The 72,089-nt window shown below is 41.8% G+C and overlaps 1 protein-coding gene across 3 annotated transcripts; it reads right to left on the reverse strand.

Annotated features, from left to right (window-relative positions):
* Nucleotides 1-777: 777 nt before the first annotated feature.
* Zfp37 (ZFP37 zinc finger protein) lies at nucleotides 778-45,822 on the reverse strand. 3 transcript variants are annotated; one of them, XM_078047977.1, is made up of 6 exons: nucleotides 45,493-45,822; nucleotides 39,510-39,636; nucleotides 39,087-39,224; nucleotides 2,022-2,123; nucleotides 1,805-1,850; nucleotides 778-1,053 (listed from the first exon to the last, which is right to left on the reverse strand). In XM_078047977.1, exons 1-5 carry the CDS (start codon nucleotides 45,703-45,705, stop codon nucleotides 1,813-1,815), a joined length of 618 nt encoding a protein of 205 aa, XP_077904103.1. In that variant the 5' UTR covers nucleotides 45,706-45,822; the 3' UTR covers nucleotides 778-1,053; nucleotides 1,805-1,812. The 3 variants fall into 3 exon arrangements, 2 of the variants coding, with proteins under 2 accessions (XP_077904103.1, XP_021585038.3); XM_021729363.3 differs by lacking the exons at nucleotides 778-1,053; nucleotides 1,805-1,850; nucleotides 2,022-2,123 and adding an exon at nucleotides 24,830-33,266 and having other exon boundaries at nucleotides 45,493-45,802; XR_013438234.1 differs by lacking the exons at nucleotides 778-1,053; nucleotides 39,087-39,224; nucleotides 39,510-39,636; nucleotides 45,493-45,822 and adding an exon at nucleotides 4,703-6,058 and having other exon boundaries at nucleotides 1,804-1,850; nucleotides 2,022-4,411.
* Nucleotides 45,823-72,089: the final 26,267 nt, after the last annotated feature.

Here is a 72,089-nt window from a genome sequence, read left to right on the forward strand (position 1 = left end):
TCCTGTCCCTTAAATGCCATCATTTAGGAATGGCAGGCCAGCTGTGATGACATGTGCCTGAACTAAGGAGATTGAGGTAGGAGGAAGGCTTGGGCAAGGGATTTTGAGGCTAGCCTGGACAACATTGTGAAACCCGTTTCAAAAGGAGTGGGGAGGATGAGGATGCTACCATAACTGGTGGGCCTTCTACATAGCCTTTTGCCATATTTTGGCAACCAGACCAAGTATTTGAGGAGGAATACAATTGAACCTGATTAAGCCTTCTTCTGGGGACACAGAAAGATACAGGGAGCTTCAAATATGTAGATAGTGTTCTCTCATTAACCTTCATGCCCATGATGACGAGCCTTTATTTTTGCACAAGGCATGACCAAACCACACTGAGCTGGTGTCAGTCACACCACAGCCACTCTCTCGGTGCCACACTGAAAAAGAGAACTCTAAGATAAAGAAACTATGGAGCGCTTGGGAGGCTGAGGCAGGAGGATCGCGAGTTCAAAGCCAACCTCAGCAATGAAACTATGGAGCAAGTCTTATATTCTTATAGTACACATAAGGGTCTTAGGGAGTCACTAAAAATATGCAGATAAAATCGCAAGCAGCCTTCAGGGGACTTGGGAGGATGGTCCGAGGATTACTGCAGGAGAAGGGAGAATCCTGAAACACAGAGTAGACTCTGAGACACTGGAGGAGGATTTCTGGTGCTGGGACCAGGAGGTCCTCTCATCCTCCCACTTTAGCCTCACATTCTCCCAGAACAAGGACGAGTCACAGGACTACAGGGCTGATCATTTATTGAAGGGGTAGAGAAAGACCTTCTTCATGTAGAGTTGACCTGGGTGTGGCAAAGAGAGAAATTTAGAGAAAGCCTTTGATTCTTGGTGAATGGATGAATCTTCCTCAGCAATCCGGGAAGATCCTCGAACTCCAGGATGACACATTCATATGTGACAGTGGTGGAAATCAGGTGACAGAACTTGTCATAAGATGGTGTAGCAATGAGGAAGGAGATAGATGATGCTGGAGCCCAGGTGAGGAAACTTTCTCTTTGCCCTGAAGAGAACACAGAAACTCATCACTCATTCCTGGGATTGAACTGAGGACAAAGGGAAATTCTTATTTTTTAAACCCAGGTCTGTCCTTCAGGTTGGAGGACAATGGAAAGATGAGTCAGTTCCATTCTGGAGTGAGAAGTCAAGGATGTGCAGAGTCAGAGAAGATATTCTTATCCTAACTGGAAGGTGAGATGGCTTCCTGGGCTTGGAAGATGGACCACAAACACAGATTCATATTTATGTGAGTTTCATACTCACACCCTATTATTGTTATTCCATTTCAACCTTCACGTCCTCATAACCTTAAGATCGTTATCAGTAAATGAGCCTTTTCCACCTGCATCCCCTGCATGCAGCACTCTGTAAGGGGCACATCACTGCTTCCTCTTTTGGTTGCTTAGGCCATTTGTACAAAAGTTCATGGTAAGACTAGGTCCTGACCCAAGGTCATGCAACTCAAAATTGTGTACAATTTGGTCATGTGTACCTCCCTCTGCAACAAAGATAGTTGGAAGGGGAAAAAGTAAATTGGGTAGGAGAGCTTCTCATTGCCTGCCATCTGTGTGACATTGCCACAGCACATTGCCCAGGGCAGAGCACCAGATGTGTAATGCCAGAGGGCTTATAGAGAGTACCGAAAGCCCTCGATGTTGTTTTTCTTCATGCAATCTTTGGGCACAAGTCCCTAATGGTTTTGGAAGGCACTGTTCCCTGGTTCACTCTCTGCATGAGGGTCAGAGATCACCTACCTGGAGACTTAGCACTTTCCTCCACCTCGGGCCTGGATACAGCGGTCTGCAGAGGCAGAACAGAAGACATTCAGATGGACACCAGCCCATTGTATTTCCCTAAGAGAAATTGGATGCTTCTCTATGTTGGCACAAAGGAGGCTGATTATTTTCCCTTGGATTTTCCTTTTCTATGGACATGAAGTTCAGGAGGAGAAAGCCAGCTAGCTAAACTTACCAACAGTGGTCAGGTCCAATATGTTTTCCTTAACAATTCCATATTTTTCACAAACAGTCACAAATTTCTGCTTGAGTTCTGAGCTCACATCTGCTGCTCGACCTGTGGGAACAGTGACATTACTGCTGTGACTTATGTCTTGACAATAGAGGAGAATGAGAGGACAGGGCTCTAGGAGAACAGGAAAATGGATGGTGACATTGTATGTCAGGACCTGTTCTGAATCTGACATCAGTAAGACATCTTTCTGGCACAATGAGAGATCTCATGATCTTCCCCTCAGTGAACCTGAGGACTCCCAAAGGTATACATCTGTCTTCAGTGGGGAAGAGACGGTCTGGGATAACCTTGGGGAGATCATTTTGTGTCTAGAGTCCTTCATTCCCTTTCCTCCCACCCAAGATGAGTGTCAGCATGAAAATACTCTACCGTAGACCTCTAGCAGTTGGACTGTATTCCCATTATTTTTATTTATGAGATAAATATAATATAATTACAATAGTCCGTTTCAAGTACTTTAAATGTATTATGTGCATCATCTGTGAAGGAAACAGAATACAGCTCAAAACTTCTTTAGTTCATGGGAAGCAATGGAAACCTTTTACCTATTCTTTCCATGAAACAAACACAGTGCATCTTCTAGAAGACACAGTGAAGATGTCCAATGCCCGGGCTTCATGAAGGACTTCTAAAAAGGACACTGGTAAATAGACCATGAGTGTAGAACATTCAGTCTCAGCAGCAACTCACCCTCTATCGTCCTTTCTGAGGCCTGTCCACCTCCCTCACCATCTCTGTCAATAATGCTATCTGTCTTCCCAATAAGCCCTCTGGAATTCCATATCTGGTGCTACATCCTTGGCTATATGTGTGGCAATGGCCCCCAGGCATAATCACACCGATGGCAGAAAACGAGCAGCTATCCTACCCAGTTTACCTTTCCCCTCCTGCCAGTTACCTTTGTTGCAGAAGGAGGTACATCTGACCAGACTGCATTCTTTCTTTGATGGTATTATAGGACTTGGCTTTTGCACATAAGTTTATCCTGTATCAAGGACATTGGGTAATACATGGACCCTATTATATTACTTAAATAAGTATTGATCAGTTATTGATAAATATCCTAATGATATTGGAGTTCAGTAAATTCCTTGCAGTTGAAAATATAATTTAGAAAAAATATTTGTGGTATACTTACATTTAAGAAAATATACACCATCCTTTTCTGTTTTGTTTGAAACAAGAAAAATTTCAGTACACTCTCGTTTTATACTGTAAAAAAGAATGAGTTGGTGCCCAGGACATATTGATGAGGCTGGCTTCCTTGTCCTCTATTCTCCCTATAAACTGAGTTTCTGATTTCACTTACCTTTGGAATAGTTTTTGTACAATTACCGAACAGATTTTATTCATAATAGTTCATATACTTTGATTCTTGGAGAATGACTTTAAAAAACTGCTTGAATTGCAGTTCAATAATAACTCATCATTATTGCTACTATTCCCATGCTTACTACTAACATACCATGGCCACTCGTCAAGATCATTAGCTAAGTATAATTGCCTGCCTGACAACTGAGTTCTTTATGAACATTATGTGACTCAGTTCTCACAAAAAAAAAAAAAAAAAACAAGAGAGAGAATCTTTATCACCAACCAGCTTTTGTCCAAGGAAAAATGAGGGTGGGAAGGGATAAATGTTTTTAAGTGATTAAGGGGTGCTTAATCACTGAGCTACATCCCCAGCCATTTTTTATATTTAATTTTAATTTAGAGATAGGGTCTCACTAAGTTGCTGAGGCTGGCTTTAAACTCATGATCCACCTGCCCAAGCCTCCAGAATCACTAGAATTAAAAGGTGGATGCCACCACACCTGGCAAGGGATGGTTTTTCTTGGTCAAAAGCTGGTTAAAATCAAATTCATTCTGTTGTTTCTAAATCCCATGTCCTTGAACTATTTCATATTGTCATGCTAACTTTGATTCTGATACCCCTCTGCCCTCTGCATCCCCCACTTCTAATAAACTTACTCTTGTAACCAACTCTTATGGATGAATCTTGAAAAGCCCCAGGTCCATCAAGTCCTGGGCCAGTGTCAACTGAGGGACTGTGATTTTGGATGCAGGCTCAGTATGTATGTGCACATGTCTGTGTGCATGAGTTTGTGTGTGTGTGTGTGTGTGTGTGTGTGTGTGTTAAGACCATACCTACTCTTTCATTTTCCCTTTCCCAACTGAAAAAGCCATACTTACATTATATGGAATTTAAAGCCTAAGGAAGAGTTCTTCAAGACATGGATATATTTCACAAAAACCCTCATGCTACCGTTTTCTTCTATCTTTTCCTTATGATCAGAGGCCAGGAGAATGGAATACTACTCCCCTGAATACTGCAATAAATAAGAGAAATGGTTAAGTGAGAAAGAGGAGAGGGAAGGCCACAGACACTCTTCTCCTTGAACTCTTGGCCTATGGGGCAGGGCTCAGATGAGAAGAGGGAATTAGAACTCAGATCATTTGACAGGACACCTAGGACATTTCCACTGTCTCTTCAGTGAAAATGGAAGTCCCCAGCACTGTTACATTTTAATATGGCACAATTGCTCTTAGTTCAGGTCTGAACCCACTGCTTTTAACATGCCACCCTTTAAAATAAAAATTTTAATGCTCCAGAGCTTTACCTTCCGTGGATCAAATTTTCTTTTCCAACCATAACGGGTTCCCTCTGTGTGAGCACAGATGAGGATCAGTCCCAGACTCAGCAGCAGGAGCTTCATCTTGGTAAGGAATAAAACTGTCTCCTCACAGTCCCCAGGACTGAGCACGTCCCCACTGTAGCATCATCCTTCTATCTTTTTATCCATCTGCGTTGTGTTTTTGTTTTTGTTTTGGTCCAGGGGCCTTGACCTTTCCTCCTTCCTGTCCTTGGAATGGTCTTTCATTCCCTGGGGTGAAGCCAAGGATTGTTCCTGCTCTGTTGAAACTTGGCTGTCCCCCCTCTTTTAAATTTATGGAGGGACCTTACATTTCTCAAAACATTCCCATGAAGAGTCATGGATGCTCTACACAGCTTCCACTGGGAACCAGATTTAACTGTAGGTCTGGCTTGTTGGACTCAGAAAGCTCATTGTAAGTGGTGGGAATGAGCACCATTGAGAAATGAAATGTGTGGAGGGTTTGCTCTGCTGTTCACCTTGGATATGTCCTTAGGTGAATTACTCAATTTTTCACAAACTTCAGAAACAATGAGACTGTCTCTACCAAAGATGCTGCAAGCATTAAAACAGGGTTGAATAAAACAATGTCCTTAAAGTATGGTATCTTGTATTGAGAACATTTAAATTCCTTTTCCTAATTCTCTGAACCCAACACTGCAACCCTCTGTCTCCCTGCAATAAATGAACAAGTAATTAATTCTGAGAAAGTCTATGCCATGGGCCCGTATGAGAATAGAAGCACTAGAGAGATCTTTTCCAGAGGGACCCCACGTCCTGACTACAGAACTGGGTGATGCTGGGGAAGTGGTGTCCTGCAGAAAGGACTTAAAACACAGGCTTTGGAGTCATGCAGACCAGGTGTCATTGCCATCTCTGCTATACCAAAGCCATAGGAAAGCCTTTAGCCTCCCTGAGCCTCACCCTCTTAGTAAGGACAATCATTCCTGACAGATTACTGTTGGGGTCCAATGGGACGATGCCCATAAACCCCTCAGCATAGTGTCTGGCATAGGTGGAGCTGGTGGGGTCAGAGCATACTTCCTGGGAAAGGTGGGGCTTGGGGTAGGTTTTGAATGTTGTGGGGTTGGAGATGTGGAGAGCATGCAGGAGCAGCATTCCAAGTGCGAAAACATGGTGGATTAGATCCTGTGCTGCCATCTAGGTTTTTAAAAGCTCTGTCTCATTCTTGCCCCTTTTCTTAACTCTTACATATTCAGTAATTAAAGTATAAGAAATTGAACACAGGCCCAAAAGCCATTGCGGGAACCCTCTTTGCAATACCTGCCTTCAAAGTCAGGCATAGGACTATCTGTATAATATAGAAAATCTGAGGCTGCAATTTAGCGCCAAATATTTTTTTGGATATTGCGTTTGCTGAAGGTTAAGATATTATCAATGAAAATTTCAGGGATCATAGCATCATGAGAGAATGGCTTATGTCCACAAATATAGTCAATACAGAGACAGACATAAGCCTAAAAGAATACACTAAAATAGGTAGAATCCAAATTATCATTAAATAAGAAATGACTGTTATAAATCCAAATGTGAGTTATTGGCCTTTTAAAAGTAGCATCAATCAGGTTGCTAGGCATAACCTGACCTTTTTCATATGACTGTAAATACTATCCAAACAATAAGAAGTCTTTTAAATTATATGGCTTTTTAAAGAGTCAAAACAATAGCATATCTAATCTTATTTTTGTATTCTGAAAATAGTTTTAGATAACTCAATCATACTTTTAGCTTCTTAGATTTTTTCTTTAAGTTAAGAATCCAGGGGCTGGGGATGTGGCTCATGCGGTAGCGTGCTCGCCTGGCATACTTGCAGCCATGTTGTGTCCGCCGAAAACTAAAAAATAAATATTTAAAAAAAAAGAATCCAAATTCAACGTGATCGATTGCAAGTTTCCTTTAAGAAGCAGAAGTGAAGCATTCAGTGCCAGTGCTTTCACACCAAGTCCTCCTGGCTTTGGACTTTCTATAGGAAGTGGCATCTTGATATGACTGTCTTTTATCAATTTTTTGAATCAATCTGAAATTTATCTGTCACTTCTCAGGATTTTATGTTGCACTGGCAAAGCCTTTGCATAATTCATTAATTTAGGAACTATGCCAAATTTTATTGTAGATTGATGAGGACAGTAAAATATTGGTGGATATTCTGTGGCAATAACTGGCTTGTAAGGGAAAGTTGTATTTCAATAATCATTCTCTTTTGACACCTGTCCAGATATGTACACAGAGTCTTCAATTCTAAGGACCAGTATGATTGGCTGGTCTAGGTCCTTCGCAAGAAGACCTTTCCTCAAAAGGTACCTTTAAATAGCCAGTATGACATTATGAGACCATCATATAGCTAGGTTTCTACTGTAGCTAGAATGCTGAAATCCAATCACATGGATGAGTGTAATATGAGTATCTGTAAGATCATCCATCATATGAGTATCATTAATAAATTTTGGGTTGGACTCTCCTGTCCACATTGTAAGGTGCATTAAAAGTGACCTGGGAGATTGAGTCCAGAGAAGTCTTTCCATAGATTTCCTCACCTGGCAGCTCATGAAGCCTGCATGGCTGTAACATTGGGGTTGGGTTTTACCTTCCCGTGTCAGGTTTTTCAGCAGTTTCCATGATGACAGGTTTAGATTTTTATCCTTTGCAATCTAATTTAACGTATTGTACCATGTTGCTCACCAGCAGTAAGATCTTAGTATCACAATATAAAGAAATTGTTTAAAATATTTTTTGTGAGATTTATCATGGGCATGTATGGTCCTGTTTTTCCCCCTTTTATTTATTAAAATTGAAGAAAAACTTGATATAAGTTAGAGTATCATTAGCCTTAAGCTGCATATAATAGTACAAGTATCTAATATAGTACAAGTATTTTAATAATAAGAAGAGATTTATTATCTTTAATTGGCCAGGAAACTCAGCAAGAGTTATTCATTAGGCATGACAAGTCAATATTATTGGGTTGGAAAAGAATTATAGGAAATAAAAGCTTAATTTTTATCAAATGTATGATTTGATTTTGATGTTAATGGAATCATGAAATGGAAAATATAATAAGTTGCATATAAAAATTTATATTTTGATACTAACTTTAAATGAACTTGTATGATTATCTTAACTTGAATGAGGAGAGACGCAGAGTTTTAACTTAGGAGAGGTGGCCTCTACCAAGGACATGGGGGGTATAAAGAGACTCCTTTTTAGAATAAGAAATACCTATGTTTAATGAGCATGGGAAAAACATTTTATCTATTATTAATAATAATAATTGAAATAGAAGAATGAATAGCCTTTTATTCACCAATCTAGGAAAAATTGTTATTATCATTAAATCTAAAGTTGATCTAAGCTTGGGGAATCAGTACCTTAAATATTGAAGGGTAAAAGTAAGTCAGTAGTATTGTTGAGGCCAGTGAGCTAATGAATTATTTAGAACTTTATATGGCATTGACCCAGAAATGACATCTCCAGGGACTTATGTCAAAATAATCTTTATGCATATTGATATAGTTATGAATAATAACTTTATTTAAGGTAGTAAGATCACCTCAAATAATAATGTACAATGTATAATGATTTTAAAAATTTAGAAAATATCAACATGTGCTGTAGGGCCTAACCTGAAGCCCACATGGAGGAATGTTTATCTCGTTCATCATGCAACAGGGAAGTCCTAACATGGAATATTATGTTTTGAGGCGAAGTGCTGTCGGAACACTAACAAGTGTAATTTCCTTGTTCCTTTGACAAGAAGTTATTTCCCTGTTGGGTTACGTGGCAGTTTCTGGACTCTTGGTGTCTTGACTTCCATGGCCTATCATGACTGTTATATGTAAATTAGCACATCCATGCTATAAAAGCTATTGCTGTGCCATAAACGCTATTCTGTGCAATAAAGTAAACACTGTTCTCTTTAACTGTCTCTGGAGTGGTTCCTCCAAACCCCTAAGCTCCCCACAGTCGATGTTGGAGGGTTAAGCCTCCCAGTAACCATGATTTCATTTTTATATAAAATATGTATATTTATGTGTACAGAAATCAGTCTAGAAAGCCATATATTAGATGCCAATAGCGGTTAACTGGACAGTAGAATTCTATGGGATTTTTATGTATGTCTCTTAATTCCTGTAATAATGGGTCTTGGGCTAAAGTTAGGTTAGGTGTTTTAATCTTGAAATTAATTTCAATTATTCATTTGAATATCAGTCTATAAACTTTGGTATGTAATTTTTTAAGTTAGCATAAAATAGTTGATCCATTTTAATGTTATATCTAGAATATGAAATGAACAAATTAAGAGAATTTTTAATCCCTTCTTGAGAGAAAGTCTTAAAATATTTTTATATCTTATGTTACCCTTTAAATAATTTAGTATCTCTTAATTGTCTTTTTAAAAAATATAACTGTTTACTTTCCCGTGTAGAGAGTACCATATAAGTTCGATAATATATTTATGTAATTATAGAAAATCATATAGTATATTTAGGAAACAGATAATTGACATATAAGAATTAGTAATAATCATCATAATTATTGTTTTTAAACCAACCAAATTTAGTTTTCAAAAAGAAACTTCAAAATTGGAACTTAAGGTGATACTTGAAAGTATTTTCCTTCTAATAAAAAATGTATGACTCTTAATTTTTAAAAATCAGTCTTTTTTAAGTAATAAAACTTATTTAACATAAGTAATTATTCTATTAGAATGACAGTAGATTAATGTTTTAAGAAGTTTTTATCATCTCAATGCATGGGTAAATTTTTGGTTTATATTAGCACACCAATATTTTTTCTTAGGGAAAAGGCTCAAATCTTTTCAATTGATTGTTTTATATATTTATAACAAATTTAGCCACACATAAATCTCTTCTCCAATTATTTAAATTTCTTACATCACTTATCTAGATCTTTTGTACATGATCCTATAAAGGTTTTAATCAGAAAAAAATCCTCAGTGTTTTACCACTGAGCTGCAAATTCAGCCTCTCCTTTTCCTTCTTAATTCCCTTAATACACATCAATGCAAGATTTGTATTGCATTATGAATTTGATAGTTAATGTTCTTTTTTATGATAGTTAATTTTTCCATAGTAACCATCAGTTTTGATGTTAACACTGCAGTTTTATTTAGATGCAAAATCAACTGAAACAGTTTTTGAATAGACTATATGAAATGGATTTTAAAAACACACTTTATAAAACCCACTTTTCTTCAAATACACTATTTACAAACTTAGCATTATACAACAACTAAATAAGAAGTTTTGGATAGACAGGTTTTGTATAGACAGTTTTGTATAATTAATATGCACTTATTTTTAAAGTTTCAGACAAAGAGAAATACCAATTTAGAGGACATTTCGTGTTAAATGACTGTCACCTTCAGCTTAATTGCACGTGGGTAATTCATCAAAATTTGAAGGAAGAGGGGTGAGCCAAATGCTGCTGAAACATTAAAAAAAAATCAGTACTGAAAAAGATTAATTTGATTTAGTAGCTTGGTGATTACAGGGTAGACCTGTTCCTACAGGCGACAGAAACAGCAGTCTTCTCAAGATCTCTATAACTGTCCATGTGTGGATCTGTTCAGCTCATCTTCCGACGAAAGTGGGAGAAATCCAAGTTGGCAGAGGAAGGCACATTGTTTGGTTCTGAGGCTGCAAAGTGGGCAAGGAGCAGGGTCTCCACCTAGTGGCCAGCAAGAGGACTGCGCTGCATCCGACAGCCACTCTGTGGCCACTTGCTCTGCAGGATGGATGCCTTTCTACTCTGCGCATTGTGAGGTTTCTGTGGTCAGAAAAATAGCGTGGTTCAGTATAATTTGCAACTGTTAGCTGGAGCGTCTCAGCCGAGTACGGAACTGGCACACGTTATGGTCCTTTTAAAAAATAGAAAATGCTTTCACTTTGAAAAAAATTCAGAAACGTACCAACGGCTATTGACTTGAATCCATTTCATTGATTTTCATTCCCAGTTGGGACCTATTTTCTCTACAACTCCCAGGGCAAACTTCTACAAATGGAAATGAGTGATATCACTTGACTCCATTGCTCAAACTCTCCAGTGTCTTCCCATCACTCCTAGGAACCAGCCCAGTCGCTTAAGGATACTCACTTTCCCAAGTGCAGCATCAGTCCTAACCACGCACTCTCTCCCCCTCTCCCTCTCCCTTTCTCTTGTTTCTTTCATTTTAGTTTTTAACTTTTTTGTTCTTTTTAGTTATACATGACAGTATAATGTATTTTGACATGTCACATATACATGGAGAATAACTTCCCATTCTTGTGGTTGTACACGATGTGGCATTATACTGGCCGTGTATTCATATATGAACATAAGAAAGTTATGTCTGATTCATTCTACTGTCTTTCCTATTCTCGTCCCTCCTCTCTTCCTTTCATTCCCCTTTGCCTAATCCAGTGAACTTCCATCCCCTACCCCTTGTGTATTAGTATCCACATATCAGATAGAACATTCAGTCTTTGGTTTTAGGGGATTGGTTTATTTTACTTAGCATAATAGTCTCCAGCGTCATTTATTTACTGGCAAATGTATAATTACATTCTTCTTTATGGCTGAGTATTATTCCACTGTGTATATGTATACCACATTTTCTTTATCTATCCATCTGTTGGAGGGCAACTAGGTTGGTTCCATAGCTTAATTATTGTGAATTGAGCTGCTATAAAGATTGATGTGGCTGTATCACTATAGTAGGCTGATTTTAAGTCCTTTGGGCATATGACAAGGAATGGGATAGCTGGGTCAAATGGTGGTTCCATTTCAGTTTTTCTGAGGAATCTCCATACTGCTTTCCAGAGTGGCTGCACCAATTTGCAGTCCAACCAACAATGGATGAGTCTACCTTTTCCCCAACATCCTTGCCAACGTTTATTGTTACTTGTATTCTTGATAAGTGCCATTCTGACTGGTGTGAGAGGGGATCTCAGTGTAGTGGCTGGCTCTCTCTTTTACTGGCCCTTTTTCTGTTCCACTTAAATGAACATCTAAAGTTCATTTCACATCATTACCTTGGCAATTTCTATTCCCTCCACCTAAAACACGTTTCTCCTATATTTTTGTAAGACTGGTTGACCCCAAAGTCACTCTCCAGTTCTGCTTTATCTTTCTTTATAGCACATAGTCCCTGCCATTCTATTATATTTTTAGTTACGCGATTTTCCTGTCTCTCTCAGTACAGGCATTTTTCATGCTGGTTTCTTGCTGTGTCCTTAATGTCCAGAACAGCCTGGCAAAAGCAGGCCTTAAATGGACACGTGGCAAATAATGAATAAAGGGATGGTAAGACACTATGTGGCAGGTCAAAAATCCTGCTTTAGATTATTCACACCAAAGGTTTTGTTTTGGTAGTGGTGGTATCTTTTAAAATAACAATAAAAAAATCCTTCCACCTTCCTCTCAAGAACTAGCCAAAAGCAGTGTGGGAATAAAACAAGATTCACTCCCATGGTGACATTGGAGACACACAGGTAGCTTACTTTATACTAGAGACAGAAGAAATCACTGCAGGGCACTGAATAGCCATTGGTTATATTTTTACAACTCTTTTTTATCATTCTCTTATTGAACATTTTACTAACTTTTCTCAAAAGAGGAAAATACCTATATATCTCAGAAAATTGCACACTGAAAATAATCAGGGAGTATTTGTTAATACAGTACTCTACCGTACGTGGTCAAAACCAGACTTTTTTTGGAGGGGGGGCACCTAGTCTTTTCTCTCCTCCAATCATGTCCCCATCTTGCATTTTGGTTGGGGAGAAGCAGAGTCTGGCCTGGAAGTGGAGGTGCTGTGAAGAGAGTTGGTGCCATCAGAACGGCAGATCCTATCCCCAAGGTGGCTGTGCCCTGAGAGCCCCTGTGACAAGGACAAGCCAGGGACCTGGTGGGCAGGGGTCAAACTGCAGCCCCGCCAGTCAGCAGGCTGCCAAGGGGGCATGCACAGTTGATGTGGCATCCAGTAGGAGGTATCCAAAGTGTCCCTTGGGTGGTCACAGTGCTACTTGCATTTGGAGCCTGGTTAGGCTGAGACGGTGCTGGGACAGGAGAGGTGATGGCGTCCCAGAAATAGGGTCAGGGTGATGCACAGCCTGTGAACATAGTGATGGGGATGTGTGTGGTATGGGGCATCCTTGTCAGAAATCAGGAATTTTTGTTTCTATGGTGCTAGGGATCCGTCTGAGGGCCTCACACCTGCTGGGCAAATACTTTGCCACTGAAACACATCCTTAGTCCAGAAATGGGGTCTTGAGAGATCTGGGGATTGTGGATCTGTGGGTGTTATGGTGAGAGCCAATGATTGGAGGATATTTGCTGCTGAGATGATTGGAAGTGACTGAGGAGACACTTTTGTCTCCTCTTGGGGGTATCTGCAAACTTTGGTAAATCCTGGGATTTTTTTTTTTCTTGCACTATACCCAGGTGTGGGAAGCCATTCTAACACGTGATCGGGTGCCTCCCGTTAAGGGCCTGAGGCACTTTGGCTATGTTGAAGTTTTCCCGATCCTTTCCTGATGAGAGAGCCCATCCGTGTGGGGGTGTGCCTGACCCACTGACCCTGGGGACCCAATCACTGACCCTGACCTTGGAGTGCAGCCCCCCCTCAACCTTCATTGGATGAAATTCTCCCCTGAATCTCTTGTTCCCCAATAAAAGGCTGGTCCCCGGCGTGCTCGCGCTCTCTCTCTCCTGCTAGCCCTGAGTAATCCTTGCTGCCCTGCTGGGCGGTTGGAGGAGGGAACCAGAGAGGGGAGCCGTCTCGGACCTAGCAATAGAAATAAGGTAACTGAGTCTGTGTGTTTTATTTCCATCTCTTCTAACTAACTTTATGCCTAGAACCTCATTAATGAGACCATTGCACAGGCCGCATGGTAGACCCAGGGGTGCTCTACCATTGAGCTACATCCCTAACTTTTTTTTTTTTTTTGAGAGATTCTCACCAAGTTACCCAGACTGGCCTCAAACTTGTGATCCTCCTGACTTGAGAGTCAGAGTTGCTGGGATCACAGGCTTGTGCCACTATGACTGGCCTGGCATGGGTTCTTTGAAGTGGATTGAGTGGATCAGATATCAGTTCAGTTCTGGAGCTTCTGGATAGGAGTGTACAGAGAAAATAATTCTATTTGAAGGGAAATAAGAAAATAGCTTATTCTAAGCCAAGTACGAGTGACCATAGTCTGGAAAAATGATTTCAAATTACCCCAAGGCCAGGTGCAGTGCTGAACACCTGTAATCTCAAGAATGCAACTTCAAATCCAGACTCAGTAAATTTAGGTCCTAAATAATTTAGAGAGACCTTGTCTCGAATTTAAAAAAAAAAAATCAAAAGGGTTGAGGATGTGGCTCAATGGTTAAGCACCCCTGGATTCAATCCCTGGTACAAAAAAATAAAAATAAAAAGAAAGAACATTCTCCATTTGAACCTGGCTTTCTTGCATTTATTTAGGTTATCTTTTTCCACCTTTCTTCAAGGTGAGAATATCAATGTGAGAAGTGTCATCCTAGAGATGGGCTGGAGTTGTGGCTCAGCGGTAGAGCGCATGCTTAGCACGTTCAAAGCCTTGGGTTCGATCTTCAGCGCCACATAAAAATAAACAGAATAAAACTATTGTTTCCAACTAAAAAAATAAATATTTTTTTTTAAAAAAGAAGTTCATCCTAGAAAATAGGGAAGAAACTAAGAGCTTTTCTTCGAGTCCTCACACCTTCCTTTTCTTTCCCAGTGCTTCTGCTTCCCACTACCTGCTCTGCAGCTGCTTGGTCTGTGGACACTCGGGCCTTTCTCAAGAGCTGTTGAAGTCTGTCCAGTTCCTCCTGCTGCGACTTGCGAATCTCCTCCATCTCCTCCTCGGCCTGGCAGCGCTCTTGAGCTGACTTCCTTTTCCTCTCTGAGAGGTTCTTGGGAATATCTAAGCTCTATCTAAGTAACTGCTTACTCCCGCCCAAATTAGGGTTTTGATTTATATGTTACATATCATCCACATCTCTGTTTGGAATTTCCTTCTTTTGTTTTATATTGATTCTCTACTAGATTTTGGAGTTGGCAATTGAATTGATTTCTTAATTCCCTTTCATTTTAATGGAAGTTCCCTAGAGTCTAACTGGTGATTCCCTCATCCACCCACCAGGTTAGCAGAGATCTTTCTGGCAAAAACTTCTCTGTTCCCAGGGCAAATCAACAGTTTCCCCGAAGGCAGGGCCCTGGAAAGCAAAGCTAGAAGGCTGGGGGCTGCTAGGCAGAGACGGAACCCTTGAAAGTGAGGTCACTGCTGGCTTTGGGGAGATGGGAGCTGAGTCTCTTTGTTGGACTTTCATGCAAGGCCAGCGACCTGCTTCCTCTTTTCCTCTTTTTTGCCTCACTCACGCCTTACTAAGCTCTGGCAGCAGGCCAAAGAGACCAGCGAAGACACCTGTGCAGGAGCTGAACAGACACCATGAAAGAAAGCGAAAGGGACACCAGACCCAAGCAAAGAGAGAGAAAGGGACACACTGTTCTCTACCAGAAGAGAGCACGATGTCACTGCAAGGGGACAAACCTGGGCTTGGCTTTTGAAAAGTGGCGTGTGTGTGTGTGTGTGTGTGTGTGTGTGTGTGTGTGTGTGTGTGTGACGCACCTACACATGCCCTTGCTCCTCCATCTCTCTCTCTTGCAAAGAGCATTTCCTCAGGAGCTAAGCACATAATGCAGGGGTTATAGAAAAGTGAGGGCCCCAGGAGCTGAGACGAAGCCCACCAGGAGTGGGCACAAACCTCATCCTCACTCTGCCTGGAGCTGGAAATGGACCATCTAGAGCCTGGGTAAAGAGAAATTAGAAAATTAGAAAAAAAAATCAACTTACTTAAATGACCATGAAGATACCATATCAAAATCTGTGGGATAAATTACATGCAGAGGAAAATTTTCACTTTAAATATTTAAAATATGAAAAAAGTCTCAAATCATTGACAACATTTCGCCCCATGAACCTTGGGGAAAAAAACAACAACAAAGTAAGCCCAAAATAAACAGAAGAGGCAGGTGTCAACAACACATCTCCCACCCTTTCCTTGGCCGCCTTGAGCCCTCGGTGTTGAAGTGCAGGCTCTGGCACATCCTTTCTGGCAGGGAGCACATGGTGCAGGGGGAACTCTTGCTTTGGTGGCCCACTGCAGCGTTAGAGTGGCACGAGCCAGGATGATAGTTCTTTTTTCAAACCCCACAAAGTGGTGGTTTCTACCAATGTGAATCTTTTCAATCTGGACCATTTTCCTTGGAGAAGAGGAGTAAGTGCCCTAAGCAACTCTTGAACCCTCCTAACCTGGCCCTTCTTCCCCCTCTTAGTGCTCAAGGAAAAGTTAGCAGGCAAGCACCTCTGCTTCAGGTAGAAGTAAAACAAACAAACAAACAACCTGAAACAAAACAGGAGATTATATTGTTCCCAAAATACAAAAGAAGGACAAGCATATTTCAAGATCAAGGAAGAATTCAGTATATGGATTTGTCTTCTGATGGTAAAGATGATGGTTCCTTAAATTGCTCCAATATAGCTTGAGAGAAAAAAAGAATTCAACAAAGATGCGATCATGGTTATTTTTGAACCATGTGAAGATGGAGTTCAAGGGCTTCCTACCATGAAAAGCAAGGAAAAATGATATTTCAGAAAATATTGGAGGACCTGAAGGACACTCTGCTTCAGAACTGAAATAAACTTTCCCCACAAAAAGTGGGCAGTGGTTTACTTAGGGGTGTTCCCTTTTATAGTCACTGGATGTTGTAGCTCTATGGATGATCAAATTCTCTCTCCTGTGTCCACTGCTATAGTTGGACAGTAATTTTTCTGAAAGGCATCTTATGTTTAAGTAAAAAGTATTAACTCTTATTTTACATAATAACAAATGTGAATATCAGATATTAAACAGAGAGAGGACATAGTGATGATAAAACCAGCAATCAGTGAAGTGAAAGATAAACAGGGGAAAAAAGTTCATTCTTTCCAATGTCAACGAAACGAATAAATTCCTAGATAGGCAGATCACATAAAAAAGAGAGCAGTCACAGAAAACCTACATCATAAATGAAAGGTGGGGTGGATATCTTTGTGGTCCTTGCAGACATTGAAAGATAAGAGAATGTCATGATTTAGATGAGGTGTCCCCCAAAAGCTCATGTGTAAGACAATCTAAGAAGGTTCAGAGGAGAAATGATGGGGTTAGAAGAGTCTTAACCCAATCAGTGAATGGATTCCCTGACAGGGATTAACTGAGTGGTGACTGAAGTGGTGGGGTGTGGCTGGAGGGGGTGGAACTTGGGGTGTGGCTTGGGGATATATATTTGTATCTGGCCAGTGGAGTCTCTCTCTACTTCCTGATCATCATGTAAACTGCTTCCCTCTCTCATACTCCTTTGCCAAGTCAGCCCACCTTGAGCCCCGAAGAATGCAGCTGGCTGACTACGGACTAAGACCTCTGAAACCGTGAATCCTCAAATAAACTTTTTCTTCCCTAAAATGGTTCTGGTCAGATCCTTTAATCACAGCAGTGCTGACTAAAACAGAGAATATTATATCATCTTCATGTCAATGAATTCAACCTCTTCTATGCATTGGGCAAATTCCTTGAAAATAGAATTTTAAAATCTTTCACAGTAATAAAGAAAATCTAAATTGTCTTAAATCTATTAAGAAATTTAAATTTTCCATAAAACCCATTCAACAAAGAAAATCCCATTAGTGAATTCTAACAAACATTCAAGGAAAAGTCTGTACCGATCATACACAAACTTTGTCTCACAATAAAAAGAGTGAGCAGGGACAAGCCTTAAATATTTTTATGAAGCCAGAATAACTCTATTAATAAAAACCTATAATCATGTTGCAAAAATAAAATTTACAGGTCAATATTCCTCATGAATATAGATGCAAAAATTCTTAATAATGACAAGTCAAACCCAGCAGTTACTAAAAGATAATATGTTACAACCAAGTGGAGCTTAAGCTAGAAATACAAGGCTGCCTTAATATTTGAAAATCAAGGTAATTCACTACATTAATGCAATAAAGGTAAAACTCTATACATCAATTATTTAAATTGATGTAGAAAAAGCCTTTGAGGACATTTAATATGAAATTTCTCAGCTAACTAGTGGTGGAACAAACTTCCTTAATCTGATAAATGGCATCTACTCATCAGTAGATGTTGACTGTTGACCTATTGACACAAGGGAGTCAGAGACCAGGCGGTAACCACAGCGTCATGTTCAGTGGAACCCCTGTTCCAGGAAACAGAACCCATAATCCAGCACAACCTAAGTATGTATGAAAGGACTCTGGGTGAGATGGGGTGAAGCCTGCTCTGGACCTGGGTAGGACAGCTGTCAGAAACAGAACAATCTACTGGGCAGAGCTTCAATGTAGGCACCACAACTTAGGCAACAGCTGTGGGAAGGCATCCGTGAAATGCGTGAAATGTGCAGTCGTCCAGGGAATAGGTCTGGCACTGGGACTCTGGGCACTCCCACAGAGACAGACCACCCGATGCACGTGACCTTCCCCTCCTCTCTGCTAGAAAGGCCCCACCAGAAGCTTCAGAGACGGGCATAACCCACCAGGAACCGAGCAGCCTACCTGCCCCCACCTTTATCCTGTTTGGTGAAGAACTTTCTATCCAGGCCTTGATGTTTTCCAATATAAATAAAGCAAACACAGGCTCCTTTGTTGGTTAGAAGTTGGACCTGTCTGGTCAGCTTGCCTCTCTTGACCTGGCTTTGACCTCTGTGGTTTGTGGTTATTTCACTGTTCCATTTCCATCACCTGTGCAGGATGTGGGTGGTAAACAGCACCTTAACCCTGAGGAGCGTCATTGCTCACTTGGGCCTTGGCCAAAAGGTCTTAATTCAAAATTTGATTAGAATGGCAGCTTTTAGGTGATATGGTATGTTAGGAGAGGGTGTTGTGTTCATAGATCCAATTTCACACATCCTTTACCACAAAATGGGCACCTTGGGCTGAAAATGGGTTTCAGGTTCCCACATGCACAAATTCTGTACTCAGTAAGTCCTCAATTAGTGATGCAGCCAGAATCGCTGCAAACAGTGAAAGTGACCCCATATCCAGGTAGGAACCAAATCCAGTAAAGAAAAAATCATCCCCTCTCCCTGGGTGGAAAGTGCCTATTGTAATCAACTTGCCACCAGCTCTGTGTGGGGGTGATCTCCATAGGATGTTACCACATAGAGGCATAGAGTTCGCCTATGCTGCTGAAGCTTTGGGCATTCAAAAACGTCAGCTCAATCAGTCTTAGTGAGGCGACCAGACTGTGGGCCCATTTAATATCTCCATCCTGGTAATCATGGTTTTCCAATTTATGAGCCCCATTAATAAGAACTGGGTGCCAAACACAGAGCCTGGCTGACATTTACCAGGTGAGTCAAGTTCTCCACTTGGTTATTGCTTTATTCCCCAGGGGATTCTTTGTAAAACATAAAGGTTTTCACCTGTGCACAATCCCATGGATCCAACTAAATGTCTCTTGCTGAATTCCTTATCTGCAATGTCCTCATCTCAATCCTTTCCTGTCTCCGTCCAACCAGCCTAGTCATTTGCCAGCCTTACTGCATTTTGTGCTGCTATAACAGAATACTTGAGACTGGATGATTTATAATAAACACGGGTGTTTGTCTCACAGTTGTGGAGACTTGGAAGTCCAAGATCAAGATACCAGAAATTTCCATGAAGAATTTTATCAAATGCTTTTAGAGTACCTAGTACTTTTCTTTATCAATGTAAATTTTTACTTTTGAACAACTCTAGAAGGCCTCAGGTAAACCTGACTGCTGATTTTACTGAACTGTTAATTTGATTTGCTAATGATCAATTTGGAAAATGTAAGTTCTTTTCAATCTATATTTATATTTCTTTCCATATGCCTACCCCCACACATACATATCCCCTTGTTCCTACTTGCTAGAAATTTTTGATTGATTTATTAAATTTACTGTTTGTATCTATTCATTATTGTATGCTTTTATCTTTATTAATGTATTCCTTTTGGTTTATATTATTATTATTATTTTAAATTTTATACTCAATTTTTGTTCTAGCTTTATTTTTTCTAATCATTGCATTTTTTTTCTTGGTTGGATTTAGTCTTTAACTTCAAAAATACTCAGAAAATTATTTTTCAATTCCTAAGTGATGTTGGAGGGTTGCTTTTAATTGTTCATTTCTACTTTCATTGCCTTGTGATGAAAAAAAAAGAGAATAGCTTGAATATTTCCTGCTGAAAATTTGTTGTGATTTTCTTTGTAGCATTCTACATAATTCACTAAAAACATTCATGAATATTAGAAAATAATGCATAGTATCTCTGTAGAATAAAGCATTCTTTGTCTATAGCTATTAAGCAAATTTGTCAATTTTGCTATTCAAACTATGTTTTTTAATGCTGCAAAATAACATGAGAATTGCATGAAGAATTGTATGAAATATGATATGTCAAGAGCTTTGTAATGTTGTGAACAACCAATAAGAAAAATTTAAAAAAAAAACATGAGAATTGCTAAAAAGATAAGGAAATATTTATATGTATATATATATATTATACACACACACCTATATATACACACAAACAATTTTCATCATTGCACTGATTTCTCATACTTCAAAAGGCTTTTATTACACTTAGGAATTCAGTTATTTAAGACCACATTTCTGTGTATCTTAAAAATACACTAGATATGCAAACATAATTATGAAGATATTGGAACTTTGAACACCATACCTCAACATATGACACCTTGTCATATGAGTTTTTAACCTGAAGGAAGCTGAAAAATCACAGAAGCAGAAACATTATTCTCAATCTTCTGCCTTCCCTCAACCTCTTACCTTGACCATCCTTATGTGACAAGGGTCCTCCCCTAAACTCAGAGGGAAGATTGTCACACAGATAGGTCTATTAAGTTTCTCCAGTTTATTTTCATTGGGTCTAGTTACTTTTTAACCAAATCATACCTCTGCAGGAGTGTCTACTCATCATCAAACTTAGGCATGAATGCACACAAGTTTTCTTGCATCTTGGATCTTCATTTCTAAAATCACACTTGCCACACAACATCTTAATTAAATATATTTGTTATGCTCTCCTCCCGTTAATTTGTTTTTCATTATAGAATATCACCCATGAATCTTGTGATGGGTGAGAAAAATATATTACTTTTTTTCCACTTCAAAGCTATTCTGAAGATTCAAATGAGGATAAACTAAATCTGGTTTTGATGAATGTACATGTTTCATTCATCATAATATGACTTCTTATATTTTATATATTTCTATCAATTTACAAGTTTCTTTAACTTAATCTTAAGAATAATTATTCCTACTACCTACTTTTTACCTGTAGTAAAAATACCATGAATATGATTATATTTATATACAAAAAAAGTTTATCTTTAGATACAAAAGTTTATATACAAAGAGGATCAGTACAAATTGTAATCTTGTGTGGGAGGCCATCCTCACACGTGATTTGAGTTACCTCTTGGCTGGGTGAAAGGCACTTAGATGCAAATGTGTCAGAGCCTTCCCCACCCTGTCCTAGGTACAGGGCTTGTCAGTGTGGAGGTGTGCCTGGCCACTGACCCTGAGACCAATCACTGACCCTGACCTTGGAATGCTGCCCCCTTCGACCTTCATTGGATGGGATTTTCCCTTAAATTTTTTGTTCCCCAATAAAAGCTCACTCCCTGGTGTGCTCTCTCTCTCTCCTTCTCTCACCTCTAGCCTCTTCTGTAAACCTTGCCACCGCATTAGGTGCCTAGCGGCGGGAGCTAGGAGAAGCCGTCTCCGGAGCTGGGAATTAAAGGTAATGAGAGTCTGTCTCTTTAATTTTGAACTCACTAGTAAATTTCTATGCTTCGGACCTTCTTTAATGAAGCTTGCGCGCTGGTTGTGTGGCAGAATCTTGTAAAAAACAAAACTAAAATTCTGTTTAGTAATTCTGTGAAACCAAAGATAATTATCTTATTTGTCTTAATGTTAATTAATTTCTTAATCAGAAGTTGTTTTCCTGCATTCTTCAAAGATTTTAAAAATAATATCACAGTATTACTGCTTCGTTATACAATATACTTGAATTGAGTTTCTCTGACCTAAATTTTACATAGAATTCCACTGCATTTAGGACAAATCAAAGGAAACAATTCGGTTATCAAAAGATGGGTAGACAGATGTTTCAATAATTTCATTTTAAAAAACCTTCTGTTTAGAACTTAAGAGAACATGAAATTATTTAAGGATCGGGCAGGTGACTGGATAATTGTTTCCAAAATATTACTTCTTTATATCAATATTTAAAAAGTCCTCAGTCATTACAGGATATTTATCTTCAAGATGGTTTGTAATTATAATGTTGATAGTGCCCCAAACACTTTACTCTTCCACTGGGAAAAGGCAAGAGAAAGGACTCCCCAAGTAACTTGCATATCTTTGAACCTAGATGGGATTTCAGCCAATCTTCAAATCTCATACATCATCTAATTCTTTGCAATTCATTTGTTAGATGCTCCACATTTCAGTGTAAAAGAACTTCTTAATATAATAAATTCTGGAGAACTTGACTGGTAACCCATCATTATTCTATTAAATAAGATCAAAAGACATGTTAATATTAACCAATATGCTTAAATTATTAGCACCACTTTAATAAAAATATTGAAGGCAAAAAGGGCTTTTATTACAAACAAATACATACATTTGTAGCAAAATATCTCTGAAAATAATTATTAATTATCTTTTTAAAAAACCTCAGTTTTGAATGACTAGGTCCATTATAACACTTCCTCTCAACAATGACACATTTTTTTAGATTAGTTATAGGAACAGTGTTTCTTCTCAGTTTAAACAGTATAATATTAAATAAAATGACTATATTGCCTAAAAATTTTCTCACATAACAATTCCAGGGGTTTTTGCACTGGGAGTGCTCAGATAAATAACGACTGCAGGATTTCCCACACTCATGACTCTGATAAGTTTTCATTTCTGAAATGAGTTCTCTGATCTTGAATTAAAGATGTACTATGACTAGAAATATCTTGGTGGACTAAAGGTCAAGGTTTAAGGGCAGGAATGGGGAAAGGTGAAGGCAGCAACTTCATCTGAATCCTCTTCTTCCTTCTCCCGACAGCCCAGGGCAGATTTTACACGTAGAAGTTTCTGGATCATTACTTGTGGCTCAGGCTGAGTGTAATTAAATTGTTAACTACATGTGTCCATTCTTTCTGCAGAGCTCCCACCAGATTCTCATGATGGGTCTCAGCTTCTCACTGGATGTCTTCTTTGCACAATGTTGGCAACACTAATAAACATCATTCGTTGAATGATGGCTCATGATGCCAGGCTCCATGTATTGTTCAGAACATTTTATATGCCCCCACCTAATTCACTGCTCACTCTAACTCTAAAATGTGGGAAAGTTTCTTGGCCACAGCACATTACTAATTTGAGATCAGAGAACTCATAGAGAAGAGAAACCTTATGAAGGTAGTAAATGTGGGAAAGTTAAGGATCATGAACCACATTTTAAAGAGGGGCCTCTCACAAGTTTAATTCATTGTTCACTCTCAAAATCCTGCCTGATTATGTGGTAATAGCCATGATTCAAATCCCCAACTCTCAATGCGTTCTTAAGCCAACAGCAGGAGCTTGTTAGCAAATAACTGTCCTCATCTTCATCCTCAGGGAAAGGTAAACCTTTCCTTGAACAGGAGGTGAAGTTTGGTGGACTCTAGGTTACCATCCGTGTGGGTCAGTTTCCCACCACGGTAAGAAAATACTTGAGATAATTAACTTAAAATATAAGAGGATTATTTTGGCTCACAGTTTGGGGTGTTCCAGTCCATGATCTATTGACCCTATTGTTTTAAGCCTGTGATTAGGCACATCTTGGGGCGGGGGGCGGACACTGGATGGAGCAAAAAATGCTTAACATCATGAGCCATAAAGAAAAGGGAAGAGAAAGAGATGCAGAATTGAGAAGAGGAAGACTCTCCTTCAAGGGTACACTCCAATGACTAAGAAAGTACCACTAGGTCCCACTCTCAAAGGCTCCACCATCTCCCAACAGTGCTACTCTGGGACCAGCTCCTAATACATGTGCCTTTGGGGAAGATCCAAACCACAGCACTTTCCCAACCCACTCTCCCCAGAATCATTCCTCAGTCTCTGAAAAGACTTCTTTATTCAAATATTACATGCTGTGGAACAAGTACCTAACCTTCCACTGTCAGGCCTCAACTACTGTCAGTCCTTGACCCTCACATATTTCATAGCAGCTGGTCCTGCCTCCACATATATGTTCAGGAGTTTCCCTCTCTTGCAAATTCCCATATACTCCTATATTGGGGGGAATCTCTTGCCAAAAGATCAAGGGAGTGTCCTCTGCTTTGTGCGGCCCTAAATTAATAGTTTTTTAAAATAATTAAATTGTATAATCTAGGATCAGTACACTATAGCTCTTGGGTAAACATGGACTGGTATCTGTTTTGATAAAGGATTATTGGACCACAGCTGGGCTCATTTATTTGTGTGTCATCTATGGTTGTATTTGTGCTACAATAACCAGAGTTGAGAAGTTGCAACAGAGACCATGTGGCCCCCAAAACTAAAATATCCACTTACAGAAAATTTTCTGATCCTTGATTCAATTTAATGTCAAGGGAGAGATGATTATTATCCTAATTTTATGAGGAATAATCTGAGGCATTGGGTCATGATTCTGTTAAGTGATAGAGCCAGGATGTAAGCTCCTGAAGTCTAACTCAGAACTACACTCATAACTAGCACGTTATCTTACAGTTTTACGAATTCTTTTGAATGCCCAAGAATTAATTTTGGTGAAGAGGTAAAGATACCCATATAATTTTCATCTGATCCAGGACAGCTTTGACAGTGAAAAGGGTGCTATTAATAACCATACTAGGACAATAAGCTTATAACTGGTCCTGGAAAATGTGGAGTGTGTGATCACTCTAGAGGTAGTGAACAGAAATACACAAGACAGGGTAAAACAGATAGATAAAATGAAGAAAAATGATTTATTTTATAAGCCAGATAAGTATATTTGTTTTGTTTTATAACCACATATAATTTACCTTAAGATAAGAATACATCCTAATGATGAGGGTACCAAAGTCATTCAATGGATAGTCTTTTTCAATAAATGATACTAGGAAAATTGAATATCAACAGGTACAAGAATGAAATTGATCTTAACTAACATCATGTTGGATGGTGTAAATTCATTACATATTAAAGACCTTAATCTTTAACACTTTTTAAAGAAAATAAACAGAGCAAATCTTCATAATTTGGTAATGACTTCTTAGATATAAAACCAAAGGCATAGGCAACAAAAATAGAAAATAGACAAATTGGACTTCATGAAAAAAAAAACTTTTAATTGTGCATCAAAAAAATATAAACAGAGGGCCAGCCACAGTGATGCACACATGTAATCCCAGCTACTCAGGAGGTTGAGTCAGGAGGACTGCAAGTTCAAGGCCAGCCTGGGTAACTTAGTGAGACCCTGGCTTAAAGTAAAATAAAAAAGGGCTGGTGGTGGTATAGCTCAGTGGTAGAGCACGTGTCAGGCCTTGGGTTCAATCCCTACCACCACCACCCAAAAAAATTGTGTGTGTGTGTGTGTGTGTGTGCGTGTGTGTGTGTGTGTTTGTCTGTCTGTCTCCAGAGTAAAAATCCAACAAAAATTAAAAATAGAATTACCATATGATTCTGTTGGATTTCACTTCTGAATATAAAAGCAAAATAAGTTAAAGTTTAGTCTTAAAGAGATATTTGTACACCCATATTCATAGCATCATTGTTCACATTAGCTAAAATGTGCAAACAACTCAAGTTGAATGAATGGATGGATATACAAACACAATGGCATGTTATTCTAGCTTTTAAAAGGAGAAAATTCTAACATCTGCTATAACATGAAGAGGAGTAAAACTTGAGGAAATTATTCTGAGTGAAATAAGCCAATTGCAGAAGGACAAATACCATGATTTCACCTTTGATGAGTAGTCAAAAATAGAGATAGAAAGTAGGATTCACAATGGAACCAAAAATAATGTCAAAATTTGAATTATTATCTGAGAAACACATTTCTCTAGAAAACTATAAAGACATAAAAAACCAACTGAAAAAAGATAGGAAACTCAATATAATTACAGTTTATAAATAATAGTTAAAGGTATATATAACAATGAACCTTTTTCATATTGATAAAGACTTAAAATATTGATAATATCAACAGTGAAAAGAATCAACTTAGGAATTATTCACACCTAATATTGGAGATGGTTGTCAACTGGCAATACTCTGAAAAATTAGCATATGCCAAAACAAATTTGAAAATGAAAAAAAAAATTAGAAATCTTACTCAACGTACTCTGACTTCAAGATTTACAAAGCTTTAGTAATCTAGTGTCAAAATAGATAAATAGAACAATGGAACAGAATAGAAAGTGCATAAATAGACCCTCTTACACTGATGTTCAATGCTTAGTTTTGTAGGTATCAGTATTGGGAAGAGAAGCCACATGGAGTTTGTGATAAGTCCAGTTAAAGAATCACAATATAAGCTCCTGAGATTCTGGAGCAAAGTGTGGCCACCTGCAGCAGAAAATTATATGTGCTATGGTTTATCCATTCCCAAATTCACATTGAAACTTAACTGCCATTGTAAGTGTGGTGAGGTGGGAGTTCTAAGAGGTGAACAAAAGATGCAAGCACATGGCATCCCCATTTCACCAGCACTCTTCTCATCTCAGATATACAGCTCTACAAAGAGATTCTGAAAGTTAACTATGGGAAGAAGACTGGAGCTGGGATTCTGCATGGGCTGGTTTGGTATGTGTGAGCTGAAGAAGACAGCTTCGGTACAGCTTCACCCAGAGGTGACTCTGACAGACAGTGGTGAGGGGAATCCTCCTAGTACCTAGAGCTTCAGGTGATAGACATGAATATCCACCTTATGTGGAATAAGAAGTGGCCCAGGCTTGGAAAAGATACACAGTAGTCTCATGTGCCACTGCAAATGACCTATACCTCTGGTCAAGGGCTTGGGAAGAAAAAGAATAAAAGAGCAAAAACATGGAGATCTGTATACGCATGTGAAAGTGGATGGACTTGTGTAAAGCCTTTTTTTGTGCTAACACCCACCAGAGAACATCTGCTAGGAAAGAGGCATTGAACAATCAAGTAGACAAAATGACCCAACTGGTGGATGTCATCTAGATCATGCCACAAGCCAGTGCAGTGCCATACCAGTAAAATTAACTCATGGAGATATAAAAACTATTTAGAAAAACATAAAACTACTCTTCACCCACAACCTGGAAAGGACCACTGTCTCTGCAATGAAGGTGACATTATGCATTTTCCAACATATACATAACATATGTAAGCATATATAAGCATTATATATAAATTGTGATCTTAATGTACATATCATTTTGCAACCTGTTTTTTAACTTGGTAATTATTTCATATTTTCAGTTTTGCTCAACACTCATTTTCAGATGTCCTTGTCTTTCTTTCCTTTAATATTAAAGGTTAAGATTCCATTTCCTCAAGACTTGTTTAAATTAAAGGTCATCAAGTGATTCATTTCTGGTCAATAAAATGTAAGCAAATTTTTTTCTGGAAGGAGGAATGAGTGGAAAACATTTGCTTTCTTCAATGTTAGGTAATTCACTTGATAACTTGGAGATGTATCAGTAAAACATATTCCTCAGGTAAAAATCACAGGATCATTTGCATCTTCTTAAATACAATTTAAAATCATAACTTTTAATGTATAATGTTATTTCCTTTATTTATGGTTTCATATTTTATTTATTTTTTTAATTCATTAATTCATTCTGGGATTGAACCCAGGGTGCTTTACCATGGAGCTTCATCCCCAGTCTTTTTTATTTTTTATTTTGAGACAGGTTCTTGCTAAGTTGCCAAGCCTGGCCTAGAACTTGTGATGCTCCCTGGCTCAGCTTCCCGAGTTGCTGGGATTACAAGGATGTGCCACCATTCTTGGTTCATATTTAATTTAATTAATTAACTAGAAATGTAAGTTATATGCAATTTCTCTGTTCTTTGATAAAATATTACAGAATACCCTGACTATGTATTGCAGAAGAGATTCAAAAAAGTAGGATTACCAGACATTTAAAGGTTTTGTGTATACATTCAGATTTAATTTACTAGGTTATACAAACTTGACTACCAAAATCAGTATACAAAGATTGTTTTCTCCCTGATGCAAACTTAATTATTCTTAAAATCATGGTATATTATTCAAAATTTTCCTCTTTATGACAGAGGAATTTAGCATCTTTTCCTTCCAACACCCTAAGATTCTAAAAAATTTATGCCATAATAACCTTTTGTTGTATATATACGTGACTTGCTGTCTCACCCTATCGAACTCTTTGCTTTTGTCACCATCTAAGTGAGCTTTCTTCCTCCTCCCATCATTGTATTTAAAATTCATCCCTGATTTATTTATTTTTTTGCCATATAATTATCTGCCATACTCTGTATTTTAATTATTTCTTTATCTCCCTCTCTTGAATTAAGGTCTATGAGGATAGGTATGTGTGTGTGTGTGTGTGTGTGTGTGTGTGTGTGTGTGTGTGTGTATGTGTTTTGCTGGTGTTTGTTTTTCTTGTTTTGTTGGCTTCTGAATCAAAATAAATATTTCAAAACTGAAATTTATTCTGTAGATAAGACCTTTCATTTTTTTTTTTTTACATTAAGGAATATTTCAGTTTTAGTCAGCTATTTCATTGTGACCTGAAGGACAAGACTGGAACAATTGTAGAGGAGGAAAAGTTTATTTGGGGGCTCGTGGTTTTAGAGGTCTCAATCCATAGACAGCAGGCTCTATTTCTCAGGGATCATGGTGAGCCTGAACATCATGGCAGAAGAGTGTAGCAGAGGGAAACAGTTTACATGTAATCAGGAAGGAGAGAGAGAGGGGGGGAGAGAGGGAGAGAGAGAGGGGAGAGAGAGAGAGAGAGAGGGAGAGAGAGAGAGTCTGTCGACTGGCAAGTTAGATATATACTCCAAAGCCACACCCAATTACCACCTCCTCCAGCCACACCCTACCACTTCAATTAATCCCTATCAGGGGATTAATTCACTGACTTGAGTTAAGACTCTTAAAACCCAATAATTTCTCCTCTGAACCTTCTTGCATTATCTCACACATGAGCTTTGGGGGAACACCTCACATCCAAACCATAACAATCAAACTGTTTTAAAATAGTTTTTAAGAAATGTACTTAATGATTTAGACCAGTAGTTCTCCAAAGTGGGTTCCCCAACTAGCAGAATCTGTATCCTCTAGGAACTTATTAAACATGCAAATTTGTGAATCAATAAATCTGTGGTTGGGGCCCAAGAATTTATATTACTTAAATCTACTTTTAACAGTACTTCAGGCAATTTTGATATACATTAAAGTTTGTGCATTATTGATTTAGATTCATCTGTTTCTTTTTTTTCTACTGTTTACCTTCAATTATTTTCTGACATCATTTCCTCATTTATTGATCCAAAATTTATTTTTCACTGCAAAAGTGTCTTTCAAGCATTCACTTCTACAGTTAAGGCATACCTGTACTTCTGACTATTCCAGGCATGACACTTATGGGTTCTCCAATAGGTGTGGGAATTCAACATAGCCATAACCTACAACCATTTCATCCTAAAGATTGTTCTACAGGTCTGGATAGTGACAACTCATTCTGTGCACAGGGCCAGACTTCCACTTGATAAATTACCGGTGAGAATGGATTTTGTATTGTGTTTCCTTCCCCTGAAATTAAATAAGTTACTTGGAAATGGGAGCTAAGACCCACAAGTTAGTCTTTCAAAACAAGTGTTAACACACATACACATATACACACATTCTATTCTCAATAGATTTTATAATTCTCTGAAATGAAGTGAGGAAAGCAGGATCTGGACTGTAAATATTTGCAGATGATGTTTAATCATATATTTGTTCAGTGCTCCTCATATGCTAGATTACTATGTAGGTGAAATATTTATGATTCAACAAAATTGAACAGGACAAGTCCAAATTACTGACCTCTATGTTTGCAAACAAGATGTAACACATGCACTATGAAAAATAAAAAGAATACATATATCAAATATTATTATATTTGACAATACTACATATAGTTAATATTGTATTAAAAATTAGTATAATAATTTACAAATGATTTCATAATTTATAAGGCAATTTTGTGTTACATCTTTGTTTTTAACATAACTTAAAATTTAAAACAGTTCAGGTAAATTTTTAAAAATATTTTTCATTGTAGATAGACAAAATACCTTTATTTTATTTATTTCATTTTTTTAATGTGGTGCTAGGGATCAAACCCAATGCCTCCCTCATGCTAGGCAAGTGTTCTACCACTGAGCTACAACATCAGCCCTAAATTTTTTATCTATGATTCAAGGGTTAAAAAAAAAAATCTAGGTATGCAACGGCATATAGGTCTCCTGTGCAGATTCAAACTGATTCATAATACCTCCTGGAATTCATGCTTAAGAATGATTATAATGCTGACTTTCAGCTCACTCAGAAAGAGTACAGTGATCCATTAACAATTTCTGCTATTATGCAAGAACAGGATGTGATGGTATTTAGTGCAATATATTTTAAATGGATGCCTGTGGTGTTTTTGTAGGAAAACTTTAAATGTGAGATAAATTGTTTAAAAAAAAACACTCATTAATTTGCAACCATAGTTCATCTTCGGTCTTTAATAGAAAATAGAAGAGACACAGTGCTGTTACAGTTGTAATTATTATGTTATGAAAGAACTTGTATTTGATAGGAAAATCTTTGTGAATTCAATATCAAATACCTCATATTCAGCATTATTCATGAATAAGCATAGAAAATTTTAACTTGTCAGCAACATTGTGGAATGGGTTTGGTGACATTCTAAAATAGTGCTGATTTATGCATATTAAAAGTTTTAATTATGAAAACAAGGCATAAACATGATAAAAATTTAAACAGTATACTACACATGAGATCTTACTCTCATTCTAGCCCTCAGTCCTATATTTCTGTGCCTAGTCACAACCACTATTAAGTTTCTTCTGAAAATTTTAAACAAAATCTATTGATATACATTTATAGTACTTGTATACACACACACAAACATACACAGAGAGGGAGACAGGTAAACACACATAATCTTTTGTACATGAGTGGGAAGATACTATATACATGGTTTAGCAATCTCTTTTTTAAAACTGACTTAATATATATTGAGCATCATTCCTGACCAGCATATTTGTATCTTCACTTGTTTTTTTCCTTGCTTTAAAAACATTTCTTTTAACAATACTTAGATGAATAACAAGCTTTTTATAAAGGCTTCTGTTAATCTGTTAATGTAAAAGCTTGTATAGACATTATGAAAGAGCTGGATGATAATATCAAAGAGGATGTTTATATAAATGGCCACACTCCTTTACACAAGGCAATAAGCAGATATGCAAATTGAATTCTAATATGTGGACTTATGTACACAACACCCAAGCAACTCAGTAATTGTGAAATATATACAACTTGTTTCTTCATTGCTCTGATTATTCAACTTACTCCTATTTTTTTAAAGCTTCATATTTCAATCTACACATGTAAATCATTTATAATAACTGCATATTTAAAAATTATATTTTCATAAAAGATTTGGTATCTTATTCCATCCATGCTTCTATTTGAAGTTATATGTTCAAATCCTCTCATGGATAACAAGATGTTCTTGTCAAGGGTCTTTTTGTTTTTAAACATACTTCAAGTTCAGAGTATTTCTAAGGTTAAAAAAAATCTTCAGTTCAGTTAGCAGATTTCCCACTCTCATTTCACTCATGAGAGTTTTCCTCAGAATGAGTTTTCATGTGTTTGGTGAGGGACATATTCTGTTTGAAAGATTTCCCACATTCATTACATTTGTAGGGTTTCTCTCCTGTATGGGATCTCTGATGTATAACAAGTTGTGACTTTGCATTAAAGGCTTTCCCACATTCGTTACATTCATAGGGTTTCTCCCCAGTGTGAGTTCTCTGATGTACAATGAGGTGTGCCTTCTGGCTAAAGGCTTTCCCACATTCATTACATTCAAAGGGTTTTTCTCCAGTATGAACTCTCTGGTGTTGAGTAAGACCTTCAACTTGTTTAAAGGCCTTCCCACATTGCTTACATTCAAAGGGACTTTCACCAGTATGCGTTCTCATATGGTAAGTAAGAGATGAACTATGTCCAAAGGCTTTCCCACATTCATCACATTTATAAGGTTTCTCCTTCGTATGAGTTCTTTGATGTATAATGAGGTGTGACTTCTTGCTGAAAGTCTTTCCACATTCATTACATTCAAAGGGTTTTTCGCCTGTATGAATTCGCATATGTTTAGTCAGAGATGAGCTATATTTAAAGGCTTTGCCACATTCATTACATTCATATGGTATTTCACCTGTATGAGTTCTCACATGTTCAGTGAGAGATGAGTTGTACCTAAAGGATTTTCCACATTCCTTACATTCATAAGGCTTCTCACCTGTATGAGATCTCACATGTTGAATAAGGTTTGAGCTGTGTCTAAAGGTTTTCCCACACTCAGTACATTCATAGGGCTTTTCCCCAGTATGAATTCTTAGATGGTCAGTCAGGGCATGTTTATGACCATGGGCTTTGCCACACTGAACACATTCATATGGTTTCTCCCCTGTGTGAGTCCTCTGATGTACAACAAGGTGGGACTTCTGGCTAAAGGCTATGCCACATTCATTACATTCATAGGGCTTCTCCCCAGTGTGAATTCTCTGATGGTCAACGAGTCCTTGTTTATGACTGAGAACCTTCCCACACTGGTTACATTCATAGGGTTTCAAACCAGCTTGAGTTTTGTCAGGTTTATTGGATGAACTAGGGCTCAATGATTTCTCATGTTCCTCTCCAGACTGAATCTTGCCTTGCTTAGTATGGGGTGAGCTATGATGGCATCGTTTCTCACATTTCTTCCTAGTCTGAGTTTTGTCATGCTTGTCAGGTGAACTCTGTTTGGATAATTTCTCACATTTCTTTCCAGCTTGATTTGTGTCTTTCTTATCAGATAAGCTCTGACTGAATGATTTCCTATGTTCTTTAGCTACATCAGGTTTCTTTTTTGCACAGTTTTTTCTATGGCCAGGTAAGTCTAAATTTTGCTTCAAATTCTTCCCATGTGAATCAGATTTAAAAAGTCCCCTTTTTGAAGAAACATGTTTTGTACTCACATTAATTTTTTTCCCCAATGAACCACACTCACTGCCTTTCTTCTTATTCAAAGTTCTGTTCTTAAAGGCAACTTCCTTAATGGGTTTGTTTTGAGATTTCTGGTTATTCTCCAACTGATCATCATCACGCTGTTCTTCTTCTACAATGAAATTCAATGAAGAATTCCCATTAATTTTTATACTCTTGCTTAAGTTTTTTTATAAGTTTTATAAAGAAAATATAAATCTTTTTAAAGAAAAAACAAAAGTAAATCTTTATTTAACCCTAATATCCAAATGTAAAATAAGTATCAAAGGCTAATGTCCCTATCCTCTTAAACTTGGGGACAGGAGAGAATGCTGTAGTAAAATCAGGGAAAGGAAACTGACAACAGTGATTAGATACAACTTTGGCTACTTAAAAATATGAACTTGCAACTTCTGGGATAGAAGATTAAATAAATACATGGAGCAATGAACAGAGAATAATAAATATAGTTAAAAAAAACTTATGATTGGGGCTGGGGTTGTGGCTCAGCAGTACACCGCTCGCCTAGCATGGGTGAAGCCCTGGGTTCAATCCCCAACACCACATAAAAATAAGTAATAAAGATATTTTGTCCAACTACAACTAAAAAATAAAATTAAAAAATTAGCATCCTTTAAAAAAAAAAGAAAAGCTTGTGATTGCAGGTGACACTTTTAGGCTTTCTTCTCAGTTCTAGCTGCCCACCTCTTATAACTACTAAGTTACCCAGAGTATTTGGTAACTGTGACCTAAAATATATTATTCCAACTCTTCATGGTCAATTGGAGACACATTTGGCTAACCCAGGATTTCCAATAAGATTTTTCTTCCTAAAAATGTAGTCTCCATTTGGTGATTATATTTTAAAATGACTTAAGACAAGTACTAGTAAAGCCATATTTTATCTATATAAAAAAGCTTCTGAGTAGAAAGAGTGAAACATACAATAGAGAAGCAGAAATGTAAGACTGTAGGTCCTCAAAGGTACTGTTTACGTAATTTCAGTTCTCAGTGGTCTCTTAATTACTAGTTCCTTGTGATATTTGGCTGAAGTATATGCCCTTAGGTTACAGAGATGTAAACACATGCTCTTATCATAAACTCCTCTATTTATTTATTTATTCCTCTATTAAGGCTAGTTAATGTAAACTAGGGTACAGAATCTAAGGTAAATCTATTAAAGAGTACTGAGGAGCTAATAGGTGACTGAGGGAAGAAGCAGGAAAGGGTGTGCCACTGCTACATGAACAATGTAATAAGGACCTTCTTGTACTAGGAACAACAACAACAAAAAAAAAACCCTACAGGTCCTCTGAGCTCCCTAAGTCCTTAACCAAATAGTAAAAGTTGCTGGAATTAGCTTGGCAAACAAACTTTACACTATCTGGATTTAGTGTACATACACATTTGTTTTCTAATAGTTTGCCATGGAGTACACATCCTTGTTCTTGTCAGGTAATTCTAATTGCCAATTATAATTTTTAAGTTTATTCCTAGCTTTAAGTAGTTGCTCATATTCTTTCCCCCATATGTTACACAACTACATATTTTGAGATATCTTCTTTACCACTATTCCCCTTATTTGAGGATACCACTCACACCAACAGGAGTAGGCAGCCATGTTTGCACTGTATGATCCAACTTTTAGCTGAAAACAATTATTGAACAGTGGTAAATCCTAGGCCATTGATAGTCCAACAATATTGTTTCTCCTAAGAATTTGGAATTGAAATTCAAAAACTTTTATTAGCTAACTATGGATACCACATGTGAAAAACTATAAACTTAAGCTGGGTGTGGTGGTGCACTCCTGTAATCCCAGTGGCTCGGAAGGCTGAGGCAGGAGGATTGTGAGTTTAAAGCCAGCCTCAGCAACAACAAGGTGCTAAGCAACTCAGTGAGACCCTGTCTCTAAGTAAAATACAAAATAGGACTGGGGATGTGGCTCGGCTGTTGAGTACCCTTGAGTCAATCCCCAAAAGAAAAAAAAGACTATAAACTTAGGAACAGGGGCTGTCATTTTGGGGCAGCCTTTTTACAGATACATGCATGAAAATACAGAAAAAGCTTACAAATGAGAATAAAAAGAGTCAGAGAGAGACACACATACACAAATATGAATCTCCATGATCTGAGAAAGAGAAGAGAGAAAGTAAATAGCCATCTTCATGATAAATGGACATTACATGGAAAAAATGAAAACTGGATTCAAACAGAAAAGAGTTATTGTATCTGAATAGATAGCCAGGAAATGTTACTCTTCTCTGAAGAACATTTAGAAACTAAGTTCCTGCAGAACTTTTGGAGGTACAGCTATAGTAAGGAGACTAGAGAAGCAGAGCTGCTAACTGCTTTTCATTTAGAAAAGTTTAAAGACATTCAGCACCCTAGAAGAAAGAGTTTAAAAGTGTGGGAGGCCATCCTCGCACGTGATTTGAGTTACCTCCCAGGCTGGGCGAGAGGCGCTTAGGCACAGCTGTGTCAGAGCTTTTCCCACCCTTCTCTAGGTCCGAGAGCTTGTCTGTGCAGAGGCATGTCTGGTCACTGCCTGGAAGACCCAATCATCGCCCCTGACCTTGGGATGCTGCCCCCCTTAATCTTTATTGGATGGGATTTTTTCCCCAGAATTTTTTATTCTCCAATAAGTCAACTCCCTGGTGTGTTCTCGCTCTCTCTCTAGCCTCTTCAGTAAACCTCGATACCACAATAGGTGGCTTGAGGCTGGAGCTAGGAGGAGCCGTCCTGGAGCTGGTTTAAAGGTAATTAGAGTCTTGTCTCTTTAATTTAAAACTCCCTGGTGGTTTCTCACGACTCAAACCTTCTTTCATGAAGCTGGTGCGGGTTGACGGCTAAATAAAAAGACTTCCTAGGTAGCATGACAAGACTGTATCTCCTGAGGAGCATAGAGAAGATGGGGGCAAATTTCCTTCTGGGAAGAAAGGGATCAAAACTCAAACCTTTCCCCTTGACATGTAACATTATAAGAATCTCTTAAAATGATGTGTTTGTGCTAATCACAATTGACATCTGTTCCCCAGAAAAAGATAGAAAGCACTAAAAGAGAAATTCACCATGGGGATAGGACAGGAGGAGAATCTGAACTATAGAATTGGCATAATAACCACATCATATCAGGGGACAGTTGGATCTAGTCAAGCACTTGATTAAGACTGGAAGCTTTTCCTAAATTTGAGACAGCAATTAAAAAATGAATTTTAAGCTAGAATATTTGTTGCTTCATAAACTTAGTATGGAGCTCATTAGGCCCAACAAATTACTTAGAGGGAAAAGAATATTTCTTCATAAAAGAAGCTTTAATTATTATTTTTTTTAAAGAGAGAGAGAGAGAGAGAGAGAGAGAGAATTTTTTAATATTTATTTTCTAGTTTTTGGTGGACACAACATCTTTGTATGTGGTGCTGAGGATCGAACCTGGGCCGCACGCATGCCAGGCGAGTGCGCTACGGCTTGAGCCACATCCCCAGCCCTTAATTATTATATAAGAGCCTGAACCAAGAAAATAGTCAATGTAGCATGACAAAGATATATTTTTCAGGATTACCTTCTAGTTATACCAAGTTAGTTAGTAATACCAAGTGTCAACAATAAAAGAATAGTCAAAGCTGGAAGAGCTCATGGACAGGTCAGAAAATCATGGGGGTCTCTCCACTTGTCCTTTGAAGGATTGGTTCCTCTCATCTCAGGAAATTCATGGGGGTTTTAGACAAATCAGGGTCAGATAAAACTTTAAAAGATATAGTAGACATTCTGCTAATTTGAGGACTATACTGACATAAATAATTGAGTATTTTAGTATGTGGCAACCTCTAAGATGAATTGTAAAAAAAAAAAAATGGATTCAATAAATCTACTCAAGAATTGGACCAGTTTAGGAAGATAATGTGAACCTAATTTGTGTGATGTCAGTGAGAACTGACAACAAACATATAGGAACTGAGGAAAGGACAGTAATCCACGGGAGACAGGCCTAAAATGAGAGTAGACCCTAATAAAAACAGCAAAGATAAAAGAAACCTCTAATTTATAAAGAAAGACAAAGCTTTCAATTTCTGACACTCGAAGACTTATAAATAAGCAGGTCATATAGAAATGTAAGACAAAGACAAATGGAAGTCACCAGTACGGGATAAAAAGCTTGTAGTTGCATAATAGATGATCCCTCTAATGAACATATACTAGAAAAAAAAGAACAGATAGAAGATAAAACCTAAGGAACATTTTAGCAAGTGGGAAGGAGGAGAAGCTGGTGAGTAAATGGCTAAGAAGCACTTAGGACAGAGGATAAGATCTAATTCAGGTGGTGCAATTAGGTGGGCAAGAACTTCAGGCTAATCAATACTATTCAAGTCCATCCTGGAAGGCATGCAGTGGTGACTTTTAAGTCAGAAACTTAGGGAGGAATGAATTCTTAGAATTTGACTGCAAGGGTTAAGGGGAAAATGGGCAGGATGACAAGCTATAGACCACAGATCTAGAACATTTCACAATGAAAGGAGGGAAACAGAAAGTCATGTATGGGCAAGAGTATCTTGCCAAGAGATTTAGAAAAAAGACAGATCCAAGAATGTCTGGATACATAGGAGAGAATTTGACACATGGGGAATTAGAGCATGGGGTGGGGATACTGATAGAAAGACAAAGGATATAAGGAAGGTGGATTTTTAAAAAGTAATGCTTTAGATAAGGTAAATAGGAATGAGATTGAGAGAAAAGCCAAGAGGGGTATTCTGAAAGCTGAGCAATGGAGCACATAGATAAGGAAAAGGGGTTATATGGAAGGACCGAATGACCAGTTAGACATTCGGCTGAGGGGCTGGAAGCAAAGGTTTAGGGCCCTGGGTTTCAGCTTTTTCCTTCCACAATTGGAATGGTATGATAGTCTGTATTACTGATACCTATGGAAGAATTACACCTCTAAGCCCCTCCCCAATACATGGCCATTTGAACTGTAGCACCCAGCCCTGTGGAAGGATTAAACATTCTCACCCTGTTGAACTCAGGAGTGGCCAAATGGCTTGCTCTAACCAATAAAATGTGTGCCGCCAGGTGGGGTGGCACATGTCTGTAATCCCCACTGCTCAGGAAGCTGAGGTAGGAAGGTGCAAGTTCAAAGCCAGCCTCAGCAACAGCAAGGTGCTAAGCAACTCAGTGAGACCCTGTCTCTAAACAAAATAAATAAATAAGTAAGCCTGGGGATGTGGCTCAGTGGTTGAGTACTCCTGAGTTCAATCCCTGGTATCGCCCCCACCCTGAAAAAAAAGTGGGTGAATCTACCACTTCCAAGCAGTAATTTAAGAGCTATCATGTGGTTCCAATTTTTCCCTTCTGCCAAGAGACCAGAATTTGCCAGAGAATGCTCTTTCAGCACAGCTTCCCAAATGGAGATCATGTAGAACAGTAATACAGCTTGAGCAAAAAATAAATCTCCTATTGTAGGCCAAAGGGATTTGGGGATTGTTCCTAAATGAAGCAAAACCTAGTCTAAGCTGACTAATACAAGTGGCACAAACTCCCGTAAGTAACACTGGCTCACTCCTACAGTGATCTCTGCATGATCTCACATGTGGACAGGTTCATGAAGAAGGAAGAGATATTAGAGTCTCTAAGTAGGAAATCTTCATTGTTTGAACTCTTCTTCCTCTGATAGACTCTGATATTTTTCTACAGCTATTTCCTGTTTAAGAAAAAAATAGGGAGCTGGGGATATGGCTCAAGTAGTAGCACGCTCGCCTAGTATGCGTGAGGCACTGGGTTCAATTCTCAGCACTGCTAAAAATAAAATAAAGATATTGTGTCCACCTTAAGCTAAAAAAATAAATAAATATTTTTTTTTAAAAAAGAAAAATATAGTCTAGAATAATTCAAGAATAATTTAAGAGTAAATTTTTCTTTGAAGAATTCCTAAGTTACCACCAAGAAACTAGGAACTTACTTCTACTGGTTCCTACTTGCTTGGATCTTGCTTTTTTATTCAGACGACTTTGACTGGGTTTCTTCCCCTTACCCAACCATGGTTCTTCTCCTTTTTCCAACTTAGAGATCATGTCTGGTTTGGGAGCTTGATACCCTGCTTATGAGAAAAGGTAGAAATTGAGAGTTAGAAGAGCCATCTCAGGAATCAAACCTCATTGTTTGCACTTCAGGGCCTTTCAAGGTGAAGGAATACACAGCTCCTGAAGTTTCCCAATGTGCTTGTCCATGGGCTGCAATTAAGCAGAGCTTCCATTTTGAAGGCAGTGGTCCTGCCTAGTACCCAAAAGGGATTAAAACAAAAATCAAGGCCACACTTATCAAGGGCTTCAGGAAGAATGTATCATGGTGAACACATTTTTAATTACAAGGGAATTGTCCTTACCCATTGAAGCTAGGTTGCTGTAGTTCTCCAGCATCACATCTTTGTACAGGTTCTTCTGAGCAGGTTCAAGTTCCTTCCATTCCTTCTGGGTAAAAGCCATAGTAACATCTTTAAATGTTACCGATCCCTGTAATAGCATACACCTGTTCAGTTCAGTGTCACCCATGTTTGGGGACTTGTTCCTTCCTTGACCACTTACTATTGACAACAGTCATGTTACATAGTGTTTCTATTCTTTTTTTTTTTAAAGAGCGAGAGAGCGAGAGCGAGAGAGATTTTAATATTTATTTTCTAGTTTTCGGTGGACACAATCTTTATTTGTTTGTGGTACTGAGGATCAAACCCAGCGCCTCATGCAGGTCAGGCGAGCGCGCTACCGCTTGAGCCACATCCCCAGCCCAGTGTTTCTATTCTTTGCCTGATTTTGTATTTCTTTTTGAGAAACAAAAACCAAATTAAGAAATATTGAAATATCTTTATTTTTAATTTGTTCTTTTAAGAAGACAAAATTTATAAATATTAGAGAGAAAGACAATAAAAGGAAGGAAGGAAGGAAGGAAGGGAGGGAGGGAGGGAGGGAGGGAGGGAGGAAGGAAGGAAGGAAAGAAGGAAGGAAGAAACGAAGAAAGAAAGAAAATTCAGTCTTTATTTTTTCTTCTATAACTGGTTTCTAAATGGCTATGGAAATATCTAGTTTATACAGAGTCCTGAATCATAAGAATAGAATTAAGAACCTTGTTGATTTATTACTAGGCAAAATAATTTATATTTGGAAGCAAAAATAAGACATCTTAGGCATGTAAGCATCCAGAAATTACATTACTTACACAATTGAGAAATAAAGAAAAATGAAGAGAGGGAGAAGCAAAGGGAGAGAGAACCAGGAAAGGAGAAAGAGGCAAAAGAGAAATCTTTAAAAGAAAACTGGGTACAAATTCCAAATTTTTCAATATTGGGAAAAACTACATCATGGAAAGCAATGAATGATGTATTAGTTTTTCATCCCTGTGCCCAAAATATCCAACACAAACAACTTGAAGGAGGACAGGTTTATTTTTGACTCATGCTTTCAGAGGCATCAGTCTAACTCCATCACTTTGGGCCTGAAGCAAGGCAGAACATCATGGCAGAAGGGTGTGGTGGAAGAAAACTGCTCAGCTCGAGGCAGCTGGGAAGCAGAGAGAGAGGCAAGGGCCAGGATATAGTCCCCAAGGGCATGTTCCCCATGACCTCTTTACTCCAACCATGCCCCACCTGACTACAGTTTCCATTCCCTCCTAGTAGTCCATTCAAATGAATTAATCCACCAAATGGATTAATCCACTAGGAGTGTACTTAGAGCCCTCAAGATCCAATCACTTCCATAATCCCATCTCTGTGCATCACTACATAGGGGATCAAGTCTTCAACACACGGGAGACTTTCCAGATTCAAACTTTAAAAACATAAGAAAGCCAGTATATTGTCTCATTACGTCTAAGTAATTTGCAATGTTTATGTGCAACTGTTATGAAAATATCCTTAAAATCGAGAAGTAATGATGTAAGAAAAATAAGCAGGAGTATACCTGGGTGGGGTGAGAGGTAGGGGAGAAATCAAAACACATTAATGTTTTTATCTTATAGAAGCAGAAGATGACATGAGTTTTGGAGAATTTTGATAACAACAATATATAAATTCAAACAAGTTTATTCAACATTTAAAGATAACTCCTTACCAGACAGACCACCAATCAGACCTCCATATGTCACTAATTTCTAACCCCACAGACCTCTACTCATTGACTTCTAATATTCCCCATCTTTGATGGTCACAGGCCTTCCAGTCATTGAGCCAGGACAGCTCTCCTTAATCGTGACCCAATGATTCCAAAATGACCCACCCCAGCAATCACAGCTGTGGGAAGCCATTCTGACACGTGACTGGGTGACTCCCGTTAAGGGTCTGAGGCGCTTTGGCTGTGTTGAAGCTTTCCCTGCCCTTTCCTGATGAGAGAGCCCATCCGTGTGGGGGTGTGCCTGACCACTGACCCCCGGGGACCCAATCACTGACCCTGACCTTGAAGTGCAGCCCCCCCTCAACCTTCATTGGATGGAATTCTCCCCTGAATCTCTTGTTCCCCAATAAAAGGCTACTCCAGGCGTGTTCACTCTCTCTCTCCTGCTAGCCCTGAGTAATCCCTGCTGCCCTGCTGGGCGGTTAGAGGTGGGAACCAGAAGGGAGCCGTCTCGGACCTAGCAATAGAAATAAGGTAACTGAGTCTGTGTGTCTTATTTCGATCTCTTCTAACTAACTTTATGCCTAGAACCTCATTAATGAAACCACTGCGCAGGCCGCGTGGTAGACACAGCAGATTCCCCCAGTCGCTTTCCCCGAGACACCCCAATCACATATTCCCATAGGTTCCTCAACCATTTATACCCATAGGGCACATGGATCTCTATCTCCCATGTCTCCAAATCCCTCAGCCTATCACTGAGCCCAATTACTAACACCACCAGGACTCTCAAACAGCAGCCATTACAGAATCCTAACTGCTGTCAGTACTCTGCCCTCAACCTCAACCTCTTTAGCCATTGTTATCACCTACTTGCTTTAACTAAAATCTACCTGTATCCTAGGCTCCTGCTTCCTCACAGTGGCCTCAAGTGGAGGTTGTCCCCCCACCCATGACTTATGTACCTCAAGGTCCAAAGATGAGGTAAATAATTACCTCCATCCACCTTCACAATCCCTAGCTTGTTTAGATTGTCACCAGACTTCAACCCATTAATCTTTCTTAGTTTGATGATCCATAGGAGAAACTCACAGAACTCAGCACATAGATGTATTCATAGCTATGATTTATTACAGCAAAAGGTTGCAAAACAAAATCAGTTAATTGGCATGAGAAGCGCAAGCATCCAAGAGTCCTCTCCCATTGGAGTCACAGGGAACATGTTTAGTTACTCCAGAATTGAGTTCTGGAAACACATGTGGGATGTTTTCTATCAGGGAAGCTCTTAAGAGACTCAGAGGCAAGGGTTTTTATTGGTGGCAATATAGGGATCCTGTGCTTGCATGAACATAAAGTCTAGACTCCAGAAAGAAATCAGGTGTTCAGCATAAACCACATTATTTACATTCATTAGCCATAGGGAGCCTCTCCCATCATTTCTAGGAATGTTGGGAATCCTGATGAAATTTAATTTCCCAGATGCCACCCTAAGGTCAACCTTGCAAGAAGGCCTGTCGAAGGACAGCAGTTTTAGGCCTGCTGTGTGAACCCTTCTGAAGTCATCTTGCCTCATTCACTGAAAACTTTAGCACTAGCTTACTCTTTGCCAGAGCTCCTGCCATCATTCATTCTACTACCTCCATATCCACGGAGAAGAGCTGTTCAATAGCCTAGCCTCGCTCTTTCCTGATGCCAGCAATCTTTTCTTGCATAAACTCAATCGCATACCCATCACCCCCCACATACACCCCTTATATCTTGCCATCATTATGCCACCTACAAAATCTCTACCTAAAACATTCTACCCCTGACCATCATTTCGTGCCAGCCCACTTGCCCTAGCACTCCTACTTCATTCTCCAAACTTCACGGATCCCAACCCCTTTTTCACAATCTTCTGCCCCACATTGCCTTTAACGACTTTCATTCTTATTTAGAGTCCATAAACAAGCACCACACATACGCCACTGAAAACTTTAAAGCTTAACTTCCTTGCCCGTCCTCACCACACTCACTTATTGAAGCATCAACCCGGGCTAAATCTAATTCTCCTCTTGCAATCGACCTGTAATCTTGCAGCTGAACATTGCAAGAGAAAAATCAAACAACTGTACTGACTGGACTCACTTCAGATTTATAATACATATCTCAAAAGGGGATCCAAAACCATAGCAATCGGAGTATTTACCCTTTCCTCCTTCCAGGATATTACTGCAAACCTCTTTCCTGAAATCTCCAACATCCACTTCTTTCCCATTCTCAGCTGATGAATTTGCCTTATACTTCAAAGACAAAACAAATGCAAACAGACCAGAACTACCTTGCCCTTTAATCACCAATTCCACCAACCTGTTTCCAAATCCATAGGTAAGGTGCATTCCCTTCCGAGGAAATGGAAGAAGTCTTTCTCCTTCTCTCACGAAGGCCAGTTTTTCCATTTGTGTTTTTTTCTTTCTTTCTTTTTTCTTTACTTTTTCCTCTTTTTTTGGAACTGGGGGTTAAACCCAGGGGTCCTTTCCACTGAGCTTTATACCCAGTCCCCTTCCCTTTGTTGTTTTTGATTTGTTTTGTTTTGTTTTTGTTTGAGACAGGGTCTCACTAAGTTGCTGAGGCAGGCCTTGAACTTGCAATCCTCCTGTCTCAGCCATATGAATTGCTGAGATTAAAGGCATATGCCATTGTTCTGGATCTATTTGGGTTCCAGATCCTATTCCCACCTGCCTTCCAAAGGACCTCACTCCTGCAATTACCTTTTCTCTTTTGTATCAACTATTTTTTCTATTTCTGCTGGATCATTTCCATTGACATATAAAGTTGCCTCAATGCTATTTATCAAAGAAAACCTTCTCTTGCTGATTGAGGTAGGTGGCACAAGTCTATATCCCAAACAGAAGGATTGCAAGTTCAAAGCCAGCTTCAGCAACTCAGTGTAACCCTTAGCAATTAAGGGAGACTCTGTTTCAAAACAAAACAAAATGTAGCTCAGTGGCAAAGTATCACTGTGTTCATCCCCACTACAAAAAAGAAAACCCTCTCTTGACTTCATGCTCTATCCAATGTTAATTTCTCTACTTCCTTTACCAGCAAAATCCCTCATAAATTGTCTTAACTTCATTATCTCTTGATTCTTTCAACTCACTCCAACAGGATTTTATTACCACCTCTTCCTGGAACAGTTCTAATCAAAATAACCATTAAGCTACATAATGGAAAAGTCAAATTCTCCATAGTCATATTTTGGGATTCACAAGAGCACATGACATAATTGGTTACTTGCATTGTATTGAAAAGCTTTCTCTATGTTTCTCTGACACCACACAAGTTTTCCTCCTACTTCTGTGGCCACATGTCATTCTCCCTGGCATAAGATAGGTGTCTACCTTACAATCTGACTGTTTCTAATCATTGATACCCAAACACTCATCAGTCACTAACATTCACAATCTTCCCCTATTTCTGGAACCCAACAAGTTCCCAATTACCATTCCTCACAGAACAATCAATCATTAACCTCCATAGAACTCCAATCACTGACCCCTACAGAACTTTCCATCACTAAACCCTGCAATCCCTCACATTCCTGACCCTTTCAGGATCCTAGTCCCAGAATCGTAGAGGACCTTCAATCATTAATTCCTACTAATCACCTCATCACTGGTAGCACAGTTATGCCACCACCTAATCACTGACCATCTCTTCTCCCAGATGGCATGCAAACCCTCCACCATCCCCACATTCCACCAACCCCTATCCTCCCACTGACGTCCTGGTTCCTCCATTACCCATAATATCACACTAATCACCACCTTTTACAGATAATGCTAATTAGACTTCCACAGACCCCAAAGCCCGGACCTCTGATCCTCACAGTACTCCCCATCACCCTGGTCCCCAACACTGCCCTTCTTGGATGATCTAGTCTCTAACCATTCACTATCAGGTACCCACAATCGCTGGCTCCCCCAGGCCTTCCCAGTCTCTGACACACCACGAAGCCCCCATTTCTGATGCCCCCAGATTTGGAAACCCGGACCTGTCAGTGCGGCCGCAGCCTCCTGCCCATCACTGCCTTCGCAGATGCCTGGAAACGCTGATCTCCTAAAACTACAGCAATCACCGACCCGGATCCCTCTGAGCACCGACCTCCAGAAAGACCCTTCAGCATCGACTCCAATTCCCAAACCTTAACTTCACCGACCACAGTAACCCTCCAATCACTGACCATCTCTGACAGCCAAACCGCCCCCAGCCCATTGCCGTTCTCACCGCGCCGCTGGCTTTGGGCTCGGAGGCCGCCATCTCCAGTGGGCGCCCGGCCTTTCGGGCCTTTCCCGCACTCTTCTTCAGATCCTCCGTCTCGGGCTTTGTCCGGATCTGGCTGCAGCCAGAGGCCGACATGGCGGCCACCGGGAGCGCGGCCTCGGTGGGCCCGGGCTGCGATGGCGGCGCCCGTGAGATTGCGCCCGTGGGTGCGGCCATCTTGGCCGAAGCCCTCCGTACAGCGGGGGCGCGGGGGCTTCTGGGACGCCCTCGGGGGACGCGGGGGCGGAAGCCCGAGAAGCAGGGGTCCTGAAGCTGCGCACGGTTAGCGGGTGGGAACCGGTGCCTGGCACCGCACGCCCAGCAGGGACTTCTGCTTACAGAATTCAGAGTTGCTTTTCCGAATAAGTCTGTGCAGCCAACTGCCGTGTAACCTGGAGAGAGAGAAGATAATAAAAGAAATCGGAGGGGGGTGGGAGAGAAAAACTCGATTTGACAATATCGATTTATAGGGAGAGGACGTTCGTCCTGGAGACGTGATAAATCTTTTCCTGTAAGGCGAAAAAAGTGGAGGAGCGTGCTAAGTGAACAGACCCATCCTCGTGAGAGTCTGTGATTGGAGACATTTCTGCAGAAAAAGCGATCGATTGGAGCAGAAGTAATTTCTTAGTGCGCTGTTTCGTGTGTTCATTGCGTTCATGGAACAATTATTTGGTACGTTCGAAGTGCGTGCCACCCTAGGCACTGGAGAGGGATCAGAGACCCAGACCCAGCCTCCTTTCTTTGCTGGAATTTACAGCAGGGCAGAGAGATGGCGAGGTTATCACGAATACGGTGTTCCTTTTTACCCCAGTCAAGCGTACCCTGTTTTGCACCTTCCTTTGATGAATAAACCACTAGTTATCCCAGCGGTGGCTGCATCTGCTGTTGTTGACTTCTCCGTCTTTTATTTGCATATAATTCTCAGGACTTCTTCACTGAGCTCATAAGAAAGACTCCCCTAGACTGCCTACCCTCAGGACAATTTTTGCCTAGTCTCCCTAATATTATTGAACATTTTCTAATGTGTTGTTGTTGTTGTTGTTCCAGAAATCAGAGTTATATGTTTCCCATTTATTTGAAAACAACCCCAACAATGATTTTTTCCTAGACTTCTGACATCACCCCTTGAATACAGCAAAGCAAGTTATATAGCTAAATATTGTGGTTAACAGAATTCAGCATGGCCTCCATTGTCTCTGCCTTCTGGTGAGATATCCTTTCAACATACCCTCTTTGATGCGGAAGAAACCTGTGATTTGAGGAAATATCATTCCACAATGAGGCCGGAAGTCAGTCCACTTTAAATTCATAAAAATGGTGATTTTCCTGAGTGGGCCTGGCCTAATCAGGAACCTTTAAAAGGGACTGTACCTTTCCTGAAGTCAGATTCCAAAGGTCGGGGGGCCTGTGCAGGGGCAACTTGGCCAGGACCTGGGTCCTGCCTCTGTTTGCTGAGAGTGGTTTTTGGTTTAGTGCTAAGAAAGCCACAAGGGCCTTAGTTCTACAACTGCAAGGAAATGATTTCTGCCAATGATCTAAGGGAACTTGGAATACTATCTTTCCTTAGGGGAACCTCTAGATTAGGATACAACCCAATGAACACCTTGATTTCAATTCTGTAAGACACTGAGCAGAGAATCCATCTGTATTAGCTAGCATTCTCCAGAGAAATATAGATACATATAGGTACATATAGATGTGGAAGGAGATTTATTATGGGAATTTGCTCATGCTATCATGAAGGCCAGTGATGTGATTCAGTCTAAAGGCCAGGGCAGGAGGGGTCTAGCATAAATCCCAGAGTTCAGAGGCCTGAGAACTGGGAGCTGTGGTGTCAGAAGACAGAAGATGAGTGTCCCAGCTCCAGAAGAGAGAGTTCGCCCTTCCTTTGCCATTTTTTGCCCCCTCATCAGACCCTCAATAGATTGATGCCCACTGATGCTGATAATGGATAACATTGCCACTATCTTCCCCCAAACACTGTCAGATACACCTAGAAATAATTGCACCTGTTAGGTAGTAGTTAGTACGGGGCAATAGAATGCATAGCAAGGTCATGGGTTTACTTTAAGTTACTCTTAAAGTTGTCTTTAAGTTACTGTCAAGGCAGATGAGTAAATAATTTGTAGCAGATAACCTGTAGAAAAACATAGGTACACAAACTTTCAGGATAAACAAAAGTAAAAGGAGCTCATTGGGGGAATACATCAAGAAAGAAGGATTTATGGGATTAACTTTTAACAGGACCTATAAATGTCAAAATAAAACTAGGAATTATGACCCAAGGGTCTCCTACTATTTCAGAAGGGGGATTCTTTAGTGGCACAGGTATAGCATGGTAACCTCTGACCCATCACTGACCCGGCACTGACCCCAGTATCCACATGAATAGGACTGACTTGTGGATGAAGTCCCCCCCCCCAATAGGATGGCCACCATGACAGTTCCAGAGAGGACCAACTAAGGTCAAAAACTCCAGTGCAGGGGGCAAGAGAGGAGTTGAACTCCTTATTGGTGCATGTTGCTGAAGGAGGACCCCAATTCTCAAAACAACCATAAAACAGCAATAAATTTGAAGATGACAGAGTTTCCTTTGTCATTCTCTGCTTGGAGATGGCCACTCTCCCTTGAGAGTGCTCTCTGCTTGAGCCTCCCTCTACTGTCACCCCAATCTCACCTCACTTCCATGTTATCTTCACTTATAATAAATTTCTCTTACAGGACTTTCAGTGTCTGACTTTAAGTTTTCTTTCATTGGAACACAAAAATGGAGGTTTGGAGACTTTGCTCCCTGCTCTCCTGTGACACATCCAATTATCTGGACATCCTCTAGCTCAATACATTGATACTTAAAATTGACTATCACACCAGCCTTGGGGGTGCTGACTTCCAATCCATGGAAAGTGTGAGATAATAAATTTGTGTTGTTTTAATCTAGTAAAGTTGGTTGTAAGTTGTTATACAGTCAAAGAAAACTAAAACTAATTGAAGGATGAAAAAGGATTGATATGATTGAGTTCCCTCTTCCTCTACTTGGGATATAGTCTCCTTCTCTCTATCCCTGACACAGTATCCTATGATCCTCATCTTTCTGGATGTGAGCAATTGTTTCTCCTCCTCCTCAGATTATAGTCCTGACTTTAACTGTTCCTGATATCACAGTCTAAAGTTTACATTTTAAAAAAGAGTTTTCTGGCCAGGCACAGTGGCCCATGTGTGGGAGGCCAACCTTATGGGTGACTGAGTTACACTCCCCAGCTGGGTGCTGAGGCGCTCAGTCACAGAAATGGGTGTGTCTTGCTACAGCCCCATGGGTGAAGCTATGCTCACCTGTTCCTTTGTAATATAACGCCTTGCCCTGTTTAGGGTAGAATCTTCCATGGAAGTGCCTTGTGTGTGTCCCCTTCTCTTACTGTGCCCTTGGGTGTGGCCTACCCAGGTGTCAGTCAACCTGCTGACAGTGGACATCATGAAGACAGACTCAGCCCCCTGAAACCCGACCCCTTGCCTCATTTGAATAGCTTCTCCTCAATAAAAGGGGTCAGCGCGTGCTCTCGCTCTCTCTTTCTGCAGACCCTTAAGGTCAGAGGAGCCGTCATAGCGACCCCAAAGAAAAAGGTATCTGTGTCTCTTGTGTGGTTATTTCTTGTAGCCCAGTTAGCCCAGTTTAACTAGAGTGACCCCTGAGCCTTTTAGTCACGAGAACAGAAACCCGCCACCCATGATTGTAATCCCAGCAGCTCAGGTGGCTAAGACAGGAGGATCTCCAGTTCAAAGCCAGCCTCAGCAATGGTGAGGTGCTAAGCAACTCAGTGAGACCCTGTCTCTAAATAAAATGCAAAATAGGGCTGGGGATTTGGCTCAGTGGTCAAGTGCCCCTGGGTTCAATCCCTGGTACCCCCATCCCCCCAAAAAAGAAGTTTGTTTCCTGTCTTCTATCAGATAAATCAGAGGGAGGAGAGGCAAGCCAGTTTGTTCAGGTTTCTCTTTAACCTCAAGATTCCCCCACACATCCAAATTCCAGCATATTTATCAACAACATGCTCTTTTAAACCTTAACAGTTTTCTAAGCTACTTTGATTTTAGCCATTGACCATTCATCTGCAGGCAGCCCTTGGGGGTGCAAGGGATTGCAAAAAAAGAGCTGGGTGGAAAGCATAGAAGAGATAAAGTAGTGACTTTCCTGCACTGAAAAGGAGAGATAAAATCAAAGAAAGGAGAAATTGGAAAAGAGTAAGTGAGGAGAAAAGGGGAGGTTGGTAGGAGTAGGATATGGGATAGTGACCTGGGACAAAGAGGCCCAATCACTTTTCAATAGGTCAGAGTCAATTTCCTACTTCAGGATAAATAGGAAAGGAGAAAAATCTTGTAGTTGAGTCAACTTTGGAAAGATGTAAGAATTAGCATGTGGGTTGTATGTTTATGGGTGAATTTTTGTTTATGTAAGGATATTTTCAAGTGAAGACTGAAAAAAATTGTAATATCAAAGAACCCTCTGGAAAATTGAGCCCAGAAGCCTGAAAACATTTTTTAAAAATTCTGTTGACTTCCTTGGTGTTGGTTCAACTGTACATACAGTTCTACGTACCTGAGTTTCTAACTTCATCTCCCAAATGTTGGCTCTTGGCCATGGGGAATTTCCTACAATAGTGTCTAGGAAATGCCCTACAAACTGTTAGAATTTACCAGAAAAGGAGAGAGAGAACTGTGTGATCCCATATATCAATGCTTTCTCATTATTTAGTTGATTTATTCATTTATGTAATAGATCATTACTCAATCAACAAATATTTTTGGAACATCCACTATGTCCTAGGAGCCAGACATTGAGGATATAATAATAAAAATATTAAAATATGATTCTTATGTGGAGATAGGGATTCAGGGGAGGAGATGAGCATTATTCAGGGCACAACTAATGTAGATTTATAACTGTGACAAGTGCTGTGAATAAAAGTTACATGGTGCCACAACCCTCCTAGCACCTAAATATAGCCTTACAAATTAGGAAATGTGCCCGGAAAGTACATTTGAATTAATATCTCAGACATGAACCAGAATTAATTAAGATAGCGGTTCAGATAGAAGGAACCACGTGTCCTTCTAACCCTAATCTTTACAAAGAAAAATCTGGAAGCCAACCTAAACTTCATAGCAACACATACCCCACTGCCGGGTTTCTGTTGGCAACTAAAAGGCTCAGGGGTCACTCCAGGTAAACTGGACTGTGCAAAATAACTACACAAGAGACAAAAACATCTTTTTCTTGGGGTCGCTGTGACGGCTCCTCTGTCCTTAAAGGGTCCGCAGGAAGAAAGACAGAGCGAGCACACGCTGACCCCTTTTTATTGAGGAGAAGCCATTCAAATGAGGCAAGGGGTCAGGTTTCAGAGGGCTGAGTCCAGCTTCATGATGTCCACTGTTAGCATGTTGACTGACATCTATAGGCCACACCCAAGGGCATAGTAAGAGGACACATACAAGGTTCTTCCATGGAATATTCTACCCTAAACAGGGCAAGGGGTTATATTACAAAGGAACAGGTGAGCATAGCTTCACCCATGGGGCTGTAGGAAGCCACGCCCAGGCACAAAGACACAGTCACTCAAACCCTAGAAGAGCGGGGCAGTCTAGCAGCATGGGTGCCTGAGGCTACATCGCCCAGCAGGGGAGTTAACTCAGTCACTTGTGCCAGGTTGTGTTCCCACACCCTGTGACTCAATCTGCCCCTTCTTTCTCTTCAAAAGACTGGTTTTCCTTGGAGAACATGCACAACACTATCGTATTCTCCTGGCTGGGGCACCTGTCATTTGCAGCCCTTCTTTTGAGGGGAAGATGGCTAGAATCTCATTGGAAGATTCTTCTGCCCAGAGGAATCAAAGCCACCATAAATAGCCATCTTAAATCTTGATATCTCAAATACTCAAGTCACCCTAAATCTTACTATCTCAAATAATTAACAAATAATAAAATACAAACACTCAGAAATATATTTACAAAAATGAAGCCCTGATAGATCTAGTCCACATGGGCTCTGGAACTAGACAAAGAAAAAATGGCTCCCATGGTTTATTTAAGGGGGTACATCAAAGGCAGGGATAAGGTTTCAATGGTGGAGTCTTGCTTTGTGATGTCTTATGGTCAGCAGGTTGATTGACATCTTGGCAGGTCACACTCATCCCAGGTGCTTGCGGGATCTTAGGCAGAGCTTGAGGGGGAAGTTCACCTGTATCAGGTGAGCAATCCCTGAGTGGGTGCTACAGGGAGTTCACAGGGCCAGACTTATCTCCTCATTAGGCTCCTGTGCCCAATAGTCCACACACAGCCCATGCACAGCTCATGACACCCTCCCATTTCACCCTCATAGTGTAATGCCAGATTCGTGGGACCCCAATAGACCCCCAGGAGCCGAATCTGATGCAATCACAAGAGTCTTTATTGCAAGCTCCAGCCTGGACTCACAACCACTTCCGACTTAGGGGTCCCAGGGAGTGAGTCCCGGTCCTTTGTTCAGTGAGATTTTATAGGTTTTGGGGGATACTCTATGCATCATAACATCACACAGCAAATCATTACACACTGTGGGAAAATCATCAACTCTTAACATTGATTAGCGCATTCACTGGCAGGAACAAGTTGGGTAAGGGTGATTGGTTAGTACAAGAGGAGGATTCTTTGGAACTGATTGGTTCAAGCCACGAGGGGTGTACATGCTAAACTACATGGTTTCCCAACATGTTATCAACCACCATATACCACTGGGGGTCATCTGGCATCATCCCGGGTATTTTCCCTGTCTCATGCTGGTTGGAGGTTGCTAGGGGGTTGCTATGGGTCTTCACCTAGCCTAACTGAGTCAGGGACACCTGGCACTGTGGGAAGCCATTCTCGCACGTGATTGGGCACCTCCTGGGTTGGGTGTGAGGCGTTCTGGCCAAACTGTGTCGGAGCTTTCCCCACCCTCTCCAGGTGCGAGAGCTTGTCCGTGTAGGGGTGCGACTGACCACTGACCCTGAGGCCAATCACTGACCCTAACCTTGGAGTGCTGCTCCCCTCGACCTTCATTGGATGGAATTTTCCCCTGAATTTCTTGTTCCCCAATAAAAGGCCACTCCCTGGGGTGCTCTCTCTCTCTCTCTCTCCTGCTAGCCCTGAGTAAGCCTTGCTGCCCCATTGGGTGGTTCGAGGTGAGAGCCGTCTCGGACCTGGTCATAGAAAAAGGTAATTGAGTCTGTGTGTTTTATTTTGATCTCACTAGTTAACTTCTATGCCACGAACCTCTTTAATGAAACCAGTGTGCTGGTCACCTGGTGGATGGCACCGCAGACCTCTCCTGTTATTTGTAGACAAACAACTCAGCAGGGTGGGTATGTGCTTAGGAGTGCTCTGTGAGTCTTTCCAAGGACAAGGGTCATGCCCACTTCCTTAGGACATGCCTTGAGGTAGAAGCTGCTGGTTATTTATTTATTTTCAAAAATGAAGTCACATCAGTTTCTCAATAGACCATACTATTCTTAAGGGTAAGCAATGAAGTAAAATACCAAGAGTGGAGTGAAAAACAAGTAGGACATTGTCTCGAGACAGCCATGTTCTGTAAGCTATGCACATTTAAGCATAAGAGGGGACTTGCCTGATCCTACTGCCTGATTGGGCTGTGTGACATACGTGTGCCCTGCCTTTAATCCCACACAGCATCTGAGATGGGTGTGGCTTTACAAGATGTCCGACAGTCTGCTGACCACAAGACATCACCAAGGAAGACTCCACCCTTCAAAACCCCCTTGCCTTATTTGGGTGGAACTTTCTCAAATGTTTTTTTCCCCAATAAATAGAAGGTTTCTGGTGTGCTCGCTCTCTTGCTCCTTCCACCTCTGGAGCTGACCCTTGAGGTCAACAAGCCTTCCTGTCTTAGAAACTTATGTTCACGGGCTGTGTGGGTTTTTTTTTTTGCCATTTTCTTAGTTATTGATATAGCTAATTCCTTTGAACCCAATTCATATCACCAGTCGTGCCATCTGGTGAGAGGACATTCTGAGCAGATACAACAAAATCAGAAAATTAAATATAAGGTTCCATGTAACTGTCAAAAAGAATTCCTTTAAAATTTTTTTAAATTATTTATTCTTTTAGGTATACATGATAGTAGAATGTATTTTGATATATCAAATATACATGGAGTATAACTTCCCATTTTTTTGGTTTTACATGATGTAGTACTGTGATAGTAGGAGCAAATGTGACTCCATCTTGTTTTATGACTCCATTCTGTAAAACAACCATGCCAAGGTGAAGAGTCATGACTGGGGCAAGATGTTCTTTTCCTTTTGCCATAGAAACCTTTAAGAACACAAAACTACCTAATGGGGCATTATTTCTGTAGGGTAATGGGGCTCTGTTTCTGTAACTGGGGTGACTGGGCTAACAGTGATTGGTTAGGCTTCCCGCCACCTGACCCCACTCTCCCGCTTCTGTAACCTGGCTTGCTTGCATTGGCTGGACCCCCGAATATCCCTTTTGTAGTTTTCAGGCTTATAAGGAGCGCCCTTGCGATTGTTCAGGGCTGATCAGGGGAACAGCTTTATGTTCTGGTCAGCGGCCACCGGTGTGCTTCAATAAAGGCTTGATTCGATTATTTGTGAGTGGTCTGGAAGTCAGTCTATGAAACCCTGGGACAAAGCTTTAACTATAACATCTGGGAGCTCCTCCAGGATCCATTTCTTCCCTATCCTCTCGCCAAATTTGCCTCCAACCATGGGCCTTTGGACCTCGGCCCCGGAGTAGAGGGGAGCTCCAGAGAGACGTTCCTCAGCCTCACTCCAGGGGCGACCCCAATCTGTCCTGGGGCGCTCTGAAAAGCCTCCTGCTGGCCTGTCAGACCTGGTGAGTCTACTCCTCTGGGAACAAGGTCAGATTGGATGCAGTTGCTTACACCTTTCCTGGGACAGGACAAGACCTTTTCACTGTCTCCCTGGAGGGCTCTCTGTGTGACCTCATCTGTCTCTATCTGGGGGCAGGACGAGACGCTGTTTGTCATTTGTCCCATGTCTGTTCCTTGGCCTTTTGTCCTGTTTGTCTGTCCATGTGTTGTGCGGGGCCCTTTTCTTGTTTTCATAACCGCTCTCTTTCATCAGGACTCCTTGGCTCCACCACATCATGGACAGGAAGCGCTACAGAGGTCTCTACCTGGACCCCTTTAACTTGTTTCTTAACAATTTTCAGGACTTTGTCTGTTGGTCTGTTTTTGTTGTTCCCTTTGTGTTCTGTGTTAGTTTCTATCTCAGTTTGTTTCTAATGGAAAAAAAATGTTTAAGAAGGTTTTAACTGTGCTCACTACAGCTTGCATTAAGATGTAAAGAGCTGCCAACAGGACTAAAAGATTGTCAAAAGTAAAAGCTAAAGGTAAAAAGAAAAAGGCATTCTAGAGATTGCCTTCACTTAGGAACTGGGCCAGGTGGCCAACAGGGTAGATCATGTCAGTTCCTGTAGAAGACAGATTAAAACTAAAGTGTTTTATAAAATTATTATTCCTAAACTGTATAACAAAAAGCATAATTTTGTCTAAAAATATTTGGCTTTTGTCTCTCAGTATTTGCAAACATGAATAACTCCCAACTATTAAAAAATGGTCCAAAGATTTTTCAATGTCAGGCTAAAAGTTGGTGGCCACCATCCAAGAAACCAGAGAAACCACTTTAAAATGGGACCCCAACCTAGGGACTCTCCCAAGGAGACCAATGAAGCTGCATCTTTGGGAAGTTCCTCCAGGGAGAAATAAGCCCCCTTCGTTTGTCTATGTTCCCTCAACTCTTTTCAGCTTTCATGAACAGGACCACCTCAGGAAAAAGGTTAGAAAACTTTTAAAATTCTATATTTGTTAAAGTCATAATTTTGATCCAATACGCTTAGGTTAATATGTTTTTCTGATTACACTCTGCTTTATTCTAAGGCCAATTTACAAATGTTAACTCTCAATCTAATAAGTTTTTTAAAAATAAGCAATAAGGTTTTTGTTTGTTTCCTTTGTGTGGGTGCACGGGTGTACTGTCTGTCTACATGTATTGCCATATCTACATATATCTGGTACAAAAAAATTGACATATGAGCTCATAAATTAAAATTTTAAAAAATGGATACAAATAACTTTGGTTAATATGATTTAAAAGGTTCAATTTAAATTGGGAAAATAAAATAAATAAAAGTACAAATGTCTTTAAAGTTACTAATGCACATTTTTGTTTCTAGATGGTTAAACAGCTGTTAAAATGCTAATATCAATAAAGTGTCTGACATCCATTGTCTCTAGGAGTTTTCAACAAGAAAAAAGATTACTAATTCTATTCAATTCACTTGTTTTTAAAAAATGATATGTAAATTACATCTAAACATATATAAAATTAATCATAGATGTGTTTGTTAGAGACATCTAATTGGTTTACAAAGTTAAAATGCTAACTTGTTAAAATATCAGATACTCTTAACTCCTTAAATTCCTTAAGGTAAAATATTTAAACAATGTTGATGTTTTCATAAATTGGTAAATTAAAAGAACTTTAAAATTATTTTGTGTTATCATAAAAACAAGGTTACTATAAATTAAAAGTCCCAACAGGTATAATTCTACACACAAGGAGTCAAGAGATTTCAATTGCATTTCAATTAAAGTACTGTAAATAACAAAACATTTCATCTTATTAAAGTGGATTAATTTATCTAAATTCAAAAATTTATAAGGGTTATTTCAGGGTACAAACAAAAAGAAGGATCAATGGATTACAAATTATTAAAAGATTCTAAATATAAAAATATATTAATAAGAAACGTTTCCAGGCAATAAGTCTTTATATAGTAAAGTATAATTATAATACATCTAAGTAAAGAACAGAAGGGTCTAATTCAGTAATATAAAGGTCTATAAATAAAATACAAATATTAAAATGTTTGTATGTAACTAAGTTGGTTATATATGTAACACAAATAGTTAAAACAATTCAAGGTTGTTTCCTAAGGACAAATATTAATATACTGATATATTTATATGTTAAAATGACAAAAACTTCTAAAAATATTAATTACATTGTGTCTGTTAAGTTTTATTCCCTAGAGCAACTAATCTTGGAAAAATTAAGGTTTGTATATCTGTGGTTAAGCAGCAACTGTAGGAAAGGGAGCAGAATACAACAGTTACTAAAGGGGCATTATGTAAAAATGTGGATATGTAACAGATGTGATTCTGCAATCTGTATTTGGGGTAAAAATGGGAGTTCATAACCAACTTGAATCTAATGTATGAAACATGATATGTCAAAAGCTTTGTAATGTTTTGAACATCCAATAAAAAAAATTTTGTCCTATATTACAGAGTCTAGATTTTTCTTTAAAAGCTAAAAAAATCAATAAAATTGTGGTACATTACTCTTCTTTACATATTAAGTGTGTTCATATCTTTCAGGTTTACAAGTCTTTAAGGTAAAAGATTTAAACAAACATTTTTATCAAGCTGGTTTTCTCCAAACTAAAGTTGTCTGTAATGGTAATTTTAAACTTATAAGGATAATAGATTTTATTGGGGATTTATTTATATTATTTGATGTTTTGTAACCAAATCTTATGTTATCTTTTACATTGGGATATAAAAATTTAAAGATATTTTTAAAAGTAATGAGAGACTAATCTATTTAAAAGTTAATATTATAAAACATTTTGCCACTTTTCCACACCAAAAAAAAAAATGTTAAGGGATCTCAGCCTTTCCTTAATTAATGTTTCAGATGTATGTCATATTGTGCTACTAACATTCATACAGAGTCAGGAAACAATATATGTAAACTTCATAAAATGATATCTAAAAGGAGAAACAAAGATCAGCTTTAGAACTAAAACACTTTACCTAAGATTGTGAAGAACCCTGCCTTATCTGAGATAAGGCTCTGCCTCCCACCTTACAGCATGTCAGAATAACTTCAAAGTGGGTCAGATTTCAGTTGATTTAAAGTTATATTCAAAGATCAATTTTATTGGAAAGATTACTGTGATCTCAAGTAGGAAATATAATGTATAACTCAGCCAAGTTTCAAAATTATATAAAAGCTAAATACGTTTTTACTATCTTTAATTTCACTTTGTATTTTCATTATAAGTAAAAGTGACCACGACCCTCAGAGCAACTAAGAGACCTTTATTCTGGCAGTGTCTAATTAATGAGAGAGAGAGAGAGAGAGAGAGAGAGAGAGAGAGAGAGAGAGAGAAAATAAAGGGTAAGAGAGAAGGAAAGAGAGAAAAGTGAGAGGGAGAATGAGAGAGAGAGAAAGTGAGAGAAGAAAGAGAGCAAGAGAGGAGGACCTGGCAAGAGAGAGTTATAGCCAAAATCTAATAGGCTCTCTGGTCTGCAAGCTGCCTTGCTATTGTACAGTAACTGGATTATACAGTAGATGCTAAGAGTGTCATCTGCTGCCTTCAGACAGACCTGGCAGGGGTCAAATGTGGGTTTCCGTTACACCAGACAGGTAAAATTCAAGTGTTTAACTTTAAATGGGGTTGAGTGTTCAGCCTTAAGTGGGGTTGAGTGTTCAGCCTTAAGTGGGGTTGAGTATTCAGACTTCAGGTAAACAAGTGGAGCTAACCTTTTTTTAGCCTTCTCCACAACTAACAATAACTGATGCCTGTTAATGTTTTACAGAGGTAATACTTCATGAACGCACAGCCTAAATTAATTTGAGATATTAAGCTGTCTTCTGTAGACAAATAATAATTTTAAAAGATTTTGTTAATTGTAGAGGGGCTAAAGTTATGGCTCGGCAGTAAAATGCTTGCCTTACATATGTGAGGCACTGGGTTTAATCTTCAGCATTAAAATTAATAAATAAAATAAGGATATTGTGTTATGTAAAAAATTAACTGTAAAGTTATAAACATTAAAGTTAAAACCTAGCATTTTTACTTTAAAACTGGTAAAATTGACTTGCTAGATGTTTAAGGCCAAATTTAAATATTAAGGTTAAAATAAAGGGGCTAAAGAAACCAATATTTGGCTCTTGCCCTCTGAGTCAGCCTGAACCCAGGACAGGGGGAAAGCTTTGCAACTCAGGACCACATAACCTCCCTATAAGGGAGACTAATGAAATCACTAGAGAACAGAAAGCCAATGAATGTCTATGCTGCAAAAAAGGGGGGGGTCATTGAAAAAGGGAGACATGCTTAATGCTTCTAAGGGAAGCCACATGGTCAGCAAAACCTTGACCCATCCTAATGCAGATGACACTAACAAAGCTAAAATGCTACTCACAAGTTCCCCAAGAATGTCCTCCAAGGAAACTCAGCTGACTCTTACCAATAGATAGGAACAAGGTCAGTTTGATTAGCTTGGTCTTAAACATTTAGCAAAAACAGTTAAAAAACAAAACACAGCCATTTTAGGCATTTAAAAAAACAGTTATTTTAATGTAACTTAAAATATAACACTTGTGTTAACACCCCTTAAAATGAGTAAGATTGGAGGCAACAAAAGAGAAATTCTTAGGCAAAAATGCTTGATAACTATCAACAAAAAACTGCCAGAAGTTTCTAGTCAGTTTAAGGCCTACAGATCTTCCTAACTTCCTACACAGGTAGATGTAATCAATGTTTATTAATATAATTATCTAACCCTAAGTAACAAAGGGATCTTTACCGAACACAGAGGTCATGCCAAAAAGGTATTTTTACAAAAATCAGATGACATTAACTAATTTAACTAAATGTTGTGTCTACATTCCTGATAAATCTGACAATCTTAAGGATTTATGTTCCCTAAAAAAAAGTGCCTTATTAGGCTTTGTTAGGCCTTGTTATGGGGACAATTTCTCAGGTCTTCCACATCCTGGTAAACAATTATTAATTTCTGTCATTTTCATGATATTCATGGACAGATTCCAGATGCTACAATTGCTATTTTGTATTAATCTTACTTAAGCACTCATGTCTTTTTGCTTCTCTCATAGAAGTGCCCACCCCAGGTGAATTTACATCCTGTTCTTCCTGAACCAGATTTTTACCATGGACTCCTAGACCCACTCAGTTTCTAAAAAGGGACTCCAAATGGCTTGCCCACTGCACATTGCCCCCTCTCAGTTCGAAGTAGCAAGAACGGTCATCACCCTTTTCCCTTACAGAAGTAGGAAGTCCCTAACATTACAGGAAAAATTACAGTCAATATAGATGTTCACCAATATGTCTAACTCAGAAAGATGTACTTGGGAAACTACTCCCAGGATCACCCTGGGTGATGTCCCAGAAAGAGACTTTTGCTTCCACAGCCCAACTTATAAGTAGAACAACTCCCAAAAATTGTGCTTCCCAGGTCCCACTTCAAACTCCTTGCCTAAATATCCAAACTGTCAATAACTGAACTATGTTACTTACTATTTTGATGGAGTAAAAGGAAAGGAACACCTGGACTTATTAAAAGGCCAGGCCCCACTGATTTACCGACACAGATGGGCTGCCCCCATTGTAGTTCCCCTCCTGGCTGGTATGCAAACAGCTGGATCTACTGTTTTGGGAATAACAACTCTTATCACAGGCTCTAAAAATCTAAGTCCCTCAGCTGTCAAATAGATATAAATTTAAACTTCAAACAATTGGTTCCAAAACCTATTCTTATGGTCCCCTTGGTTAACTACCATCATTTTAGCTGTAGTTGGGCTCCTAGTCCTTCTCCTGATTGGGATTACTGTAGGATCCTGCCTCTTAAAAACCCTCCTAAACCATATACACAAGAATGTAGGTGAGGTTCGACTTATGGTCTTGCGAGCCCAGGATGGTCCCTTAGACACAGAAGGATGGAAAAGAAACTGAGGCCTAATGATGTGCAAGATTGACATCAAACCTACTAAAACCAGTGGAGAATGTGATAGTAGGAGCAAATGTGACTCCATTTTGTTTTATGACTTCATCCTGTAAAACAACCATGCCAAGTAGAAGTCATGACTGGGGCAAGATGTTCTTTTCCTTTTGCTATAGAAACCTTTAAGAATATGGAACTACCTAATGGGGCATTTTTTCTTTAACTAGGGTAATGAGGCTCTGTTTCTGTAACTGAGGTGATTGGGTTAACTGTGATTGGTTTCCTGCTGCTTGACTGCACTCTTCTGCTTCTGTAACCTGGCTTGCTAGCATTGGCTGGACCCCTAACATCCCTTTTGTGGTTTTCAGGCTTATAAGGAGCGCCCTTGCAATTGTTCAAAGCTGATCAGGGGAACAGCTTTATGTTCTGATCAGCTGCCACCAGTGTGCTTCAATAAAGGCTTGATTCGATTATACGTGAGTGGTCTGGAAGTCAGTTTATGAAACCCCGGGATGAAGCTTTAACTATAACAGAACTTCTCTGATTGTGTATTCATATATGAACATAGGAAGGTTATGTCCGATTCATTCCACTGTCTTTCCTGTTCCCATCCCCCTCCCTTACCTTCATTCCTCTTTGTCTAATTCAAAGTACTTCTATTATAAGTTCCATATTTTGGCACTGCAGTGGAATGGAGTAACGATTGCTAGGTGGCATGATAAACATAGCCTATGAATCAATTTGAGTACTACCTAGGCAAATACATTTGTAAATATTTTATGGAAATGTTAAATTATAACATGGGTAAATGTAAACATCTAGTATAGGTAAATTAACATTTATAAGCAAAGAAAAATTATTGAAAAACAATAAAAAACAATAGGGTAAAATAATAATTGAATACAAAAATTAATGAAGGAATAAACCTAAGTCAAAATGACACAGGTTAAATATATAAAATAAATTTATTCTATCACACAGAGAACTTAATGCCTTATGAATAAAGGAAAAGTGATTTAATTTCAGCAATAAAACACATTGAAAATCTTGCAAATACAATTTGTTCATTCTATATCAAGATGGGAAACCCAACTAACTCCTATCATCCATTGGAGAGCATGGAGCAGGGGTGGTCTGTTTATCATCAAGCTGTGTTTTGCCAGTATAAATAAATACGATACCTATTTCATTTTTTCCTAGTAGGAGTTTCATTTTTCAGATAAAACACCATAAAGTTCCATCAACGAAAATGATGAAGCACTGCTTCTTGGGGAATTGCTGCTGGGATACTGGAATTCCTGCTCTGCTCCAGGCAGCTCCTCACCTCCGTGTGCCATCACTGCCACCCAGCAGTGCAAGCAGAGAGAGGGTGTGGTGCGGAGCCCCAGTTGTCTCTGGAGCAGAGGGACGAGACCCTGGAAAAGGCAGGGCAGATCACTGGGGTGTGCCACCTATCGTCACCCAGCAGCAGACGCGCACCTGTGTCCTCCAGGCCAGGGCTGTGCAGACACTCCAAGCAGCAACTGCCAGGCACTCTGCAGCAATGAGCTGTGTGCCACCAGTGGCCACACCCAGAAAGACAACCCCACAGCGTAGCTCGCCCAGGACTGCCTCTAGGTGCCTACATGGTTGAAGACTCTAGAAAGCCACAAGAGAGGCAGGGGCACACAGGGTTGTGGCCACAGCTGTCTGCAGTGCTTGGACAGACGGCTGAACCAGAAGACCCTGGTAGAAGCTCAGGCCAGTGGTCCTTACTGGCAACCTGGTCTGGGTCCTCCTGTCCCTGAGGTGCAGTGTTGTGTGCGCAGAACCTAGGAGGGAGCCACAGCACTAACTGTGAGCTTCATTTCCAAGGTCACTCCCTCCAGCCCAATCCATTCCTGCCCTCACCAACGACCCCCATCGGCACGCCAAACCCAGCCCACTGCCCCTGCCAGAGCTTGTGGGAGCTGCTGTCTGGCCCAGGATACCTCCTCTCAGCCCTTTAGGGTTTTAAGCACATCTCCCCAGTGTCAGTGTGGGCCATTCAGGACCTGGGCCCTCACTCTGCCTCCTGCAAGCCAGCCCAGAAACCTCCCTCATCTGTAGTGGGGTCCTGCCCTGGTGCCTCAGGCTGTGGTTTCTCTATTTCAGGCTGGGATGTTGTCCACCCATCCTGTCCTCAAGGTGGCCATTGTCTTTGAGGTGCTTAGGAGGGAGACACAGACCTCTTATGCCCCTTGTGCCTGGAGCTCTTGGCCTCCTGACTCGACTGGTATTTTCCCTGTGGAGTGGAGATCCTTGGTGGAGACTTCTGGGCTGCTCTGGAAGTCTGGGGGAGAGCTGATGAGGTTGATGAGATTTTAATGAGGCACTCCACAGGCCCTCATCGCACCACTCTCTGGTTGCCCACGATCCCTGGGCCCAGACTTTCCTGTGACTTTGGATGTTCCTGAGCTGCCTGGCACCCTGCTTCAAGGACAGACCAGAGGATGGACTAACTACAAGAATCAGGCCTTACCCTGGGATCTCCACCACCATCTGATGGGGAAAATTAGCTGGGCATGCTGCCTGCCTCATCCCAGTCCTACCCAAGGGCACAGCCCCCCACCCGCCCATGAACCCTGCCCCAGCCCAGCAGCCATCCACCCAAACCATCAGCACACAAAAGGATCCAAACCCCTCACTGGCCTCCTCCAAGGGCCCTGGGGAAGCCCCTGTTTCTCTATCTTTCATAGGGACATGAACCCTGCACTTCCAAGGACTGATTTCCCTCAGAACAAGATGCCTTTAGATTCCCTGCAGGAAGGAACTCTCCTCACTGAGTTCCCCTGGCCAGGCCTTCTGACACTTTGAACACCTTCATTTCCTCCTTTTCTGCCACCTGAGCCAACTCTGGCCCCTCCAGGAGTCCAGTAAGAAATGACCAGGTGGGCAGAGAGAATGGACTTTCATAAGGCCCACAGGGTCACCGCTAAGTTGTCCCAGGATCACCCACCACACCCATGAAGAGACCACAACCCAGGAAAGAAAAGAAGGTGATTCCACTGGGAGGGCTGTGTGTTGTCCCTTTCTTCTTGATCCGCACAATTCTTCTTCTATACATTTAGGTGCATTTTCCCCGAGGAGCAGAACTCTGGAGAAACATGTTCTCTGCTATGTGCTTAGATCACAGAGAATGCAGTGTTCTCCTGTTGTGTGTCAGGGAGATCTTCATCAATTTGTGGAAGCATTTCTGCATGTCTCTGTGTAGTGGAATGTGTACTCTCTGCCAGGGGCTAGCAAATGTCTTGTGTCAGAGGACCTGGGAAGCCTTCCAGACCCTGTTGCTCAGGCAGGAGTTCAATGCAGCATTTGAGATGAGGATGGCTCTGAGATAAAGAGATGATAGAGCTGTTAGACACGCTAGCCAGAAGTAAAGGGCTGGATGGGACACAGATTCGCTGAGCTGCCAGCACAGGGCCAGGTAGCAGTGCTCAGGCTGTTTCATAATGCAAATGCGGGGAGGAGAAAACAGAAATCAGTTTCAGGGAAGCTAAAGATGAAGGACAGGAGAAGGTGAGGCCAGCAAAGCCCTGGAACAGAAGGGTGCTCCATAAAGAGAGGTTTTTGCTGCTTCTTGGGTGGTTGGGTTTAAATGCGGAAGACCTTGTCAACTCCATGTGTCATCAGCAACACATAGGAAGGAGTCCCCCTTGCTTTCCTTTCTTGATTGAACTTGAAGCTGTCAGAACAAACTTCTCTTATCTCTTTCTTCCCATCCAGAACTTTCCTCTAACTTAATTTGGAACATCACTGAGTTCGTCTCTGATTAAAGTCCCTGTGGCCACCGCTCAGTTCTGCTCTTGTGCTGGGAATGCAGTCATTGACACTAGGAAAGGACAATGCATGGTTCTGTTCCAAATTAATGCTATTTGCAGAAACCGGCAGTGGGACACTGGGCCAGAGGCTGCAGTGTGCAGAACCCTCTCCCTGCCACATGTCAACTCTTGAAATCATTGTTCAGAGCATGCACACCCTATTTTCTCTTTACTTCTCTCCAATAGACAAATTCAGTTGGTCCCCACATAAGATGATTGAACTCAGGGCCTTTCCCACTCGACCATGGTGGGAAGGAGCTGTGCATCCAGTAGCAGCAGGTCAGTGCTTCACTTTGGCCCTTTGGTCCATTCAAGGGCTAGGGATATGCAGCAGGACACTCTCTGGAGATGGAGGGTGGTGCTGGGAGGCCCAGCTCCCAGCCAGCCTTGTGCCCCAGGGGAAACAGCAGGTGCCATACAGTGTACTGCGTTGCCACTGTGTTTTGAATGGAGCTACTCGATACATGACATGAGTTGGTCAACACTCTGTTATAAAATAAGCTTCCTGTAGATCCTCATGCCCGACTGTAGGCTAAGGCCGTGTTCTGGGGAGGTCGGGTGGGAGGTCGGGTGGGCTGGGCCAACCTGCCAGCTAAATAAAGACTCTTCAATTTGGACAAAACTGGAACTTGATGTGTTTTCTGAGCAACCTGCCCCACAACATCTGCACTCCACTATCGAGATCACCCCATGACCAGGATGCAGCATGCACACACACAGAAATCTATTGATTCAATGGCTTTCAAGTAGTCTCATTTTACCAAACATTTTAGAATTACAAAATACAATTGCTCACCTTTTTGTTCTATCACCTTTCTGTAAAAAGTCCACAGTCATATAAACAGGAGGAAAAGAAGTCATTTTTTTTCTGCCTTTGATAAAAAGTATTTAAAGGCTAGGTGGGTCGATGTCCTTGTGCTGTCCCGGGAAGATCGAACCTGGCAAGTCACAACAGAGATCTGGCACTCTGTGGTATCACAGGTGTTGCCAGCGCTACCCGCAACCACCCCAACCCCAGGCTTAACAGGCCATGAGTGTAGCCACAGGCCCACCAGATGGTTCTGACGAGGCTCAAGCTATGGGGGTCAGGAAGACTACCTGGGTGGGTAGGGTCAGCTGGGAAGGCTTGGCATCCACAGCAGGTGGCATCCTAAGACTCCTGCCCAGAGTCTCCACACACATCAGGATATTAACTTTTATTCTAATTGCAAATTAAAAAAAATTTGTGTATGTGTATACTTGTTCAGGAAAAACAGTTTGAGAATTTTCAGCCGACTTCCTGTGTGCACACACTTTACCCCAAGAATGTCTTACCCAGGGTGCATACAAAGAAATTCCTAGAGGGAAACAGAAGCATGTCATCATTTTTGTGAAAACACTATACATGTCCATATTTTCTTTTTAATCCTCATATTTCACAGGGTAATAGCTATGTTATATTTAATGAACACTCGCTTAAGTAAAAAGATTTTTAAAGTTTATTGAAAATTTCTTTTCAGAACATTCATTAACATTGCACATTTCAAAACAGCACAGTTACTCCTGTAATAAACAGGTAGAAAATGTCACTGGACAACCAAAACATGGGACATCTTGTTCACATGTCTGAAAGAGGCATAATGAAGGTTGATGTCCAGAGCAGAGAAAGGCTGTCTGGAATTTCATGCAAGTGCAGCTCCAGACATGTGATCTTGGCCCACTGGAGAAGACAGTCTTAGAATCCCACCTCTTCTCTGGGAAATGGACTAATGGCTCCCCAGCCTGTCCTGTGCTCAGCTGAGACCCTGCCACCAAGCAGCCACGGCCCTCAGGCAAGTCACAGCCCTACCCCCAGCAAGGAACTGGCCACTAGGCAGAGGAGAGAACTTCCCACATGAGCAAAATTCCCAATACTGCTCTATGGGGGAAGATCTTGCCCAGAAGTGCCCCTGGCAGAGCTGGCCTGTTTTCCAGACTGCCATGATATTTGTCACAGCACAGGTGAGAATATGAAGAGAGGTGTTGCCTAAGTTCCTGTTGGGACCTGGCCTCTGTCGCTCCAAGGGTGCTGGGCCAAAGACACAATCCCTATGCGTGCTAGACTCCGTAAGAGGAGGATCACCACCAGGTGCCCCACAGGGTGATGGTGAGCATTCGGTGGCAACAACCGTGGGATGCACAGTTGTGCCTGGAGAAACAGGAGTGGACAGAGGGCAGTCGAGGGTGACCTGGGCCCGGGATGGGATGCAGAGGGCGACCACACTATTGCCTGGAGGTTGGGGGCGGCTTAGGGTGGGGACAGACTGGGTCCCAGGGCAACAGCCATGTGCCAGAAGCCTGCATATGGGGTTATCACCCTGTGGGCTGAAGGCATTTGCTTCTGTGTTGCCGCCTAGTTTCTTCCAGTTGTTTCTGTGGTTTGTTGGTTTGGTTTGGTTTTAAATCATCCCTAAGGGTTAGAAACAATTCCAGGGGAGTCTTAGGGTCCAGCGTGTGGGGTGGCATCTGAGCCAGGAGTTCTGGATGGGAGAAAGCCGACACCTCCGGGTGGGTGCAGAGGAGCAGGGAGGGGAGCCTGTGTGTGGCTGTGCGTGTGCCCACACGTGGGCATCTACACTCTGCTGCTGGAGGAGGAAGCTGTCCAGGCCCAGGGAAGGCGGGCAGGACCTTAAGGTTGGGGGCCGAGTGGTGACAGTGAATTTCACCTCACATGCCATTCGTGTCCAGATGAACACTCGAGAAAACATTAGGGCTGTCCCACAGCTCTGACAGGTGGGCCCCACACGCCCTTGCCCATCACCAAAGTGGCAGCAGGCTTCAGAGAACGGGAATGGGGCAGGGTTTCTGGGGCTTTCGGCGACCCTGGGCTTGTCCATGTGGACTCTTCTTGTGGGTTTGGGATCATCTTTCTGCCACGTTACGGGATTCAGTAGAACCCGCCCGCCTTAGCGACCATGATGAAAACACACATGGGGAGGGCCAGGGGACCCGGGCCCAGCTCCAGGAAGCCAGCCACGCGGGTCTGTCCTCTCCTCTTGCCACTACCCTGAAGCACACTGGAACTCAGAGAAGCCAGACTGGGGGCTCTGCAGAGCGGCTGTCCCCGAGGAGGGGAACACGTCCTGTGGGGCGCACCTTCTGAGGGGACTGAGGCACGTGCCAAGGGCCCCGGGCCCCAGGGCTGGTGAAAGATCGCTCTGCTCCCGCCTGCTCCTGGCCCTGGACGCATCCTCCTGGCCTGGAGAGCCACCTGGACGTTGCTCAGGCAACCACCACCGCCTTCTCTGCACCCCAGGGGAGGGTCTGCCTCTCACCCCAGCCACCCCCTCCCTCCCTCCCAGGCCTGGCACAAGGCAGAGCTGTCAGGTGGGGGAGGGGAAAAGCAGCCCTGGGTGAGGGACAACAGGAGCATCACGAAGTCATGGGACCACGGCCAGCCCCGACGGCCCCTTTCTGCCCCTGGGTGCAGTGGGCCCTCCGGTCTCTGACGGGCACAGGCACCTTTGGAAGGTGACTTCAGGAGCAGTTACAGATAGATGTGAGCCCTGAGGCCGGGAGTCGGGGTCTGCTCCATCTCAGCTCAGCCCAAGGACGAGTCCTCACCCTCCCTCGCCCTGCTCTGTCCACCAATCGCCACCCGCCCCTGGGTGCCACCTCTCCTGGCCACCAGCATCACACCCAACTCCTCCCACACCGCCACTCACCCACCACTGGCCTTTCCCTTCCGTCCCTAGGACACGGATTCTGGAACCTCTCCCTCACGCGCCCCTGCTAAGTCCTGGATGTTGGTGTCCCCCAGCGTCATCTAAAGAACCTATTTCCAAGGTGACGGCATTAAGACGTGGACCCTTTGGGAACGATTCAGTCATGAGGTGCAGGGGGACCAGGGCCCTCATAAGGAGGCCGGGCAGCCCCCTCAGCCTGTGGAATTCAGCCAGGAAGGCCGTGCGTGAGATCTGTGCCCTCACCAGACAGTGAATATTCTCCCGCCCAATGGCGATGGCGGACTGCCAGCCTCCGCGACTGGGAGCCATAAGTCTCTGTTGCTTATAAGCTACCCAGGCCAAGGGACTTTTCTATGGCAACCAAGGGCACCAGGATGGGCCCCACACCCTCGCCTGACACCCCGTACCCTCAGGATCCAACATCTCAGAACATCTGCCCTTCTGAGCCATGCCACCGGGCAGGGCCACATGAAGGCCATGGAGCAACACAGCTTCTCTGCATCGCTCATAGGCTCCCCGAGGTCGCAGCCGTGGAAGCACAGCAAACAAGAATCTATCACCAGATCAGAGAGAGGACCCCAGGAGGCTTCAGGGAGAACATCAGGGGACCAGGAGCACACACCCTGTGGCCTCCTGCCCCACCCGGACAGGGGACAGGGCCATGGAGGCGGCTCCTGGGAACCACTCCCATGAGGCGCCAAGTGTCAGTGGCAAGAAGGGACCCGAGGAACCAGGTCCCAGAGCCCAGGACCCCAGACATCAGAGCTGCTCCTATGGACAAGAGGGATATTGACACTCTGAAGAACAAGCCAGTCACTGACTACCTCCGCGAGTCTCTAAACCCTGGGGCCTTTGTGGAGCTGGTGTGACGTCCCAGGACCAGGCAGGAACCTCATCAACCATGTCCCTCTGAGTACAAGGCTGCCTCTGTCCACATCCTTGTAGGAGGGGACGGGGCCACATTCTGCAGACTCAAGCACGTCCCCGGCTTGGACACTGTCACCAGCAAAGGAAGGTCAGAGCCAGGGCCATGAATGCCAAGTCAGCTAGGCAGTCCCAGGACCAGCAGCTGTGTCACTGGCAACCCTCTTCCGTGTTGCCCAAGAGTGTCCTGGCCCAGGACCCACCAGCGGCGGTCGGTAGGCTCTGGGGACACAGGACCCCAGCATCTGCCTCAGGCTCCATCAAAGGGTGAAATAAAAACCAGAGGCATTGGATTTGGGGTCTTCATGCACGGAGGAGGGGGCAGTAGAGAAAGAGCCAGGTTCCAAACAGACGCATGGGGCTGTGGGCAGAGACTCCCCCAACCCCCAGCAGTCAGAGCTGCCTCTGTGACCTTGGACAAGGGGACCAGGCTCCTATGGCCACCCCCTGTGTTCCCAGTTGACTCTGAAAGATGCTTTCCACCACTATCCTGAAACCATCTTCCACCCCCGATCCACCTAGAGGTGTAGAAACTCTGGAAGCAGTATGCTCCCACAGGGCCACCTCCACAACCCCCGGGCTGGCTGGGCTCCCAGGGACCCTCTGCTTGTCCCCAGCCAGGCTCTCCGTGCCCACTGTTGCCCCCAGCAGCCACGCAACGCGCTGGCTGCAGCCAGGCGTCCTTCGGAGAACAGGTCAGGAGCTCCCAGGACTTTGTGCTCACACCTGGAAGGGCTTCACTTCTGCCCCCGAGGGCCTGCTGGGCTGCCCCGCCATGACCAGGCCGTGGCCAGAGGCCCCATGGCCTTCCTCACTTGCCCATTTCTAAGCTCCTTCCCTGCACCTGCCCTGATGTCCCATTGCTGGAACATCTCGCTCTCGTCATGACACATTTCAAGAGGAACAGATTCAAAACACTCCATGACGCCCAGAAGCTTTCTGTGGAGAAGAAGAGAAAGAGTCCAACCAAAGGCACGGATGAGCCGGACTGTGCTGCTGTCCCTCCCGCCGGCACTCGGGCCGCCTGGTGCGGGGTGCAGGGGAACACGCAGGGCCCTCGCAGCGGGCACCTACAGCTAGCCTGCAGGGTAGCAAGAGACAGAGCTGCTGGGTCTCACGGGATGTGGAGGGCGAGGGGGGCTGTGCTCCCAGAGCCAGGGGAAACCTCATCCACGGGGGAGGGACAGTGGCCAGCTGCCTCCTGCTGAGGGCAAAGCCCACCTGTGAGTTTCCCAGGGGCGCCCTGGGCCTGCCCCCTCTTCTGGTGTCCCCTAGGAGAGAAGGGAACAGGAGTCCTGGGCTCTGTGGCATCTGGTGAGGAGCTGACGGGCAGATCCCGGCCAGGTCCCCCTTTGCCACTGGGCTCCAGTGGACGGCTCTGCCTCTTGGCGGCCCCTTTGGGGAGTCGAGACTTTCTCTCCCTCTCCCAAACTCAGAGGGGACGCAGATGCCCAGCAACAGGAGGGGACAGGTGTGCACTCTGGCCAGGTGCTGGGAACACCACAGATCACAGGTGGATGGTGGGACTGCAGGGGGTCAAGCAGGATCCCTGACCTCCCCGCAGCCCGCCCCAACATGAAGAGTCAGAGTAAAGGGAGGGCGGGAATGGCCTCAGCTGACTCGCGAGGGCAGGAGCAATGACATTACAGCTTGAAGGAGCAATCTCCACACAGTCCCTAGTGGCAGGAAGGGTCCCCTCCCCCACCGCAGTGGGGCCTCACTTCCAACCTAGCAGCACAGTGCAGAGGCCTCCAACGGGGCACGTGTCCCTGCCAAACCCACATACAGAAGAGGGTTGGGAACAGGGATGAGTTTCCCGTGCCACGTGGACAAGTGCCCAGGGACACGAGGGCGGTGCTGGCTGGGCCGGTTCCGGAGCTCACCGGGCCGGATCCCAGGGACGGGCAGGGTGACAGGCATCTGCCACCTCTGGGGTGTACCTCTGCATGTGACAGCAAGGTCTCCCGCTGAGTGTGTGCCTGGAGGTGGGGAAGCTCCTGCCCAAGGACACTGTTTTGGGGGGCAAATTGCACTTTTGTGGACCTCAAGGACAGCCAGCCTTTCCTGGCCAGAGTATCCTTTCAGTCAGACGAACCACCGTGGAGAAAGGGGCCCCATGGGAGAGGGCTCCAGGGAAGGGAGAAGGTCCACCTGGGGCCCTGCTGAGGCGAGGCCCCCCAGGGCGCAGGCTCCACCTGACCAGGCTGCCTGTGCCTCTCCTCCTGGGCCCTGAACACAAAAGTGCCCGAGGGCATGTTCCCAGCCCCAGTGGCTTCCCGGAGAGCCCCCTGTGCTCTCTCACATCCTTCTTTAGGAAACCCAGCAGGTCGCGTGCTCAGTGCCAGCGGTCCTCTTCTGGGTTAAGGCCGCCTCTGGGACCTTGCCCGGCCAGGGCGCACCCCGGCTGGTCCCCTTCAGGGACGCACAGCTCAAGCCTCACAGGCAGGTCCTGCACCTGGAGCAAGGGACAGTGCTTCTGGCTAGCGTGGCCTCTGCTCAGCCCACTGCGGTCACCTCAGCAAACAATCCACCTGGGCCTTCTTAGTCGTCCACGCCCAAGCCAGGTGCACTCCACATCTCTGGTCAGGGCCATCGTGGGGAGGAAGAGTGGCTGCTGGAAAAGAAGGGCCACAGTGAAGTGGAGCCCGCAGAGGAGGCCCGCATCCTGGCAGTCTCCCTGAGGGAAGCAGAAGAGGGGCCTCGGAGGCCTCCCGGGTGCCCCTCCTGCCAACAGGGGAGGCCAGGGCTCAGGGGCTCACCACGGTGGTTAATGCTGTCGTCTAGTTTCAGCCTTCTTCATTCTCTGGTGACTCTTTGAAGGCACGAAAGATCTGTCTAATCTATCCATGTGGACAGACAGACAGACCCGCTGCCTGATAGCTACATTTGTATCATTTATCTTCCTGCTCACATTTGGCCAGTGGGAGCCCCTTCAAAAGGGCTATGGCAGCCCATCGTGGTGCTGCACGCCTGTCATCCCAGCACCTCGGGAGGCTGAGGCAGGGGGATCACAGGTTCAAAGCCAGCCTTGGCCACTTAGTGCCAAGGTCCTCATCAAACTAACACGACCCGTCTCAGAATTTAAAGGGAAACACACAGACACACACGCACACACATTGAATATACAGGGACTTGCACTGGACATCCCGGGTTCAGTCTCTGGTTCGAAAAGTAAAGTCTATGGTGACCTCTGCTCTTGTCCCCACACTGTCTCTGAGCACTCTCCTACTTTCCTCCACACCAGATATTGCCACATTCACCCTGCGCTTCCCT

This window comes from Ictidomys tridecemlineatus, chromosome 4 (assembly GCF_052094955.1).
Source record: "Ictidomys tridecemlineatus isolate mIctTri1 chromosome 4, mIctTri1.hap1, whole genome shotgun sequence".
NCBI classification, from domain to species: Eukaryota; Metazoa; Chordata; class Mammalia; order Rodentia; family Sciuridae; genus Ictidomys; species Ictidomys tridecemlineatus.

Bases quoted from the DNA above. Each gene is read 5' to 3' on its own strand.
- Zfp37 (XM_021729363.3), bottom strand. From the start codon at position 45,705: ATGGCCGCACCCACGGGCGCAATCTCACGGGCGCCGCCATCGCAGCCC. The intron at 39,637-45,492 runs GTGAGAACGGCA...ATGCTATTACAG, and splicing joins AGCCCAAAGCCAGCGGCGCG to GGATCGGTAACATTTAAAGA. The intron at 39,225-39,509 runs GTAAGGACAATT...TTTTCTCATAAG, and splicing joins CAGCAACCTAGCTTCAATGG to CAGGGTATCAAGCTCCCAAA.